The sequence below is a fragment of the Chenopodium quinoa genome, unplaced genomic scaffold, assembly GCF_001683475.1.
Source record: "Chenopodium quinoa cultivar QQ74 unplaced genomic scaffold, ASM168347v1, whole genome shotgun sequence".
In the NCBI taxonomy this organism is placed as follows: Eukaryota; Viridiplantae; Streptophyta; class Magnoliopsida; order Caryophyllales; family Amaranthaceae; genus Chenopodium; species Chenopodium quinoa.
In genome coordinates this window covers 9,128,456-9,194,296 of record NW_018742914.1, presented here as the reverse complement: position 1 = coordinate 9,194,296, position 65,841 = coordinate 9,128,456, and the positions used below count along the sequence as shown (strand labels likewise).

At 33.7% G+C, this 65,841-nt stretch overlaps 7 protein-coding genes across 7 annotated transcripts; 5 read left to right on the top strand and 2 right to left on the bottom strand.

Moving 5' to 3' along the window:
* Positions 1-8,927: 8,927 nt before the first annotated feature.
* Positions 8,928-12,723, top strand: LOC110728254 (phosphatidylinositol 3-kinase 2-like). Its single transcript, XM_021907929.1, has 2 exons — positions 8,928-9,784; positions 11,589-12,723. The coding sequence occupies exons 1-2, from the start codon at positions 9,069-9,071 to the stop codon at positions 12,427-12,429; spliced, it is 1,557 nt and encodes a 518-aa protein (XP_021763621.1). The 5' UTR covers positions 8,928-9,068; the 3' UTR covers positions 12,430-12,723.
* Positions 12,601-15,215, bottom strand: LOC110728253 (protein PLASTID MOVEMENT IMPAIRED 2-like). The gene is made up of 2 exons (XM_021907928.1): positions 14,880-15,215; positions 12,601-14,773 (listed from the first exon to the last, which is right to left on the bottom strand). Exons 1-2 carry the CDS (start codon positions 15,015-15,017, stop codon positions 13,058-13,060), a joined length of 1,854 nt encoding a protein of 617 aa, XP_021763620.1. The 5' UTR covers positions 15,018-15,215; the 3' UTR covers positions 12,601-13,057.
* A 1,119-nt stretch (positions 15,216-16,334) lies between these two features.
* On the top strand, positions 16,335-27,303 carry LOC110728252 (lisH domain and HEAT repeat-containing protein KIAA1468 homolog). Its single transcript, XM_021907927.1, has 20 exons — positions 16,335-16,764; positions 19,336-19,488; positions 20,381-20,559; positions 21,275-21,382; positions 22,460-22,630; positions 22,714-23,232; positions 23,375-23,449; positions 23,531-23,659; positions 23,772-23,846; positions 23,934-24,143; positions 24,343-24,495; positions 24,585-24,799; positions 24,896-25,013; positions 25,100-25,232; positions 25,327-25,522; positions 25,606-25,711; positions 25,785-25,925; positions 26,013-26,136; positions 26,253-26,369; positions 26,718-27,303. The coding sequence occupies exons 1-20, from the start codon at positions 16,566-16,568 to the stop codon at positions 27,098-27,100; spliced, it is 3,504 nt and encodes a 1,167-aa protein (XP_021763619.1). The 5' UTR covers positions 16,335-16,565; the 3' UTR covers positions 27,101-27,303.
* A 4,529-nt stretch (positions 27,304-31,832) lies between these two features.
* Positions 31,833-32,616, top strand: LOC110728250 (non-specific lipid-transfer protein 2-like). The gene has a single exon (XM_021907926.1). It carries the CDS (start codon positions 31,944-31,946, stop codon positions 32,229-32,231), a length of 288 nt encoding a protein of 95 aa, XP_021763618.1. The 5' UTR covers positions 31,833-31,943; the 3' UTR covers positions 32,232-32,616.
* Positions 32,617-38,080: 5,464 nt separating this feature from the next.
* On the top strand, positions 38,081-38,876 carry LOC110728249 (non-specific lipid-transfer protein 2-like). Its single transcript, XM_021907925.1, has one exon. It carries the CDS (start codon positions 38,211-38,213, stop codon positions 38,493-38,495), a length of 285 nt encoding a protein of 94 aa, XP_021763617.1. The 5' UTR covers positions 38,081-38,210; the 3' UTR covers positions 38,496-38,876.
* An 11,471-nt stretch (positions 38,877-50,347) lies between these two features.
* LOC110728240 (protein NtpR-like) lies at positions 50,348-54,605 on the top strand. The gene is made up of 5 exons (XM_021907914.1): positions 50,348-50,557; positions 52,511-52,830; positions 53,050-53,469; positions 53,705-53,914; positions 54,225-54,605. The coding sequence occupies exons 1-5, from the start codon at positions 50,461-50,463 to the stop codon at positions 54,456-54,458; spliced, it is 1,281 nt and encodes a 426-aa protein (XP_021763606.1). The 5' UTR covers positions 50,348-50,460; the 3' UTR covers positions 54,459-54,605.
* A 566-nt stretch (positions 54,606-55,171) lies between these two features.
* On the bottom strand, positions 55,172-61,300 carry LOC110728239 (transcription initiation factor IIE subunit alpha-like). Its single transcript, XM_021907913.1, has 11 exons — positions 60,992-61,300; positions 60,577-60,649; positions 60,373-60,495; positions 59,888-60,008; positions 57,938-58,063; positions 57,533-57,642; positions 57,263-57,446; positions 56,531-56,719; positions 56,006-56,233; positions 55,710-55,902; positions 55,172-55,598 (listed from the first exon to the last, which is right to left on the bottom strand). The coding sequence occupies exons 2-11, from the start codon at positions 60,609-60,611 to the stop codon at positions 55,495-55,497; spliced, it is 1,413 nt and encodes a 470-aa protein (XP_021763605.1). The 5' UTR covers positions 60,612-60,649; positions 60,992-61,300; the 3' UTR covers positions 55,172-55,494.
* Positions 61,301-65,841: the final 4,541 nt, after the last annotated feature.

Sequence of the window (65,841 nt, the reverse complement as noted above, 5' to 3'; positions counted from 1 at the left end):
GGGGCCCGCCTCCTCTCCCTTAGAAGGAGCAGAAGGTAAATTAGACATGTCCACGGTTAGATGAGAAGGGAACACCTTGGTCCCTCTCTCAGAACTGTCAGCTTGACAGTCGCCTCGTTCCACATCTGGCGCCTGGTCAGATGTTTCGCTAAGGAGTACCCTTTGGGAGGAGCCGTCTGAGTTTGATATTCTAGCAGTCTTTTTTGTTCTGGCCATCACGTTCTGCATAGACACAGATTCAGTCGGACTTTGTATAAAGGGCAAAGATGGGTCCAGAAAAGGGCAGGCGGCACTCCTAGTCCTAGATTCAGCCGTCCCCGGTGACCGGCTGATCACTAACTTAGGGCGTGTCGTGTGCTTCCATGGTGCCATTTCAAAAAATAAAAAGAAAATTAAGAGTAAGAGAACTGAGTTACCTGAACGGATGACAGTTGATGAAGTCCTGAAAGTTCGGGTCAGTCGGCTTGTCAGAACAGGCGGTAGGCAGAAAAAGTCCGAAAATGTCAGAGCAAGTTCAGGGGTCCGAATGTTCTCGCAAAAATTCTCAAATGTGAAAATGACCGAAGTCAGCACTTCCTTTTATAGGCAAAATGAGAAGGCGAAGGGTCGCTTCCGAATTCAAATTTGGGCGGGAGGATCTCCCGGCCGTCTGCAAGGTGACACCTGTAACGGGCCGTCGCCTGTCACCGTGCGACACCTGTCACAGGCGACACGTGACCAGTCGCGTGCCACCTGTGAGGGGCAAATGATTAGGGGATTTTTATCCACCAAGCGCCGTTTGACAAGTGGACCAACCAGGTTCCGCCACGCGTCCTCCACGGACCACTTAAGACACGCCACGTGTCCACCCATGCCAAATGGGACAACCGGCCATCAAGGCCCATTTCAGTCTAGAAGCCCGATCGGCCCTAGGTTTACCTTAAACCTAGAGAGTTGCACGCTTCCCAAGGCTATAAATACTCGATTAATCCTCATTAATCAAAAAACGGAAGAATCAACAGAACAGAGGAGAAACATTACGGAACACACTAATAACCGGCTGATCTCGCTAGCAAAGCAGATTACCTACATTAAATACTCTCACCTAGAGAGACCTTATTACTTTAATTTCTGTATTAATTACTCCTTAATCAGGTACTAACTTGACCGTTGGAGGCGGAGCTCTAAGGAGTCTCCGTTATTTTGCAGGTACAGGCGTCCGGTTCCAGTCTCGGAATTGTAGCTCTCCCGCAGGACATCAGAAAACCCCGAAACAGGTTGTAAAGCGTAGTACTTACAAGTTACAACCATCTGGTCGGCCTTCTGCCAGTACTTGTAAAGCATAGTATTGGCGGTACTGTAACTTCAACAGGGTAGTCATACAAAATTATATGACTTGACCTATAGAACTTCCAATATGAACACTAATCAAAGGAAGATTACTTGAACGAGACTTAATTCTGAGAATACACGAAGGAATATCTCACACGAGCAACACTAATCGATTCCAGCACAAATAAAGGAGCACTAAACTCAGTCTTTAATCTGACTGGCAAACAAAATCTATACAAGTTAATGATAAAAATGTCTGGCACTGCTCATCCAGCTTTCGCCAATATCCTAGTGACTGAATGCATTTACATGAAGTGAATAGAAGCTGCTAACTGCTAAGAACCATCTTCAACTAAGGACAACTAGGCAGCGTGAACAGAAATCTCTTTTATCAAGATAGCAAACTCAAGCCAGTAAGTTCCCTGTATTAATCCAAGAAGAAATGCAGACAGTATCACTTTGACCAAATTCAGGACTGATCAAAGTTGAGTTGAAACCAGCAAGGCAGCAACCTTACACTGGCTAAGAAACACTCTCTTACTCTTGGAGCTCAGTCCTTCGAGTTTTTTTACTATGTCAAAAACGTACCCATCATCTTTTGATCCCCGACGTTGAGAGCCTAATGCAATTCCTCATACACCCAACTTCAAGCATCACTTATCCTCAATCGCACTCACATTATGTGTTATGTAATAATACATCAATTATTCCAACACCGCCAATTGATTTACCCGACTTCTTCACAAATATCTCAATCCCCTTCAATTGTATTACCATCATCCTTCACTACAACAATATCCAACATTAACCAACTCTTCCATGCTCTATTGTCACAACTACAACAACCCATGTATTACAAAACTACACTAATCAAAATGTAGTACAATCAGCATCTCCAAGACTCCAACAACACCCAAATGGGGGAATTTACACACTTAAATGTAACATCAAATGCCATTTTCTTATGTTATTGTAATTTCAAGTAAATTGATTAATCAATTTAATAACATATATACACAATAAAACTGGATAAATTACCAAATTTCATCAAATAACCCAAAAATCAGATAAATCAAAAAACACATACCAAATCCAAAAAATATAATCAACCTGAGAAATTAACCCTTTCCCCTTCTCGTCATCATCACTAACCCAAAAATCAGACAAATCAAAAAATACACACCAATATGGATTTATTCTCTCTGAAATTTGCAGGTTTTAGAATTTTGAAGAGAGAGATAATATATACGGCGATTTGGGCGGGGTTTTTGAAATTAGGGTTTCATTGTTGGGTTTTGTTGGGCTGTTTGTTTTGAGTTTCTTTTGTTACAATCCAATTTTTAAATCAACGGTTTTAGTCTTTTAGGCCCAATTTAAGTTTTTAAAATTAACCTGTTTTTTTGTGTGTGCGTAAGTACAAAGAACACAAAAGACAGTGATGTAGACGGAATTTGATTTCAAATTAACACAACTTGCAACACTTTAACAAACAAAATTAGTTAGCAATCTGGCATCCACAAATTTAACCATTTTTTAATTACACTAATACATTATTACTAAATCTTTAGGTGTGTTTTAGGTTTTTTAATTTTGGAAAAATTAACAAAAATAATCCAAACTATTGGCTTCCTTCTCATTTTAATCTCAACTATGATTTAAATCAAAATAATCCCAACTATGAGGGGTCCCTTCTCAAATTAGTTTCAGACTTTTATTAACCTATTGATCAGGTAAAATGAGCAACATATCAACATATTATTGGTTAGATTATTTACATTATTATTAAATAAATAAATCTACTTTCAACCCCAAACTCCCACCACCATCCTCTCACACTTACCCAGCAAACTCCATCCACTAAAACCACCTTTACATCCACCCCCAGCAACCAAAAGTATCTTTCCAGCCAAGCCCATCCACCGAAACCACCCTTTTCTGCCACCCCAGCCATCAACCACCATCACCACCAAACAACAATGAGTCAATGACCATCAACCCTAATTTTCGCCCCGCAAAAACCACACCAACAATAAAGAGTATTCATACTACCTTATTTTTTTTCCTTATTAATGTTTTTTTTTGTAAAAATTTGATCTTGTGAATTTAAGATGATTATTTGTTCATAAATTTAACCCAAGCTTTGTATATAATTGTATCATGTGTAAAGTATAACTTTGACAATATTACTTTTATAATTTCAGTTATACTAACTATAAGCTATAACGTTGCGTTGGAGGCAGGGTAACTTAAAGGTAAATATATCATGTGTCTTCTAAAACACAAAAAGAAAAAAAAAAAGTATATATCACGTGTTTGTCAAAGTATATACTATGATAGTATGAGTGAACTCTTTATTTACCAACAAGAGTTGGCTCAAGTGATAAGCAACATCAACTCTTGTTGGGAGACTCACCCACCATAAGGCAAGTGTGCGATCCAGGTTAGATACGGATGTAGTCATAGCTAAACTCCGGTAAATCAGGTGGGCATCCTAAAAAAAAGAACTCGTTATTTATTTCGATATAGAGGATTGCTTTTATTATGAGTCCTTACCACAATTGATGGTTGTGACTTTTTAATTTTTTTGTTGCTTTACGAGTAACATTTTAATACTCTTTGGCTCTTTGCAGACAATAAAATCTCTTCAATTCTCAAAAATAAGCATATGATGATATGATATTATGATTTCATTAAATACTCTACATAATGTTAAGGACTTAATTAGGTTGTACATTTTCAAACTAATATACGAAGTTATTTTGCCACTTTAATGTTGATTTTGACTCGATCTTCCTCATGGAAGTAGGGTATCGAAGACCAAAAGTACACATATAGCTATGGGCTCATTGAATTGTAGGAGTGCAAAAATCAACTTTCACACTTATTTAATTTCTTAGCTTTGCAATAGTGATCTTTACCATCCATATACTTTAGGAATTGAATTTTGAGCTTGTCAAAATAGTATATATTATGAGCATTAATATAATAATATTGAAGAATGAGATAATATTTTGAAGGCTTAAATAATAAAGAGGGAGTATGAATCAAGTAGAAATAAGAAGACTCAAGAGACTTATGAGCACGCTAATTTATTAAAATGATTTAAATTGATCACAAATTGCGTTATAAATTAAAAAAGAATATTATTATTCCTTACAAAATACTTGTATAAAAACCTCGATATATTAGCAAAACAATTGATAATTAGTAAAAAGAATGTTACTAGTAGCTAAGAATTTTTTTAAAATTTTTACTAGCTAAGAGATTGACGAAAAGAGTAACTACGAAGAATTTGCCTAAAAAGTTTGCTATAGTTCCCATCAAAGCCTATATTTTCTCATTTCTTGTGTAACGTTAATCCCCTCTTTAATGTGTTTATATTTGCGACATTCTATTGTTAGATAGGTTAATGTCTATTATTCAAATGCCAAATTTCTTGACTTGTAGTCATTGTAGTAGTTTGTAATCCTTTATCACTTTGTGTGCCACAAAGCTTGTTATTGAGAAGCATTACTATACATGTATCTTTTCAAACAATTATTTCTATTGTGGTTAGCTGCATTAATTCTTGGTAGTTACCATATTATAGTATGTATAGTACCCTTTGAATCATAATCAAGCAATGTATAGCGGTATTGGATAATTTGATTAATTATGTGGAGTTGCACACCAACTCATTGACGTAATGGACCTTACAAATGAAAAAATTATTCAAACTTTGCTAAAATTTAATTGTTACCTAACTAATAATTAACTACATTTATAGTCTAACATGGACAATGAAACACAATTATATAGTAACATCGAGTCTATATATATCTACTCACTTGCTCAGTGTCCTTACAAAGTTATAATTCTTTAAGATAAATATGTCCATGTCAATTGTCATGCACGCGTTTACATAATACATATTACGTGTAATACGTATTGGTACTTCGTTAAGCTTATGCTGACCACATTTACTGTGCTAGGTACGAGTATTGCATTCCCCCCTCTACCATAATTAAGTTTATATATGACTCATGATTGCGATTATTGTACCATGATTGGTTCATATTTTTGACATATCCTTTGAGGCAACTTTGATAGAAAAAAGGTTTAGTCATCAAATGTTACGAGTACAATGAAATTGAAAGGAGCGACATTGAGTTGCTTTGATTGTGACCAACGTAAGACCAAGAACAAACTAGACAAGCTACACGTTTGGTTGGGACTAAACTTTGTCAACAATTTACGCATATTATTTAATTAATTTTTTTTTGAACAACAATTTATGCATATTATTAATCAATTTAAGATTGCAGTTGGATTTATTAATTATTGTTCAAGATGATCGAATTGACAAAATATAATTTCAGCCATTTTATTTTAATTTTGACAAAGGAGAATGTAATTAATTTTATAAAAGAGATTAATGTAGTTAGCTCATGTCGTTCTCAATCCAATGCAACTATGCAAGACAATGAGCTTTTTGATCTTGCTTGAAAGACATGATTCGTTCTAATGCATCACCTTAATTATCAATTTTACTTTTATTTTTAATTGTTGATTATTTATTTATTTATTTATTATTTTTTAATAATGTAGCTTAAATCAACTCTAATTTTACAATGCAATATTATGTATAAAGTACATGTCCTATATCAACTCTATCTACAAAAAGCCTTACTAATTTTATTTATTTCGTATATTGTTTGCTTGCTTGGTGATATAAATTCCGTATCGTACAACTAAAGAGCATACATGTTATGAAATATATCCGATCATAGGGTTAATGATTTAGCCTTATGGGGGTTTACTTTTATTTGGAGAGTTTATTGATGATGTGTGATTTTTGGATAAAACTTATTTTTACATAACTTTTTTCTTACTGATAGCTAGCTAGATTTAAATTTTTTTAGTAATGAAAACAAATTGTGGAGCCTTAAAAAAAAAAAAAAAAGGGTAAAAAAACAAGGGTAGTTTGTGCATTTTTATACAAGTATATAGTGAAAGAAAATGGTGTTTAATTGTAGGTGATGGGAAAGTAGAAGATATTGAATAAAATGACCTATCGAAGAGATCATACAATAATGGAATTTTTTTTCAATGACGCCTAATTCTCAAGGGGAATGGAGATCGATTAAAAAAATAATATTAATAAAACTATTGTCCTCCTTTAATTTTTTATGACAGTAGCTAGTCTTTATATATGCTTTTTCGAATGTCAAAAATACAAAAAGGGAAAGAAAAAAAAAAAAAAACGTATTTTTAATATAATTTATATACTTGTAGTTGAAGTGGTAGAGGTGGCTATGATGTTTCGATGCAAACGTTAGCCAGAACAATGGACCATTCCCCATGCGGCCATATACCATGCATGAATGCAAGTGTGTGCTGTATTGCATGTGGATATATAATTAGCTCACCCTTTTAAAGCGGTTTTTATACCACCTTCCTAAATCCAAACACTTGCTTTTTTATCCCCTATCCATAATTCTTACCATTTTCATTATTGGTTGTCACCCAAAGCACATACGTGAGGAGATTAGATCAAAAGAATTGTCGCTTTCTTATCATTTTTATGAAAATTAAATGTAAGAGAAGGTTTTGCGTGAGACCGGACTCATCGTGAGTCCAATATGTCTGACAATGATATTATAATATTTGACAATAATAATCTAATTCCAAACAATAATAATCTAATACCTGACAATAATAATATAATACCAAATAATAATAATAATAATAATAATAATCTCCTTCACCACTGACCCTCTTCTTCTTCCATGGCTACAATAATATTTTCTCTCTTCTCAACCCTCAGATTTCACATCATCTCTAACAAGCCCTAACAATTCATCTCCATCCGACACCTTCCCCTCCAAACTCACACTCAAAGCTCTCCTCGACTTAATCACCGCAGCATGAGGCATCCGAACAGTCCTCGATGCCAAAAAAGCAGCAGCAGCAGCAAACGCCGTAAAGGATGAAAGCAGGTTGGATGTGGAGGAGTGTGACGGAGTCAGAGGGACAGAGGTAGTTTTGGACGGCCTATTGAACAGTGATGGCGCTCTTGTCGCTGAGATCGACGGGAATTGCGATATTCCTATGGGGTTCGTCGCTGGTGGCGAAAGTGGTGGTGGAGGAAGACGGTGGAAGTGGATAACGAGATGATGATGGTTGGATTTCGATTAGCGAGAGTTGATGAATGAATGGTGTTGTGAGTGTTGGCGGCGGACTCACGGTGAGTCCGTCTCACCCAAAACTTTACCTAAATGTAATCATTATACATGTATTTACATATTAGTTGATTGATTTTCTGCATAATAAATAAGGTTTGACTTATAGGATTAGTAGCAACAGAAACACATACATCCAATTGTAGATTAACAACAAGTGAGATTTTCTAACAAGTGTTCATGGGCAATAGTTAAGCTAAGATAGAGAATGAAACTATTATAAAGCATCTCCTTCATAAGAAATCAATAAGATGATTTTCATCTTTAATGACTTTAAAATAACCCTTATATACATTCAAGCTTGACACAACACGATAAAAAGTCAACTAGTCACACATAAACTTAAAACCCAGTCAAGTCGCCTTTTAGGTACTACCTTATATATTCCATTTTAAGTGATCACCAATAATAGATTTGATTGTGCATTAATAATCAACTAACATAGATTAAACATGTTTAGGATTAACTTGATGTGTGTATGTTGATCGAAAAGCGTATCATAAGAATTGAGTATTTAGGGCGGGTTAAATCTCTTTAAGGTTGGATTCGTACCATCATCCCCGAACATCCAGTCATGGTTCTGGACTACAATGGAGTTAACGATTTCCGTGATCGTGAATGGGGTGTAACCTTCACACCCGTGAACAGTTTATAAGTTCCTAAAACTTGTTGGCGACTACCTTATATATTCCATTTCAAGACAAGCTTTATTGGAATTGGTTAGTGGTTGCTAATGTCCAATTTCCTTACACAAATCCAACAATATTTAATTGAATTCTACAATTATTTAATCTAAATTACAATTGTGTTACATTGGTCCAAGCCAATTACAATGCTTTATTTCTAACGACTCAATACTTAGGCCTTGTTTAGTTCACCTTATTTGAACTTATCTGATTTAGTCTGATCTGATCTAATCTTAATGTCTGATTTGACCAAACTTTGACCTTAAGTGTACGATAATATATAAAGAAAAAATATATCAAGTGGGATCTTGTTAGATTCGAAATAATGTGTATTGTATTAATATGTAATTTTCATAATTTTTTTCATTACGAAATTAAAGATATTTAGCAACAAAAAATTGCATATAAAACGATGATCTGATTTGAACTTATTTTTTCTGAAATAAGTAAAAATAAGTTGAATTAAACAAGACCTAAGCACATCCTAACAAACATACAAATTGATAATATCCAAGCATAAGCCATACATCATAGAACCATAAAGTAATTAGCTTCCACGTTTTAGTATTAAACTAAACTTATTGACATTCATACGACAATGTATTGTATTGTATTACGAATATACATCGAGCGTATTTAATTCGAAACAATAGTTCATTTAGTCCACCTAATTACCCCTCTTCTACAAATGATAAACCCCACTAAAAGGGGAAACAAAGCCGCAAAACGAGAGAAATTACACATAATTTTGTCTATTAAACATACCCGCGCTATAAACAACAAACCCACAAAAACCACCCTCCAACTTTCTCTCTCCTCCTTCTCTCTCTCTCTCCTCAGATCCACTCCCATGGATCTCTCACCGTCGACACCGCCGGCGACGACATCTCCCACCGTCGTCGTCGGCGGCGCAAAGAAAGAACCCAAAAACTCCGGTCAAAAACTCCGGCTAATGGTCAGCTTCAACGGCCACATCCTCCCTCGTCCTCACGACAAAACCCTTTTCTACGCCGGCGGTGAAACCCGCATTATCTCTATCCCTCGAAATTCCTCACTTTCTCTCTCCTCCCTTTTCTCTCACATCGCTAAATCCTTCTTTAATGGGTCCCTCAATTTTCTCCTCAAATACCAGCTCCCTAACCATGACCTCGACTCCCTCATTTCTATCTCCTCTGATGAAGATCTCTACAATATGATTGATGAATATGATCGACTTTTGTCTTCGGGTTCGCGTATCAGATTCTTTCTGTTTAAGAAAGAGGAACCTGTTCGTGATTTGAAATGTGATGATGATTGGTTTGCTGATGCGCTCAAGGTCGCGAGTTCGAGTCCTGCCAATAATAATAATAATAATAATAATAATAATAATAATAATAATAATAATAATAATAATACCAATAATAATAGTAATGATTCTTCGTCGTCGGCGCCGGAATCGATTGTTTTGGAGAGTAGTTCGTCGTTTGGGTCAAATAGTTCGTCTTCGAATTCTCCCGGGAAGAATAATAAAGTGGGTGTTGCGGATGATTTTAAGGTGGTTTTGCCTTCTGTTGATTCTCTGGGAAGGTAATTTAGTTTACTATTTTTCAAATTTTGAATTTATATTTTTTATTTACTTTCGTAATTTTATTATTATTATTATTATCATTTTTTTGTGGGATGAACTTTGAGTAATTGAAGATGGAGGATGAAATATCAAATATGTGGGTTTTGTTTGGTTAATTTCTAGGATAAAATTTGAAGAATTATTTGTTCATAAAGTACAGAAATTATTTAAGTTTTCAAGTATGATGTTTTCCTGCAATTTATTTGATTTAATTGAGAAATGAAAGAAAGCAAACATAGCTATCATATTATCTGCCTGAAATTACAATATTCAAGTTTAATGAGCTTTAGGTTTTTGCAATGTTTGGTTTGGATTGGATGGTGATTCATTCTATTAAGAGGAAGTACAAAATGTCAACGTTTTTTTTAAAAAAAATAAATAAAAATATTGTGATGTCAATTAGAAGTAGTTAATTGTCTTTGTAGATATCTAGCTAGATTGCAGCGGAATGTTGTTTGAACTGGATCCATAGGCGGAATTCGTTCTTTCGGGTAGTTGGTACTTTGTACGGAGTACATGTTTTGTGTTTTTGTAACTAGGTTGTGTATATCATTGAGTTAATTGGCGATATTTGGGTTATTATGGTGGTTTTCCTGAAACACTGAAACAGTATCCGTAAAGATATAGATTGGTTAGAGCTAAGACTTTCAATGGACTTTTGGAATGACCGAGGTATGTCAATGGTGGTGGTGGTGGTGATGGTGATGATTGTTGGATGTACAGAAACGGGTGAATGAATATTGTGCAGTTATACACGGAGTAGGCTATTCAGGTTTCGGTCGCATGTGTTGATTGTCCAGCAGTTAGGTCTATATGACCTGGGCAAAACCTCTCCATGTATGGTGATAATTTGCAGTGGCTATATGAGATTTGATTTTTGAAAGTGGTGATTGCTTTAGTGATTGGAAATCCTTTGCTGTTTTATGTTTGATGCTAAGTATAGGAAAGGAAAGGTTGCGGAGGTGTGATAATTTTTATGAAGTACTGGGGTCCGTGATCTTCATTCGCCATGCCAAATGCTCTAGGCTTTATGCAATATTTTGAGAAGCTCCAAGAATTTTCAATGGGTTTCTTTATGTTGAGGCTGTACATTCGTACATGCTTCGTGGTCAGTCTTGATATTTACTTACATGATGCTAGTCCAAGTTTCCAAATTAATATGCACATGTTTATAAATCAATTCTGTCAGTAATAATGCCATAATTGTCTCCCTATGCAGTGATCCTTTGATGACCAGATCTCAGTGTAAATTATGTATATGCCTTTGCTTTCCTGTGTTGTCTGTCATTAAGCCTGTTGACCACCAGCAAATGTGCATTGGGCTCATTGTCTTTCAATAAAGTAAACATTAGGTTTAATTATCATCTACTATAGTTCGTTAAGAATTTGGTGACTATCTAAGGATTAGAACATTTTCTTATTTTAAATTTCTTTTAATTATGTTTTTGGGTGGGGGTGTTTGCATATACATATTAATTGCTAGTAGTAAGGGAAGCTGTTAGATGTAAGTAATATTTTGGATCTTAAGACTAGTCTACAATTGATCCTACACTTATTTCTTCGGTAGTTTGATTTCTCCACTTTACATTCTGAACTCTGCATTTATAATATATACGAAGTATTTTCTGAAACGAATGTCAGTTTATTGTGGCGTTGCGTAATGCATTGATGGATCATGTCTTGGAATGCTGTGTTCTAGCATTCACCTATTGGTCATCTTGAGTAACTAATCTTGGTAGTTTCATGGATTGTTGTATTTTACAGTGACTGCAGCATTCCCAGCCCAAACTTCAGCCAGCAAGGAATTGTGTATCAAGACGCATCAGGATTTTTTGACTCTAATCCTGCTTCTGTGAACCCTGTTGAGACTGAAAGCAATGCTTCTGATCGTTCTCCTCGGAGTGATATTCTGACTTCTGTTCAGGTTTCTGGTTATATGGTATCTAAACCAATGGGTAAACCTCAGCACCAGTCCCCACCTCAGCCACCATCACTAGCAACAGCAACGCCACATTACATTCACTATGCTGCTCCTCAATCCAATTATGCTCCCCAATATTACCCAAATTCTATACCTGTTGCATCTTATACTCCAATGTATCCAACTTATGTCCAACCACATCAACCTGTCCAATATCAGCTAAATAAGCCATACCCAGTCTACATGATGCCTATGGGGCAAACACAAAATCTGTATGATGCGTCTATGCCTTGTACTATGACAACTGCACCAAACGTTGCTAGGAGTCAACCCCATGTGCCTTCAAATCCTGTTGTGGTTTCACCCCCGATAATTTATGAAGGTTACAGTAAACCTGCTACTCCAGCATCTGAATATGCTTCTGAAGTATACATGCCAACTGCAATGGCAACCCAACCTGTGACTTTGCCTGCAGTGCATCAACCAGCTCAGCCTGTTACTGTTCCTCCCATTGAAAAAACTAATAATATCAGTGAATATGAAGATCCTATGCATGCCCAGATATACAAAACTCAACCTTCTGGTCTTATATTGCCTTCTCAGCTTCAAATGGCACAAAGTGCAGCAACAGCGATGCTTCCAGAAAGTTTCACTCAGTTACAGTTGGAGAGTACTAAACATTGAGGATTCTGACCAACGGAAAAGTGCTGCTTCGAAAAACAGTTTTGAGTAAGAAACATAGAGTTCAACAGTGTAATTTCATTTTCCCTGCTTTTCCTCCACTTTTCTTTTTGTATTGCAGTATATCGTCTTGTTGCTCTAATACATGTTTGTTTAGTATACATATTTTTGACCTTTTTTTTTTCTTACTTTTTTTATATTCACAAGCTTAATCAAAGAAAAGGTGCTTTTTCTGTAAGCATTGTGGTTCTGATTATGTAACATTTTGGTGAAGTAATGTATAAGTATTTGCTGTTATCTTGGATTTGTTATTGAAGTATCAAAAATGATTAATTGATTCTTTTGTATCTATCGTCAGTATCTTATGATTCTTATCTAGGAATCTGGTTGTGTCCTTGGTCCGTACTTGAAGACGCAGGAAACTGCAGAATTATATAAGTGAAATTTCACGTGGAATCAAAATTTGGAAATTAGTTGGCGAATCTTTACATGCATACTTATCATATCCTACTAATCTAATATACTCTATGTACTGATTACAAAATCTCCCAAAATAAAGAATCTGAAGAATCTGGCTTGTATGTACAACAATGCTTGAATGTGATTTTATTAAATGAATACTCAAAGGTGATTAATTGTCTGTGTCTGCCTTCAAGGGGACTGAGTTTTCATCCTCAATCTGCTCATTAGCAAAATATTTTGCGATTTTGAGCATTACTTTTCTCCTTCTTTTCATAGATAAAGAGGTTGAAGTGCTTATTCGTCTTGTAGCCGGAGAGCCAGATCTTCGCAACTTGGCTTGTCTTAGTGGGGTTGAGCTATAATCATGATCTTTTATTGATCTCCTCCCCTGAAGGCTCTTCCGGCTATGGTTTATCTCTTTTTGCTGCTGCTCTGTTTCTGAATCCTCCACGCTTTCTAATTCTTCCATCCTCTTGACCTCCTGCTCTTCCTCTAGCTTCAGCTCTTCAATCTCCCTCTCTACCAAAGCAGTTTCTATCTTAACCTCTCTCTCACTGGCCATTAATGCTTCTGCCCATGCCTGAGCAGCTGCCACTTTCTTGTCAGCAGTCTCTCGAGCTCCAGCTGCACATCCTGTTAAATATTCGTACTCAAATTTTGATATTGTGATGGTAGATTTTGTCTGGGAAGCCCTTGCTTTCACTGCATTTTCTACAAGGGTCTGCAATTTCTCAAGAGCATTTGCTTCTGAAGTTTTGACTACTTCTAGCGCTTTAATTACAACCTGTAGTTTCTCTTCCTTAGTATCATTTTCAGATTCAATTTTCTGAATCTCAGCCCTGATGCAGTCTGTCTCCTCTTTCAATTTCTCCTCCTCTTTCTTTGCTGCCTCCTTATCTCTTTTTAAGCTCTCTAAAGCAAGGGATAGAGATGGTAACATTGACTTAGCCTTTTCCTCAGATGCTCTGGCAACTTCTAACTTATCTTTGGCCCTTAGAAGTGTTGAGTTCATCTTCTTTATTAAATTTTTGGTTTCTGCTTCCTTTTTTTCAATTTCACCCTTCTCCTTTGTCATGTTTATCAGCTCGATTCTTATTATATCCATACTACCCATAAGCTGAAACCCTTCTGCTTGGATAGTCTCCAATTCTTTCCTTGCTGCTTCCAGATCTTTTGTGACTGTCTTCAAAGCAGAGTCGTTTAAACTTACTCTTCTCTGATATTTACTGTCCATTTCCTTAATCAAATTCAGCTCATTCTGCAATACATCAACCTCTGAAACTGTAAGCTCTAGTATATCTTCAAGATATTTCATTTTCTCAATTTCATCTCTCAATATACCGATCTTTTTTCTAGTTTCAGCAATCAGATTTGAATATCTTTCCTCTTCTTCTTTCTTCTGAGCTTCAATCTCTGCAAGTTCTTTCTGTGCCTGGATTTGAGCTAGCTCAACCAAGACCTCCTCTTCTTTAGCTTCTTCAATCTCTATCCTTAATTTATCAGCAGCACTCGTATAAAACTTGAGTCTTGAACCAGCAGCATCTGCTTCTTTTTCTGCCCTGAATTTCTCTTCAACTGCTCGTTCTATCTCAAGTTTAATTTTGCTGATATCTCTTTTGACTGCTTCAACTTCTTTCACGACTTCTTCATACTGAACATTTTCCTCTTGGCCAGGTAGTTCCTCAACTCTCTTCCCCTTCTGAAACTCCTTAGCCCTTAATTCCGACTCTTGTATTTGTGATGTGAGCTCCCTAACTAACTTTTTCGCCTTCAGGATTTCGAACTCAGCCTGGTTTATCTCTGACTCCGCTATTATCCTGTTTTCATTGATTTGGTTGATCCTATTCTTTGCAACATGAAGTTCTTGAGCCTTTGAAGAACTTATCTGCTAAGTTCAACCAACCGTTAGCACGAATAATCGAATATATATACATGTAGTATTAATCTAGTAACAAATAAGAAAGTGATAATGGAGAATATACTCTATTTACCTCAGAGTTTGAAGCATTATTCAGAGACTTCTTATATGTATTAGTGACTTGATTAATCTTCCTTCCTCCACCATACTTGTTAATGGCTGCTTTTACTGACCCAGTTGTTCTCCCATTTACTAATTTGCTCCCATCCATCTCAACCAAACACTCGAAAAATCTCTCCTTTCTTGCTGAGATTCGCGGTATATGATAATAACCCAGAATCTGGATTCCTGTATTCTCTACAAAGGTTCATATTTTTGATTCATTATTTCTGTACTTTGTGTTATAGAGGAAGGCCACAACCTAAGTTTGAGAACCTAAGATTAGAAGAAAATAATGTTTGGTTGTTATTGTTACAAGTCCCCAATAGTGTTGCTAGCCATCTATCCAGTGGGACATGCATGATGCTTGTGCTTTCTTTTTCAAGCTTTTAAAGATTTTGGATGAAAAATTGTCAACATTAATACGAACTTTGAGCGATCCGCTAAAAATAAGTTAAACTTTTATTATTTCAGAATAATACAAACAAGAGTTTAACTTGTTTTTAGCGGATCGGTCAAAGTGACAACTTTTCCAAAATTAAAAGCTAAACAGTTTAATCTGTACTTTGTGACATTGTGTTCAACTCTCGCGAGCGGTAAAGCTTCTTGATTTTATATGCTTCAAACAAGAGAGATTGTCCACCATTTCAGCTTTCACTTTGTACTCTCACCTTTTAATCGATATTGTCAATAATCAGTTTCAATAAGTGTTACAAAGTAGCTTATTTTTTCGAACAAGTTCAATTCAACTGCGGAGTACAATAAGCTCAAATATGGTAATAATGTAATATAAAGGGAAAAAAAGTTTAAATATGTCAAATACTACGTATAATTTTTAAGTTGGATAAAGCAAAATGTATTTTTCCTTGTCAAGTACTATCACAATTCTCTTAAATGCATCATATTTTCCACCACTCATCTTTATATGTCACCCTCTTTTATTTTTTTATTTTTTCATTATCCATATATATCACACAATATAACTTAAAAATTTAACATGCACATCAATTACGAAGAAAAAAAATGTTACAAGAACATAAAGGTTCACAAAATTATGAATGATAGTTGCCTTTTAGCTTAATACGAGTAGAGTTTTGTGGGTTACTAGCTTGTTAACAAATTATGTCTACACCATTACATTTCTTTTGGATAAATCTTTATACTTTGTGCTACGTCAAGAAGTGATTTTGGTGTATACAGTTGGTTTTAGTGAAAGTAGCAATTTTGATCTTAAATTATAAAAAAATATGCACTTATCTACAATATTGCTATTAGATAAACAATTGTTGTTAATCATGAAGATTAACTCCTTTTTTTTTTTTTTTACAAGACCATCTAACTTTTTATTATAGTCCGAATAAAAAAAAAAAAAAGCGTTTTAAAAATGAGACAGCCGCATAGGTAAATCCGTAAATAAGTATAATACCGACACCGTCACGTTTCATTTTTCTAACCAGATCATAAAATCCATCTGCACCAATTTTATCCCAACAAAAACAAAAAAAAAAAAAAAAAAAAAAAAAAAAAACGAAAAAAAATTACAGAGCACGGGGTACAAAATCCTCAGATCGATTTCTCTCGATTGAAGCTTCGATCAAAAGCATCAATGGCGGATTTTGATTGTTAAAACAGTTGAAATCGAGGAGAGAGAAAGAAGACAATGGATGTGGAGAGATCATCGCTGTGTAATTGTGTGGTAAACTTTCTATTGGAAGAGAACTACTTATTAACTGCTTTCGAGCTACTTCACGAGCTTCTTGATGATGGTAGAGATGCTCAAGCTATTCGTCTCAAGGAGTATTTCGCTGATCCTTCTCTTTTTCCTCCTGATCAAATCTCTCGCTTCAATTCTCTTCGAGGTTTGTCTTTTTGTTTCGTTGATTCTGATTTTATTTTGATTTGTAAGAAAGATCTGATTACGGCCTGTTTGGTAGGCGATAGTAAATGGCGGTAATGAGAATGAATTCGAATGTAGTTTTGTAGATCAGTATTTGTATTTTCGGCCAATTGTGTTGGAACTTATTGGAACAAATTGAAAGTTTTATACTGTAATTGAATTTGGCAAGGATTTGTCTTCTTCCATTGCATGATTTTGGTGAAGATTTCTTTTTTTTATTGATAGAATTGAAATGTTGCATTAGAGAGAAAATATTGAAGTAGTTTCACATGCAAGCTTGATTTTGTGGCCATATAGTTTTTGGAGACTTGCTTGAATTAGCAAACTTCATAAAGTCATACCATAAGTGAGTATTTATAATGTTTAACTTGAATTGTTTAGGTTGGAGTGGAAAGCTCTTGAAATATAATGTAATTCATTGATTCGCTCTATTTTCAAATTATAGTCTTGTGTACTACTGTACTATTTTGGGATGTTCGGGAAAAATCATTGCATTACCTATTAATGAAATGGTTGGATGTTCAAACATACTCGGACTCCATCTTGAAATGATTAGTAGGAAGAGGATGGAAGGGCGTAACTACTGCGGAATATAAAGGATGTTTTGGTGAATGTATGGCGAATTCTTTGTAAGTTTTATTTAGAGAAATATGGCACTTATTCAAATGACGGAAAGCATAGTGTTTTGGAATTGGTGATATGAGGCTACTTGCGAAAAAATGTTTCTTTGTGAATGGGAGGGGTGATATGATGAAGTCTTAGATTCAAGGACAATAGTGGTAGCTTCAAAGTCAAATTTAAGCTAGCTTAAACTAAGGGCTATATACTTCCAAAAAGAAAGAAATCAAAAAAGTCAAAAGGCTAAAACCACATGCCATGTATGAACTTAGAAAGATGGGGAGTAGGCATCTAGAAAAGTTAGGTCTGATGCTAATGGGTCAAGTATAAAATCTATTAATACCAACCTAAGATTCAGGGACAATGATAGAGACTTATAGCCTAGTTTGTGGATCATTGGTTCAGGGATGAATTGTATGATATGAAATGAGCTTCGTGGTACATGTAAATTCAGGAAACCATTGACTTGTTTTGTATCAAATTATTGTAGATGAAAGTAAGGAAATGAAAGGGCAAAGCGAAATCTTTACCACTATGGATCTGGTCACAATTTTTAAAATGTGGTAATTATACTTTCTTACTGTTTCCTAGCCAGCTATTTTTGTCAGCAGACGAATTATAAAGGATGGATGCTGGCCAATTTTGAAGGAAAGTTTCAGTCGCAACCCTGTAGGTTTAATCAAAGTGCATAAATCACAGTCACTCGAGTTATCAAGTGGATGATTTTGCAGTTGCTTTACGAGACTGTTAGACCCTATATGATCAAATGAGAAGTGCAAAAAGCTGTAAAACAAGAGATTATCATGGCACATACACACAATTGTACGTGCAACCCACACTCAAGTGCTCAACACTAGCAGGCCATTCCCAAGAGGAATTTTTAAGTTGCAACCTTGTAGCTTTAACTAAAGAGTATAACATAGTTACATTACATGAGTTATCCTGTGAATGATTTTGCAGTTGCTTTATGAGATTGTTAGACCCTATATGATCAAAAGGGAAGTGTAGAAAACTAAAAAGCAAGAGGTTATCTGACATGCACACACAAATGTAGGCATGCAGCCCACACTCAACACAAGGAGGCCATTCCCAACTATTAGCAAGGCGGAGGGTGGTTTGGGGGGGTGGGGGCAGCCTCCCCTCCTATTATTTAGCGATTTTTTTGTCTACAAAGAGAAGAAGGGTGTGGGCTGTGTGGCACAGTCTGACTGAAATGCCAGCACTAAAGCAAATAAATGAAGCAAGCCTTTCTCCTGGAATTTGCGCCCTGAACCTTAGATTGTCTTAATTTCTTGTAATGCCACAGTGGTGGAGCATTCGATGGATCAAATCTTATCCAGCTATCATTTTTTATTTGATTTGCGTCTCTTCCTCAAATATTCTTTTAAGTTGTACTTTCCATACTTCTTCACGAGAATGGTTGAATGCCCATGATCTTTTTATTATTGCAACTCAATGAAAAGTTTGAAAGTTGATAGGGAATTCCAGGTGGTTGCAGTCTAATAGTAATAAATGTATGGCTTATAAGAGTTTATCCAGCTTATGTACGTCTTTAGGTGGTGGGTGTTAATTATGATTATTAAATACTATGATAATCTTTGACTTGAAAAAGTAATGTGTCCAACTTTTGTGCCATGTCTCATATGATGATTTCTACATAAGTTGAGGACATTAAAGACTGTTATATTATTGCATAATTTAATTTTGTGTATATGAATTGCTGACTATGCGTGAAATTTGCATTACTGACTTCTACATGCGATATGTCTGTTGTGGGCTTTGTGGCTTGTCTTTGGGTGGGGGGTTGGGGGGAGGCGGGTGGCTATTTTTCAACTTTTATTGAGACTGTTATATGCCTTATCTTATTACACGTAAAGTGTTTTAACTACTGTTCTGTTTGTTTGTCTGAAAGCAGTTGCAGATCCTCAAAGTTTGTTGGAAGAGAAACAAGCACTACATGAAAAATTGGCATTATGTGAGTATGAACTTCGATTAGCTCAGGAAGACACTTCAAAACTAAAGGAAGAATTGCAGAAGAAAGCAGAACTTCCGTCGCTTGAAAACAACAGTAAGTCTCACAGTAGGTTGGATTCTATGTACTTTGCAAGTTTGTATGTTTCTAGTAGAGTATTCAAAAAGTGACAGGAGAACTTACGGATTTGGAGTGTCTACTTATCACTTCTCGAGCCAGTGTGATTATCTATCAAAAAATACAAAACTGTTTCAGATCTTTTCCTGCCATTCAGAGTCCTTATCTGGGGTTTTTTATGTGTCCCATTCACTCCCTTTACATTTGACTCAGCTATTAATTACTATTTGTTCAGTACAGTTGCTCATGTAATCTGTATCGATGTACTAAGTTATAGTTTGATGTTTTCCAATATGTTTCAACTCGGAAACAGATAAAGATTAGTAATTGATTAGTGCAATTGGTCAAATAAACCTAGCTGATGTACTATGATTAGTTTGTTGTTTATTATATATGCGCATGCTGACAGTGCTGTGGGAGTTATGATTGCAAAGGGCCTGCAATACTAGAGCTTATATATGCAGAATCTATAATGATTCCGCCTTTTCTGGTCTTCTATGTTACTTCGACACCTTGCTTTACGTCAGGTGTCGCGTGTTGGATTCTCCGACACTTTGACACGACACTACACCTAAATGCATAGTAGCCTTATATTAAACTTTATAAAATCTAGAGTGTCATGGATCCATCACCGTGTCACACAAGACACCCAAATCCCAGTCTGTGCAACATAGCTGGTCTTGGTCATTTGATGTTATGCTGTAATCTGTGCTTTATTTTTCAGTGTTTATCAATATTCTTCTGCTTTTGTTACTGTAAATTTTCTGATACTAAGCTGTGAAGCGATGTGATGGTCCATCCCCCCCCCCCCCCCCCAAGCCATAATCCAGTATAGAATTATTTTCTTAGCTTTGTACTCTTTTGTCTGCAGGTACAAATGGAAATGTTTCTTTGGACCCACCTCTTGATATAATAAGACAGAAGAAGAGCACCACAATGTCAAACTTGGGTCCTGTGAAGGATAATGAAAGAAACGATCTTAATTGTGCTGTGAAGGAATACTTGCTCATGGCAGGTTATCGTCTGACTGCTATGACATTCTATGAAGAGGTAATGCAAACTTTAAGGTTCTGTGTATGTTTCTTCTTGGTTTTTCAGTTCCTTGCCTTCCTTCTTGTTTGTGCTCTACGTCTGAATATTTTTATCATTTTATTTGATTTCTATTTGTTTGGGGATATATATTGGGTGATTCTCTGGATAAAAGAGGCTGTTCTCATGGATGTCTCTCTTCTAAAGCCTTAAGAAATTCATTTAAGGAATTGTTTCCTGATTTGATTTGATATTGACCTTTGAAGTTTTAACTAAACCAAGTTTGCAAGTGTAAAATAAAGTTTTGAAGGGCTTAACTATAGCACTCTACAGGACCAGTGTCAAAGCTGGGATCCAGTCCCTAATCTCCCTCTTGTTTATTGTTTGAGGTGTGGCATAGAGCTAGATATCCTTATTGGTGTTGGTTATTTATCTATTGTTTCACGTATAAAATTAGGTTGTGATATGTTTGGCATAATTTAGTGATAAATTATGATTTGGTTCACTTGAGTCATGCTTAATTTGGCACTCACTGCTTAGTGGAATAACAGAAAAAATGGTAAAATTGTAAGTCAATTCTCTATGTTAGATACACTCACTCAAATCACTCCAATGAAACATAAATATGATTAAAAATTTGATCTTGTTTCTAGATTCACTTGATTGTAGGGTAATTGTATTAGTTGTATGAAAGTTAGTACTTGCCTATTATAATACAGATATTATTGACCTGTAGGTGACCGACCAAAATTTGGATGCTTGGCCTAATTCACCTGCATGTGTGCCGGATGCTTTGCGTCATTATTATTATCAGTACCTTTCATCCACTGAAGAGGCTGCAGAGGTATGTCTAAGATACTATTATAAACTTGTTCAGATTTTATTTTTGACTGTGTCAGGTCCTAAAATGAGTGTTTTGTATATTAAGTAGAAGAATCTGTAAACTCCTAGGATCTAGAAGCACTACATGATAAACATTTCCTGCTGTCATTTTTCTGTTTGTTTATTTTTCCTTTTAATATGTTTGGAGGACTCCTTTAGTCCCTTTTCTTTAATGCAATCAAATCAACCAACTCCTTTAGTAGGATGTTGGATGATTTGATTATTGATATTTGTTCCCTGCTTCTCTCACCTTTTATATCTGAACTGTATAAGCATCCCAATGTTTCTTTCTTATTAAAGCAGATAAATTATAAAAAAAATTAGGAAAATCTAAAATGCTGTGTATTAGGCTGGAAATGGGATTAGGCTTTAAATACATCTCCAAGTTAATTGAAATTATGTACCGAACCCGAATTACTACCTTTGTTTTCTTGTTGAAGAGCTTTCATAACAGAAAAATGAAACATGTCACATATGAGATGTAGGCCCTGGCCATGTAACATCATGTCAGTGTTAGGGAGGCAGTGGTGACATGGTGAGGCAACAATTCTTTGGGTTTTAGGAATTCTGGAATAGTATAGATTTGCAAAGTCAGAATTCATGTGTTTGACACTATTTTTCATTGCTGGAAGAATTTATTTTATTATATTATTACTATTTTCTTAAAGTTATCTTCAAAAAATAATCTGATAGTTGCAAAGTGTGATTTTGAAGAAAGGGTGAGTCTAATCTTTCACTAATTATCCTTAATTTTTTTTTTTTTTTTTTTTTTTTTTTTTTTTTTTTTTTTTTTTGTGGAATAACTAATCATCCTTATTTCTTATGACTGAACTCAGTACATTTTAGTGTCTAATACAAGCTGGACGTAGGCTAAGGTTATTGTAGTTAATATTGGCTCTACAAGTGATAACATATGGCTGTATGAAGCTCTACAACAATTCAATCTCGTAGTAGTGTTCAGAAAGAAATTTGTGTGCCAAAAAAGCTCTCTCACTGGGCTACATTAGTAAAGGTGCTATCTGATATGAATGCCTTGCAGGAGAAAATTGCAATTCTAAGGGAAAAGGAGTCACTGTTAAAGGAGAATGAGAGACTAAGCCATGAGAAGGATTGCTTGCAGAAGAACAAAGAAGTAGCTGATGGTCAAATAACAGCTTTGACAAGATCAATAGATAGCTTACAGAAGGAATTGAAAGAGAAGGATATTTTGGTATTGCCAATATCTTTATTATTTGTGCTTGAAATTGCTATCTTCTTCTATCCAGAAATTTTATACTTGTTATATTTAAATAGGTGCAAAAGATGAAGCAGTTGTCTGAGAATCAAAGAAAGGAACTTAATGACTGCAGAGTGGAAATAACTTATCTTAAAATGCAAATTGAAGGTTGGCGATCTGGTAAAACTCAGTCAACGAGTAATGCTGATCATTCTCAGCCACATTCCCTCGAAAACCCCACAGAAGAAACCAATTCCATGCTGATGGACACAGGAGAGGCAGAAACCTCTTTAGCTTGTGCTGTTTTTGATTCAACAATCCCTGAGGAGATTGCGCAGAAAGAGGTAATAGCTGTTGATGTCCCTGAAGGTGAATCAACTTCATCTGTTCCAGTCCATGGATCAACTGAATTTGAGGCTTTGAGAAGTGAAGATGCAGAGTCTAATACTGCCGAAATGTTAAATGGCCAAGCGAATGAAGTCCAGAAAAATTCACCTGAGGCAATGAGCCCTGAAAGTGGAAGCCAAGCAGATGCTGACATTTGTGGAGATAAACTTCCAGACAATACAAGTGTATCACCTGCTTTAGAAAAGATGGCAAGTTTCCTGCTCCTATATCTATTATGCATGCAAGGCTGAAAATCTGTCATACTCTGTATTTCCTTAATTCCGTTATACTTTGTATGATTTTGTGATGTAGCATATAACCTAACGATATATGCCTTTGTTTGCCTCACAGAATTTGGAGACAGTCCAGATTCTTGCTGATGCACTCCCAAAGATTGCTCCATATGTTCTTATACAACATCGAGAGGTTTGATTCTTAATTCTTATCTTAAAGCTTGCATATACATTCCAAGTAGATTGCTAATCATGTAATGTTATTTTTCCACAGGAGCTTCTCCCCTTGATGATGTGTGCAATCGAGCGCCATCCTGAAAGCACCACACGGGACTCTTTGACACATACATTATTTAATTTAATCAAACGTCCAGATGAACAACAAAGAAAAATTATAATGGATGTATGTAGCATTGCCCTACTCATTTAGTCTGATTTTAAGACCAAAAAGACTAGAAGAATAAAAAATGAGGCAGTTTTTTCTCATCTACTGAAATCTTCTTTCTTTTCTGCAGGCTTGTGTTAATCTTGCCAAGAATGTTGGTGAGATGAGAACAGAGACAGAATTGCTTCCTCAATGCTGGGAACAGGTAATTCACTTTACATTCATGAATTTACTATTAAAGTTCCCAGCAAATGCACAGTGTGTGTTAACATTTCCATATTTAATTTTGAAGATCAATCACAAGAATGAGGAGCGTAGGCTGCTTGTTGCTCAATCATGTGGGGAACTTGCAGAATTTGTTCGACCTGAGATCCGTGATTCTCTGATCCTGTCTATTGTGCAACAATTGGTTGAGGATTCTGCAACAGTTGTACGCGAAGCTGCCGCACACAATCTGGCATTGTTGCTCCTACACTTTCCCAATACAGAGAAATATTTCAAGGTCAGCCTCACTACATATGTTCCGAGGCCATCATGGAGAAGAATTGTGACTTGACAGAATTGGCCACAATGTAAGATTTAGAGCCAGGTTGATGAAACATGGTCTAGGGAGAGAGGCATCATCCCTTAGTTGTAACATGATGAGTAAAAAAGTATATCCAAAACATGTCTCTCCAATGGTTCCTTTTGTGTTTTGATAGGTTGAGGAATTGATGTTCCAGTTAGTCTGCGATCCTGCTGGAGTTGTTGTTGATGCTACACTTAAGGAGTTAGTACCTACTTTGGTCAGATGGGGAAACAAGCTGGACCACATGTTGATTGTTTTGCTGTCACATATCTTAAACTCTGCCCAGGTGTGCTGGTCTTACAGCCTGACTCTTTATGCTACTGTTCAATGCTGGTTTTGTTGCTTGGTTAATGACTCTTTTTTATAAAAACTCAGCGTTGCCCGCCCCTTTCAGGGGTTGAAGGTTCTCTTGAGTCGCATCTACATGTCTTAGGTGAACGTGAGCGCTGGAACATAGACGTTCTATTAAGGATGTTATCAGAATTGCTTCCATATGTGAAACAGAAAGCAATTGAGACATGCCCATTTTCTGCTGCTTCTGAATCAGCAGGGATGTTATTTTCTGAATCCCTGCTGCAACTATACGCCAGGTGATCTTCCTTTAGACTATTCTCTCTTGTTTCCTCATGCATCAATTCGAACCTTATCTTTATTACATCTTTTGTGCTGAAAGAATCCTTGGCCAGGGGTCAAGTGGTATGGTCTGCATTTGAGTGGATGCACATAGAATGCTTCCCCCATTTAATTCAGCTTGTATGTTTGCTACCCCAGAAGGAAGATAATTTAAGAGCCCGGATTGCAAAGGTTTGGCTGTAGTACATACGTTTGATGCTTCTAGGTTCAAGGAAACTTCTCTTGCATTGTTCATGATGTAATACTTGATTTTGCAGTTTTTGTTGGCTGTATCTGAACAATATGGAGACTGTTATCTGACACACATAATGCTGCCTGTTTTCTTGATATCAATTGGTGACAACGCTGACTTGACATTTTTTCCGTCTTCTATTCTACCGAAGATTGAAGGTCTTTTTGCTAGCTTGGTCTACTTTCTACTGTCAGAGTGCAGTTGCATTGCCATCGCATCATAATAGGAGCTTATATTGTCATTTTATTGCAGGTTTGAAACCTAACAGCTCGGTGATGGAGAGACTTGCCACCATGTGTGTGATGCCACTGCTATTGGCAGGCGTTTTAGGTGCTCCTAGCAAGCGTGAACAGTTGGAAAGTTATCTGAGGAAGCTCTTAGTTCAAGATACTTCGGAAGAGCCACACAGACTCCATGCTGAAATAGTTGATGCTGTCCGCTTTCTCTGGTTTGTAGTTAGCAATGAAGTTGGTTAAGAGTTGGTTTTGATATGCTTGTATTTTTCTGACCTGTATTTTTCTTCTGGTACAGCACATTCGTAGAGCACCATAGCATGATATTTAATATCTTATGGGAGATGGTTGTTAGCTCCAACATAGATATGAAAATAAGTGCTGCGAACCTACTGAGAGTCTTGGTAGGCTATACTCTTCTTGGCTTGTCTGATAATGACATGTTCTGAAACTGTTACTTACTCTTATTTGCTATAGGTTCCATATATTGATTCAAAATTGGTCTCAACTCATCTTCTTCCAGCCCTTGTCACACTTGGTTCTGATCAAAACCTGAGTGTGAAGTATTCCAGCATAGATGCATTTGGGTCTGTAGCTCAGCATTTTAAGAGTGATATGGTATATCTGATTTTTGTTCTTTCTGCTTTCCTTCTGTAATCAAATTGCCTTTTGTAGATCCAGCTAATTGCAAATTGAACTGTTCAGATTGTTGAGAAAATATGTATTCAAATGGATGCTTTCTTGGAGGATGGATCTCAAGAAGCAATGATTGCTGTAGTCCGTGCATTAGTGGTTGCTGTACCACATACGACAGATAAACTTAGAGATTATATCCTTCAATAGCATTTTACAACTTGCATTTCCTTTTATTAGAGCTGAATTTGACTTCATGCCTCTAGTGTTTGGGTACTTGTTTCCGTAATTTGTGTCCTTGACATGATATACATCTCCTGTCTAAGATTTTCCAATTTACAGCATCTCCTGTTCCTATAAGTGATGTCATGCGTCGCCGTGAAAGAGCAAATGCATTTTGTGAGGCAATTCGTGCTCTGGATGCTACAGGTTTGTTTTATTTTTCATTTTTTCTTTTGTTTTCTTTCCATTGAATGCTGACATTGTGTCATCTTTACCAATGTTTATTTCGTAAACACTTGAGCATTTCTAAGTATTAACTCTGAGAAGAGTGAGAACCTTCTAATGATCATACTTGCTAAAGGCCTGTGATAGAGTTCATTGACCATAAGTTAGGTTGGCTTTGGAAACAGATGTCTGATTTTCCTAAAACTATTCCTTGTATTCTATCTAAGAAGTCTATGCTACTAATAGTTAATTTCATCTATTTTTACTTTTAATTAGATATAGTTTAAGCAATCATCTTTAGGATGACAAAACTCATTTCCTTCTATTCAGATCTTTCTGCTGCTAGTGTCCGAGACTACCTTTTACCTGCCATTCAAAACCTGCTCAAGGATCATGATTCACTTGATCCAGCACACAAGGAGGCATTAGAGATCATAATGAAAGAAAGATCTGGTGGGACCTTTGATGCTATCAGTAAGGCAATGGGTGCTCATCTTGGAATTGCGTCATCAGTTACCAACCTATTTGGTGAAGGTGGGTTGCTTGGCAAGAAAGAAGCTCTGGATTCTGTGGTGGAACCAAGTGAGCCCCCTCAGCCATCCCCGCCACCAGCGGCAGAAGATACGAGATTTAAACGGATCATGAGGGGCAATTTTGCTGACATGCTTCGAGGTAAAGCAAAAAATCAGGACGACAACGTGCCTCACCAATAAAATTTTGTATAATCTGTGCAGCATCTCCTTTTTTGTGTTCAAGTGATGAGCAATTCGACACAATGGTCCAATTTTTTTCTTGCCTCAGATTTAATTTGTATTGTTCCTTATGCCAATTTATATGTACAAAACACTTGTGATTTTATTTGTACTTTTTATTGAGCAGATAACCTATTCTTAATACATACCTGCAATTGATTAAATAGGAGAATACAAAGTGTCCAAAGTTGTTCATTAGGCCAAAAGAAATAACTTTGCAGAAATCTAAATTTACAGTTTTGCTGCCTACTTTTGGCTTCTCAATTTGCCTACTCATAATCGCGTAAGGAGTATTGATACTGGCTATGAAGACTTCTATTTGATCAGTAAATATATCGTCGATACTCCAGTTATAGGCTTGTGGATTTCCAAAAGTTAATTGTACAAATGTAGTAGACTTTCGTTCATAAATTAGGCCATCAATCTAATGCCTTCTATAAGTTCTATGTGGTTGTTTTGTGAAGTCGAAGAAGTTGCGTTTTCGGACGTTTTACTTCTCACAATTCACAAATGGGGTCATAAAGGAAAGTGATTACCTGATCCCTATCTATACTGATCATACAACTCTTTACATTCCGAGGATATAAATTCTTATTTGTCCAATCAAACGAATGAACGAGTGCTATGTCTTCGACGTCCTATAACTACATCATAGAGAAATTTAGCAGGTCAGCTTGGAAACTCTTGTCCTTTGAATGAATCCAAGAGCCAGTTGTGTTGCTTTGGCACCATGAAACCATAAATAAGTCCTGGCAAATCACGGTTAACTCAAAAACATTGAAATTCAAGCTATAAATCGCAAGTCGAGAGTAATAAATTTTTTTTAAAAAATTGTAAAAGCAAGTACTGATCGACATTATGCAATCGATAACGGCATAATTACGCGTGTTTGTGGTGACAGCTGAAAAGGAAAGACAGAGACTTAATTTAGTGTTAATTCATCTGTTGATAAGGAAGTCGGTCCACCTATTTTCTTAGGTGATCGACATCGACCTATACTCAAATTTCCTATGAGTACTAAAGGTCTTAAGGTCGTGTGTAATAATCTTCCCTTGTCTTTTATTACTCCCTCCGTGTTTAAATAAACGAAATGTTTCCCTTATGCAAGTATGTTAATGTAATATTTTGACTAATAATATCTTTAATTATCAATAAGTAAAAAATCACAATAATTATTGAATATTAATAAACTATTCATTAGGACGATTCTAACAAGTACCTACAAGACTATATTTATTCTTAAGTATAAATCACAAACAATAGTCAAAATGAATTAAATGAATAGTGCAAAAAGTCAAAACGTTTCATTTATGTTAACACGGAGGGAGTAGTTGTTACACTTGGTTTTTCACGGTTTTCAATTATCGTGTTATGCATAGTACGTGTATGTATCCAATATTCATATCAAGCTCTATGTGACCATGCGATATACTATTTGTACGGATACATGGTAGGATGTTAATGCACCTAACCCAAATCGATGAAAACAGCTTAGCCTCTTATCTATGCAGTACATATATGGGAGGTGCATGTAGAATCCCTTCTTTAAGGGCATATAGCATGAAACAAGAAAAATGCCTTCTGATCTTGTGTTGTCGGTAACTTTCATTATTGAGGAAGGACCCCGTGATATTATTCCACCATAAATGTTATTGAATTTTCAATTAACTGTCCCATCAACTTGAAGAGGAGGATGTACGAACATATTTGTTTCTTCTATACTAAACTTAGCTTGTCAAATGGTAACTAATATGGACTATAAAACAAGAACAAACAATTGCTACAATTTTGATGAAATGAGTATTGATACTTGAAGATTGGAGTAGAAATATCTTGTAAATATTGACTTGCTTGTATCTTAATTGGAGTGCCTATAGCATCTTAGCTTGCCGATTTACTGGTTCGTGTTTTTTATGTAGAGAGAGAGTCATAAACTCATTGTGGACAAATGATGTAAATGAGACTTGATTTCAAGTATTAGCTTAGCCTGATACAATCTTCTTAGACTTTAATTAAGTTAGTTATCATCCACACCACTCCATAGCCAATTAGCTATGCATACTTAAGATTTTAAACATAGGTTTGAGGATTTTGGAAATTTCTAACATGATTGTCAAGTAAGTACAAAACTAGCCACCTACTACATTAATTGTTGTCTTATATATTTAAGTTGACAATTCTTACGAAAGAATACTAGTACTAGTCCCGTTTGCCATGAGAAAATATATAGATGTTGACTTGACAAATCTACTACGTAGTATAATTTCTCGTCAAGATGCGTGAAAGTTCAATATCTTGGATTCTAATTAATACGAAGTATGTTAAAAGAAGCTGATTAGTGCGCATTTTAGAACTTTATCTAAGATGGATTTTACTGGACTAAATTCCACATGACTTGAACTCTGATCTGTATGTATAAGTTAGGCCATAGAGCATGGGAAAAATTAATGGACAAGCAAAATCCTTATTCCCAACAACCATATACAGATAGGCACGTAGGTTGGATTCGAACTTTTGACTTTAAAAGTATAATAGTACTACCTTCGTTTCATATTTTTTGCAATTTTGGAATATTTTATATCTCACAAATATTACCCCAAAGTTGCAAAAAATTTGAAACGGAGGTAATATAATATATTCCATAATAGGAGGTATTATGAATCCTTGAATAAAGTGATTAGTAAGTTTGTTGAACACTATCAGTTCGAAATATATATCAATAATAAATCCATCAAAACTGTCTAATCAGTCCATTTACAGTACTTGTATACGACTATTGTTGTAACTAAAATCTGGCCATCAATATCTGATACCATACTCTAGTTAAAAATTCTTGTCAACATAACCTACAGGCAAGGCTAATAGGTTCCTAATAAACCCGTTCACAAAGCTAAGGCTTGCTAATACGTACGGTACATACATATAATCTTTAATCTCTTAATTAGCTCATCGTCGTTAATGTATTTTGAATTAATCACCAAGTTTTCGATGGATTAGTGTAGATCATGTATGCGTAGGACACTAGCATATCGAATTATAATGCACGATCAAAAGATTGATGATATATGTATGTTAAAGAAGAGACCGGGAGAATGAATTCGGCCATTCGAGATTATGAAGTATCACTTGAGATCCGGTGAATATAATGAATATGTTTATGTACATTATGAATTATGATCCCCATTATTGTTGAGGCATGGACTAAGTGATGATAATTGGCATGATGAGGTCTTAAGCACAAGTGCTCAATTAGGCATGATTACAAACACTAATTCAAGGCCTTAATCTAAGGCTTTTGTTTTTCCACTTGATTTATTATTTTCTCCTTATAAAATGCATTATTCACTTAATTTAAAGGATTTTAATGCCCTCTTAAAATTTTCATTTCTTAAAAAAAAAAGGCTAAGCAGATCTGCTCTACACCAAACTGAAACATCGCCTGGATTAAACCGGTCTAAATTAACAAGATAGACACTTTAAAAATAAGGAGAAATCCTTTAATACCCCTAAAATGATGTGAACACATTGTATAAAAAAAAAGTAGCCTAAAAACAGATAACATATTTTTTAATGGTTATACTTTATAAGATTTGCTATTATATACAGTAGGAGGCCAGGATGCTTCTTTTCGCAGCCTTCGGCTATGCATGCATGTATTCTTTAACCATCTAATAATAGAAAGAAAAGACCTCACCTTTTTTTTTTTTTTTTTTCCTTGTAAAAAGCTAGCCCATACATGCATGCTCATAAATTTAATTAGAAGATGGATTGCTTTAATTTATATGAATATAACTTTTGACATGTAACAATGTGATCACATGGTACCTATTAATGTATATGTAGGATAATTTAAGTGACAATTTAAAAGAAATACTGTTAACTTTCCTTTCTTGCAGTTTGGAGTTGCGTTTGGAAGTAAAGGAGAGGAATTGAATCTGTTTAGAAACGAGCCAGAACTAGCATTTTCCCAACTATGTCGCACTAATTTTGTTGCTTTGTTTGCAATTTTTATCCTGTAGGCCGCGGCATGTATGTGTATGTATGTAATTTACACCTTTTCATTATTCGTTATACAAATTGTAATTTTACACCCAAGTGTCCGATGGAAACCTTGTACTCCGTATGTCCTAACTAATATTATATCACATTATAAACTCTTTGTCTATTAACCTTTTCTAGCTAACTCTAATTTCCTTATTCACTTGCTCGTTCACTGAATTGGTAAATAGTTTAATTTAACCTTCTTGCCCTCTAAAACATTCTCGCTACTTCTAATTGGTTTCTATTGGTACAATAATTATGAACATACAATTTTTGTAAAACAGATAAATTTTATGTGTAACTTTTATTAGGTAATACTCTAACATATAATTACAACTAAAACAAACAATCAAATTTCAAGATAACATGAGTATTCAAGATCTAGAATTCTTGTAATTTTTCCACTAATTATACATCCAATAATTCAAGACTTCGATTCTTCAAATGCTCAACAAAATAGACCACTTGGATCAAAATGGTCCCAATGTCAAATGTCATCATTTGCGCACATTTCAAAACACTACTACTTACGTTCACATACTACTCAAACTATAACATTATTAACTCCAAAGTTGCCCAACCTTGGTCATAATATTATGTTGGTCCATAAATTTTCATTCTTTGGTACCGACTTTTCCCCCTTAAATTCCTTCTATAAATTCACACTTTTCCTTACCCAAATTCTCACCACTCTAGCTCATTCTTACTCTCTCCTACACACTAAACTCACACAAATATCCCCTCTTCTATTATTTAACCAACAATGGCCAAGTACATGGCTACCCTAACCCTACTCGCGCTAGTTGTCGTGGCAACGCTACTAGCCGTGACACCATCGACTGAGGCGGTGACCTGCAGTCCGGTGCAGCTAAGCCCTTGCGCGCCAGCAATCATGTCCAATCAAACACCATCAAAGGCATGTTGTGATAAACTAAAGGAGCAAAAACCTTGCCTTTGTGGATACAAAAAGAACCCAACTCTTAAGCCTTACGTTGACTCTCCTGGTGCTAAGCGCGTAGCTTCCACTTGTAAAGTCAGTGTTAGTTGCTAAGCTAAACATGTCGATTACAAAAACTATATTATTAGATTGATCGATCTTATAATATACTTAAATCTAAGAAGTATGCACTTTATTATTAGCTTGATCACTGTATAAGTGTGATCAAAAAATGGTCGTGAGGGTGGTTTTAAGGTAATTATGTTTAATTTAATGTTTGCTTTGCGATCTTGTATTAAATCCTGTGGTATTTAAACATGTACATGTTACACACTTTTTGTGTGAGGTTGTATGTGTTCCGGGGTTTACAAATCTTCCTTTTAATAAAATGTTACATTATAAAATAAGGAGCACTTTAGTATGTTGTAATGATCTCATTGGATTGTTGTATTGTTCTTGACTCATCTAATAATCGAATAGTATTCTATATTCTCCCCAATATTTGCAACACTTAAATTTGTATTTTGGATTGAATTACTTAGTGTGAACAAACACAACATTTATTTTGTCTATTACTCGTACAATTTTGCAATGGTCTTTTTCCTTAAAAAAAGGAGTGGAATAATATTGAAGCTAAAATCTGGTCCATAAATTTAACTTGACTAGTTGACTATCACTCTATCAGAGTATCAGTAGTTTCGATGGAGACTAACACCGAAGTTGGGCTTAAATATTGGACCCCCACTATGATAGTGATTAATAAAAGGGTCAATCTGCAATGGACCCTATTCCATCCTGTTAGGTCCAACCCATAATAAAATGATCCGCTAAATTTCATCAACTATGAGACCCAAAATTGGTTCCCCTTTTTCAAAAAAAACAAAAAAATACAGATGCATGTAATAATATGTTATAAGACGAATTTTATTCTCTAGTAATTTTTTGTGAAGGCTCCATTCTTATCAACTTATTAAATACTCCGTTGTCTTAACAAAAACAAGTTAAATATAGTTCAGTTCATTTAAATATTTAAGTTGAATAAAAATGATTTAGTTTCATCAAAAATAAGTTAAACATATACTTCTTAATAAATTATTTTCAAATAAGCAAAACTAATTTTTTTTCAATAACAATAAGTTAAATTGTGCATTTATAAATTGAGTAAAACATACCAAATTTAATTAGCTAATGAAAACACAATTTTCTGTATTTTTTTTAATTTAAAGTGCTTTTACAACAATGGAGAGACTGAGTGCAATACTGCAATTTGAGAAAGTGGCTGAGTCACCCTCTTAAAACACAAATTATTTGGAATCAAATTTTACTTCCAAGTGTCTCACCTTCCTACTTCCCCACCAAACTTAATTCACAAACCTAATTTTAAGGTTTCTACTCCTTTTTTTTTTTTTTTGACGTTCAAGTATGGATCTTCTATTTCAGAGATTTTTCGTCCATCACCATAGTCTTTGACATTGTTAACCAACTTAAAAAAAAAAAAAAAAAAAAAAAAAAAAAAAAAAAAAAAAAAAAAACTATATACTTCCTCCGTTTCTTTTTAGTTGACACCATTTAACTTTTTCACTATTCACAAAATACACTTTTACTAGCTTTTGTGATTTATAGCCATGATAAAATATAGTCAAGTGGGATCTTGTTTGAATCGTCTCAATGTATATTTTATTAATATCCACTTTTTATAATTTTATAATGTCGAGAATTAGAAATATAAATCGTTAAAATAGTATATTGCCAAACGTGATAATAGAATGGTGTCAACTAAATAAAAACGGAGGCAGTATACTAGATACTACAATATTGTAAATTAGAAGTAGCAGTGTAGCACTAATGTTGCTAGCAAATAGTATAACAAAGCCAATAATCCAACCACCCCACTAGAACCAAATTGGTATACTGTATACATTAATTTGATGATCAATATATATTCTCTATATATGGCAAATATTAATTTATGCGCACTTCTTGACACTCAAACTACCAATCACAAATGTCCACCTCCAAAATCCCACATTCAAAAGCTTACCCAATTATATAATGTTGTTTTATCTTTCTCTATTTGACCCTTACTCTAAAACCCCCCCTTATAAATTCACACCTTGCACTAAACTAATCCCTCACCAATTACATTACACTACACTCTCTCATACGCGTACTAGCAAATCTTTTATTCGAGCAAATAAATTCTCTCTTCTAAGCATCATGGCCAAGAACGTTGCCCTACTCGTGGTGGTTGCCGTGGCAGTGTTGCTAGCTGCAACACCAGCAACGGAGGCAGTCACTTGTAGTCCCGTAGAGCTTACCCCTTGTGCACCAGTTATTATGTACAACCAAGCACCATCAAGCGCGTGTTGTGATAAATTACAAGAGCAGAAACCTTGCCTTTGTGGATACGCTAAGAACCCTAGCCTTAAGTCCTACATTGAATCCCCTGGAGCTAAGCGTATGGCTTCCACTTGCAAAGTCAACGTTAGTTGCTAAACTAACACATCATACGTAAAAAAAAAAAAAGTACCTCTATTCGGAATTGATTGTCACATTGCTCATTAAAATTAAATAATATTTATAGACATGACAATTAATTCCGAATATAGAGTAGTACAAATTACGCCTTTGATCACGTACTATATATTATGATGAATCAGATTGCTATGTTTATGTTTTTCTCATGCACTCGTATTATATTTAGTAGATGTATGTATAAGTGGATGTTATTGTATGTACACTCTGTCGTGGTGTTCTGTACAACTATTCTAGCTTGGATTATATATCCCGCTATTTAATAAAATGGTTATTTGTGAAATATGTAGTAGTATGCATGATTTTTTAATGAAGTTATTTGCTTGATTTACTGTTTATTTTTTAGCACCATTGTGATGTTAATCACATTTTTTCTTGGGTATTAAAATTATAACGTTAATCCGTGTTGTTTTAGATTTAATTTCGCATTATGCAATTTGTTAGGTCATCCAACTATGGTAAATTTGTCATTAATGAGTTCAAACTAAATTAGCGACTTGATTTGATGGTTTATCCAAATGTTTCTATATACTATAATGAATAAACAAGTATGCATATATTTATGGAAAATGTCAAAATGATATACATATAAGGAGCTAAAAATGAAAAAAAAAATGAAAATATATTACATACACTGATTTATGCGTTTGTCCTACATTTCTAAATTAATACCAAATTAAGAAAAATATTAAATGCTGATTCTTAACCCTAAGGGGTACAATGCTACATATTAACATATAGCATTATCCTATATTTATATACGGTTAGTTTGTTTCTGAAATACGTAGTAGAAGCTTTAAGTTCATGTTGACTTATTGTTGAGTACGTTGAATTTTTGTTATTATTCAACCCCAGTTCTCAAGATTGGTCTACGTCAATTGGATGTTAATGTCACATATATTAAGTACTGCATATATACTAAGTACTAGTACATTAAGGTAAAGGAAAAAAAAAAAACCTTTAAATTTAAAATAAAGTTGGGTTTTAATTAATTTTTCCAAACTACATACCCTTACAAAGATTGTAAATTGATTGGTTCAAAAAAAAATAAAGTTGTGAATTGATTAAACTGTTAAGTAAAAATATATCACCACACTTTCTCAAAAAAAAAAAAAAAAAAAATCACCATATATCATTTAATGTCGGAGATTAAATCCAAAAGATTTGAGTAATAGATAATTAATACTCAAAGCTATTGTATCGTTTAATGTCGGAGATTAAATCCCAAAGGTCGGAGACTAATCATTTAAGTTAGGTGACTTAAAATTCTAACACCTAATTAATTAATTAATTATTTTAGGTGCCTGAAATAGTTTGGCTAACAGAGTCTAATATTTTTAACTCACAACAACTTCTAGCTTAGATCAATAATATGATATAATGGGTTAGTATCTCTTTAACTAAACAAATCATATTACAAAATAATCTCGATACGTATTTCTAAAAAATTAATTCTTAATCTCCCCTCATATGATTATATATTTATATATACGTTAATTAATCTTAAACCATATTAAAAAGATATGGTTCGCGTGACTATTAAATTCTGTCTTTCCATCATCTCTATAACTTTGATATGACACTTTACATGCGCATTGCATGAAGAAGCTAGTAATTTACTCCGGTCACTTCTGCATGCAAACACAATGCTTCAGTCTTTGTCACCAGTTGATTGGAGACCTTATTGGTACTATTAGAATTTTTTTGTACTAAAATTATACGAGTAGTACTTATAGTTGATTTTTGTTTTCACCCTTAAAGCTTGGTCTATAAAATCAAGAACAAAGGCAGGTTAACTCATATTTACGTAAGCGCCTTTATTCATACTACTTGGAAGAATTAGAAAGAGTCAACCAGCTAATCGGTAGTATCTAGCTAGGTTTCAAAAATGAACACCTAACAGTTGAAATCATATGTAACAATTGACGACTTTTTTTTTTTTTTACAAGAGTAACAATTGACGACTTTACTAATGTGTTAATTGACAATCACTTTGTAAAGCAGACGTATACTAGAATTTTCAATTTATAAAAGATTAATTAAAATGGCTTTTGAATTCAAAATTTTGATTCCTTTAATAATTTGTGAACAAAAAATTAAATAACATTATGCATTATTACACCTGTTTTGTGTTAGATCACATGCACTAGGAAAATTTGTAGCATGAAGGCAAAGTTAATTAGGCTATGAAAACTTGTACACAAGAAGCTCGTTGTTCCTATCAAAAAGAGAGAGAGAGAGAGAGAAGCTCGTTGTTAATCTATAAAAGAAAATAAGCATGTAAGATTGTTAAAAATAGAAGTATCTTCAACAAAAAATAGACTTCTTTTAATAATATTGTAAGCAAAGTGATGTATTTATGATTTCCTTAAAAAAAAAAAAAAAAAAAAAAAGTGATGTAATAAAATAAAGTAATGTAATTTTTTTTTGTTTTTTTTTTTTTTTTTTTTTAGAGAGCCACAAGATTGGGTAATGAGAATAGATTTCATGTTCTCCTAGAATCAGGAAGGAAGCTCTAATCACTTGAGTTATCCCTCACTCTCAAAATGATGTAAAATGTGAATTAGAGGGAAATAAATTAAGTTATAAGGATATTTAATTTGTATCACTCTGTAATACATATGTAGTACGGAGCTGTGTACTTCGTTTGAAATAACAACACTCTATTACTACAAATTTATGTAGGATATAATTACAGTAATACTCAGACTCAAATTGAAGTGTATTCAATAAATGAGCCAGTTACATGAATAATTGTAAAAATGTACAAGTAATAAGATACATGAATAAATGATATATGTAGTGTAGGCTTATGAATTCCATTAAACATTTATAAATTATAAATTAAATTCTTAAATAGAATTAATAAACATATAAATAAACTGAATTGGCAAGTGGTGCATTCATTTAATCTAATTTCAACCTAATTTCATTTTTTTTTTAAAGTTGGTGGTTTATTTTTATCAAAGTACAATTGCTAAACATATAAATAAACGGAGGGAATAAATGGTGCATTCATAAACCTTATAAATCTTACTTTTATTTTCATAAATTTTGCTTAATATATCTCATGTTTCAACTTACAATTCATACAAGTACAATTTATAAAATAAATTTTTTTTAAAAAAAAGTAGGGATATTATAAAAATTGGAGAAGGATTACCAATATTTTCAACAAAGAACATAATACCTCCAATAGTCCAACCACCCACTTAAACCAAAAGGGTCCCTATATGAAAGTGTCATTATTTGTGGCAGTGCACACTTCTCAACTTTCATACTTACGCACGCTCAAATTACCACTCACAATTGTCCACCTACAATTTCCCACATTCTATATCCTGGTGTCCCTAATTATCAACCTTTTTTTTTTGTTTCATCTTTTTCCTTTTTACCATCCAAAATTCCACTATAAATTCACACCTTAATTGTACACAAATTCCTCACCACATTCTACCTCTACACACACGCATTACACTCATTACTAAGCTACTACATTATTTATCTCCATCCTTATCTTTCATTAGACCATCTCAATTTGTTATTCTAGTGATAATTATGGCCAAGAATGTGGCTGCCCTTGCCCTAGTGGCGGTGATTGTAATGGCGGTGCTACTAGCTGAGGCACCAACGACTAAGGCGGCTTGTAGTCCAGTGCAACTAAGCCCTTGTGCTCCTGCAATTATGTCCAACAAACCACCATCTGGCGCATGTTGTGCAAGACTAAGGCAGCAAAAGCCTTGCCTTTGTGGATACCTAAGGAACCCCAACCTTAAGCGCTATGTTAACTCCCCTGGTGCTAAGCGCGTGGCCTCCACCTGTAGAGTCAGTGTTAGATGCTAAATACACATTTCATCGAGAAAAAAAATTATTAGATGGCTCGTGACGGAGTCTTACTATTATACTATAGTCCTAATAGTACTCTACTTGTGCCCTTGATTACTATATGAGTGTGATCAAGGATAGTCACGTGGGTGTTAAAATAAAACCATAACATTTGTATTTGGTTTATTAGGTGCCTATCATGGTAGGTCTTATGGTACGGAAAATGTGGTATACATACGTGCATGTTGCACACTTGTATGTCGTATTCTCTGTTTTCAAAGATTATATACTTGTATGTGTTGTTTAATTTATATATATGATATGTGTCTCGGATATCATATTATTCATATATATTAATTATAGTAAAGTGGTTACTTAGTAAAGGAGCTCTTACTATTATATTATAGTCCCACTTATTATCTACTTATGCACTGGTTAATTTAGCTAAGAAGTTGTACTCTACATATTCTAATTTTGTCATTTAATTGCGAGTATTATATATATCCTTCCCCTTTCATCATCAATGAATATGCTTGGGGTATTTCTGCCTCTCAAAAAATTCTAAATGGAAGAATTTTGTAAACATAACGTTGAAGTGTTAACCGAAGGGCTTTAGAAATACCACTTGCAATAGAATTCTATCATATTGACAACTTAATTAGAATCCTAATCCTACCCAAATAAGTTATGTGATCGAAACAAAGGTAGTAAAAGTTTACATAGATAGGATTAGGGCTTTAGAAATATCACTTGCAAACTTCACGTGTTAGAGACGTCTTGATCAAACGGGTTACGGATATTGTTACACCACTCAATCAGCTTGCTATTAATGCTGTTGATCTCATTCATCGCTTGATGTTTTAATTGATTTTATTACTTAGATTATTTCTTTATTTTCCTATGCATATTTAGGTTTTCATTGGTTCTAATAATAGAATTGCAATCAGTTGTGGGTAGATCTATTAAATTATAGGACTCGTTAGATATAGTAGTCATAAATGATGTTTTATTTGGTGCTGTTTTATTTTTAAAGTTGTTTCGAAGTTTTTAGCTAAGTTTTTTTTTTAAATAAAATTAAATTTATAAATAGTGATTCTTTCTTTGTTTTCTTAGTTTAATTCTATTGATTAACTCTTAAATTCTTCATGATGTCTTAGAATTATGTAATTTTTTTAATTTTATTTCGTGGTCTCATGTAAAAAGGAGGGGAATTTTGTAACCCATCATTTAGCTAGATTGATTTCGTTCGGTGTCGAACAAGTTTGGGTCAATCATTGTCCCCCCGAATCACCTCGTATGTACTCTCAGACTCCGCTTCAATGAATGATTGATGGTGTTTTGGTGGTTTCAAAAAAAATATAAAAAAAAATTTCTTGAACTCTTTAAGAGTAAAACTCATCAACAAAATTTTCCTCAGAAAAAAATATAAATTATAAAAATAAAAAATACAAAAACTCATCTACAAAAATCATGAAATATTATCTCAATATTACGGAGTAAATAGGTATAGTCCACACTTTGGCCCAATGACGACCCAACAGTAACATAAAAATATTGGGCTCTTAGTTTGGGCCACATTTTTTCAAGTAATTACTGTTCCGAAGGCCTGCGTTTAAATTCATATGGAATCACTAATCAAGTAATCTGTAATGAAAATAAGAGTTAGCAATCTTTCTCAAGCTCCCTTAACATGGATTCAAAATTCGATATTCCTTTTTTTCCGAATTTTCTTTTTTCTTTCATTTTTTTTTTTTTTAAGTCTTACATTTATATAGAAATAGAATTTTGAATCTTACTTTAACCAAATAAGATAGATGGTAATCTACAAGTTAGTACAAGTTTATAACAATCTTTATTCGCCGCAGTTTCAATTTTAAAACATTGTATTTTCGATGTTGATATAGGTTAATCTCTGAGATTAACATTTCTTTATGCATTGATTTCTATGCAACTTTATTATTTCACTTTTATTATTTAAAAAATAAAAGAAAAACATTATACTGTGAGAGAGGATATATTTACAGATTTATCTCAGAGATCAACTCGAATTTTCCCGTTGATGTAGATCTAAAACGATTAAACGAACCAATTTTGTCAATTGCATTTAACAACCATGTGATTATATTTCTTGCCCTTATAGTAAGGCACCTCTTGCTATGCACTAGATCATCATAAACTAGTAATCAAATTTAAATTTGACTTAAAATATATCAGTTTATCACTCATTTTGATTCCTTCATCGATTAATGTAGATTTTCTATCCATATTATATAACCAATATTTAAATTTGAGTGAAGGAGAAAAAAAATAAAAAACGACTAGTGTTTCTTCCATTTGAAACAATTGCACGTTGCCTTGGTGCTAGGAAATCCTCAACATTTACCATGTGTCAATTTTGTTGTCATCAACTCGTAAATGCAATTTAGGCCCTCTTCAGTTCACCTTTAAAAAAAAATATTCAGCAAAAATAAGTTTAGTTCAGTAAAAATAATTTTAATTCAGTAAAATTAATTTCAATTCAATAAAAATAATTTCAGTTCAGTAAAATCAGTAACTCTAAAGAAGAAATATAATAGAGAATCTGTAAAAATAATTTCAGTTCGACAAAATTAATTTCAGTTTAGTAAAAATAATTTCAGTTCAGTAAAAATAATTAAATTCAGCAAAAATAATTTAGTTCAGTAAAAATATTTCAGTTCAGCAAAAATAAGGTGAAGTGAACGGAGCCTTATACAACTTCTTAATTAATGTATAGTATTTCTCTTGTTTACAAAATCCCAAGAATGATTTGCCAACAATTTAATTACCATAAGCATAGTAGGGGACTATATATATTTTAGTTCATTAATATATGAATAGTATGTACCTTTATTGGTTTTATATATTATGAATTATTTTTACGGGAAAAAATATATTTCTTATTTCGTAGTCTAAAAATATTCCATCTATTAAAAAAATTACGGAGTATTTAGCTTTTTAGAAAATTTCTATTTCTAATATACATGCAATATATATTGAACACCCGCATTGCATACAATTTTGTCTAAACTGTTTTGTTTACAATTGCAAAAACTTTGTCAAAAAAAAAAAAAAAAATTGCAAAAGCAAGATAGCTTGGGAGAATAAAGGACAACCAAGCTAGGTTTCACCGATATACTCCGTCCCTCTCCGACCTTTTTTGTTCTTCCTATTTAGAATCTTGGCTATATTCAAAAGTTCTAATATTCTAAATTACTCTTAAGTATATAAAGCATAATATTATCATGTCAGACTTTTATATTAATTGAGTCATATTAATGAAAAACTTATTAATATTCAACTAATAGATTTATAAGGCAAAAGCTAACGAACGCCCCGATGGCGTTGGATAAGATAACTAAAAATAGAAATATTGAATTAAAATGAACATTAATTACACCAATCGACGCGTGATTTTGACATGCATTCCTAATTATATACCAGTTTAGAAATATTTTAAATGTCTATTTAACGCTCCAGGGGCGTTCGTTAGCAAGATCCTATTTATAACTAGTATATATGTAATTATAGACGTTCAATGTCAAGGTAATACATTGATAAACATGTATAGTCAAAATGGAAATAACATTTAGGATGTGATGGAGTACGAATTAAAAGGACTACGTTCAATGATTCAGATTCAACATTTGTTTTTTGACATTATTTTGGTCCTTGGAAATCATCAAGAAATCAATTCATGAATGCAACTTATAAGTTAACCTAATTATCTAATTTGCATACTCCCAAGAACGATATGTCAACAAATTATGATTCGCTTACATTAATTGCACCCTAACACACTAATACACAAACATAACCCTTGTATTTTCAACTATAAATAAAGAAAAGCTAGGCCCTAATAATCTCACCACCTCATCCCACTAATCACCTATTTATTACTCTAACCTTCTTCTTCCCCTCTCTAATCATATCAATCCTCCCATCTCTCACTAATCAAGATGTCGAAGAAGGCGAGTCAAGTCATGGCAACTCTTATGGTGGTTGTGCTCCTCTTAGGGGTGGTCGAAATAGCGAAAGCGTGTAACCCTTTAGAGCTTACTCCTTGTTTGTCAGCAATTCAAATTGGAAGCTTACCATCACCAACATCTCCTTGCTGCGTTGCATTGAAAAAACAGACCAAAGAATGCCTTTGTTCTTTCTTCACTAACTCTGAAACTTCTAAATATTTATGCTCTCCTACTGCTCAAGGTATTCCTCAGGTTTGCGGTATTGCATTCCCTTCTGATTGCTAATTATTAAGCTCTAATTATGTAGTTTTCTCTCTGGAAAATATATGCATTTTTTAATGCATTAATTATTTTTCATAATTGGGAGAAAATGAAGGAGATAAGTTGTACTATTGTACGACGTAGCTATATATGCTACTATATCTTATATGCATGTCTTTTATTTTGTACGTTAAGAATTTGTAACCTTGTAGTTCGCCTTAATTTGTTGGCATTCTTGCTTGGTTAATTATTGTGTACTACCGGAATGATAAATGAATCTTTATGTCTTGGATCTGTTTTGATACGTTGCTATAGCTTATTTTATATTGTCTTACGAATAATCGGAGCTAAAATCCATCGTATTCTTTCTTCCTAAATAAATTTATGATAACGATTTCATACCGTACGTATTATTTCATAGATACAATACATCAGATTATACATATGGTGTGTTGTACGTACGGAGTATAACTTATACAAAGTAGAGACGACGCTTTTGTATTAGTAGTGCAGTGATTATTACTTATTTTGTTCATCTTCGTTCCCTATCATTATATTATTACTAATTTTATGAAACTTTCATCTCGTGATCGTTTACACATATCCCAAAATGTTCCTAATATTATAAATTCCATTTTAAAACAAAAAGGGAACAGAAATTCTACGTGCAAACTGCAAATTGCACCGAAAGAAAACGATTTAGCAAAACTACAATAGCACGCACTATCATATCACATGTACGAGTACGTTTAATAATAGCTAAAATCTACAATCCAAGCCACCCTAATCATAATCTTAATCTCTTTTGCTAATTTTTAATCTTTCATTTTCCTCTATAAAAAGAATAATGAACCCTTAATACATTCACTTCACTCTACTATCCCACTTTCACTACACAACACATACACATTATTTCACTACTCATCAATGGCCAACAAGATGTACACTTTTGCTCTGATCACGGTGGTCGTAGCGGCTGCAATGCTGGCGGAGGCACCGATCCTGGCATCGGCGGCTACATGTGATATCAGTCAGCTGATGTCTTGTGCAGGGGCATTTTTGTCCCAAGATGTGGCACCATCGGGAGATTGTTGCAATAAGTTTAAAGAGCAACGACCATGTCTTTGCGGGTACAAGAAAAAGTATCAAAGTTATGCTAATTCCCCTAGTGCTAAGCGCGTTATTTCTGCTTGTGGTGTCAAGATTTCATGCTGAAAATTTGTAAGAATTTGAATAATAATAAGGTAGTCTTTTTTAATGGATCTTTTATGTTAACGTGATTTTTATCATCAAGGTTGCCAGATTTGTATTTTTTTTATGGGGTTTAATTTAGAGAGACATGAAGGGTAAATGATGTGGCATAACGATGTTTAATTACAAACAAGTATTGAGTATCACGTCAAAGCTTGACCAAAATGTTAATTGGCGTGCATAAGGATCAATGTTATGTGCGTAATAATGGTGTGTTTTGGTTTACTTATCAATGTCATTGATCTTTGCCGTTTTGCTCTCAGCTCACGATAACATTCGTAATTCTAAATCATTTATTAAAAATAGATTTTCCTAACGTGCCAATGTTTTGCGGTTTTGCGGTTTTGCCCGATTGGTATGATCCACATTATCCACAAATCATATAAGGGGTATCCCAAATTATTTTATCTACCAAACAAAAACACTTGGCCTTTGTTTTTTTGGGGGGTTATGTATGTAGCACTTTAAGAGTTTAAGATAAAGACCATAATCGAATCTCAATCCGGCCTCACATTTTTTTTATCCAATATTAACGGATCAAATAATTAAAAGTAGGGGTTAAGGTAAAGGAATTCCTACCTCCAAATACCCTCACTTGGTAGGATTCAAATTTTAAACCTCTAGAATCTAAGTGAGCCAACATATTATTGGTATTTTATACATACATAACAGTTAAGGTTTGTTTCATTCAATCGATTTTGTTTGAAATTATATTATTCAGCCTGAACTTATATTCATCATAACATAACTTGCATATGAGCATGTCGAAATTTTATTGTCTAAACTTATCTTAACATTTTTTTGAGGCATAACTTATCTTAATATATGCGTACTATGTTTGGAATTGTATAAAATTAGATAAAGTAAGTTAAAAACAAATAGACCATTAATTGTTGTCAATCACTTCGGTTATTCGGTATTACTGCCTCCGTTTCCTTTTAGTTAACACGTTTCTTTATTCATGTTTGTCAATACACAAATTAAATTATTAATATTTTTAATTATCGATAAGCAAATATTATTAAAAAAAGATTTTTTGAAAATATATATTGTGACGATTCTAACAAGATGACACACGACTATATTTTTCATTACGTATAAAGCACAAACACGGACAAAGGGAAGTGTGTGAATAGTGTTAAAGTCAAAACGTGTCAACTTAAAAAAATGGAGGTAGTATATCTGCGCTTGATAGTTGATATTGTGATAAATTAAACGTGTTAAAAAAAAAGTCATTATATAATACTCTTATTTGCTAATCACATTATGAATACTACGTATATTATTTCAAAAGCTTGACCAATTACATTCAAAATGCTCATCCGACTCATCCCTCGCTTAATTACAATAAACTGAATTTAAAAGCATGACACTTTAAGAATTTTATTTGCTAATGTAGTTATCAGACTATTAGGAGAATTGATAGAAAATATTTTCAATTAATTCATCAATATCTATCCGCGTGTGTATATATATACATAAATATATATATATATATATATATATAATATATATATATATATTTGTTTGTGTTTAGAGAGCCACAAGGACGGAGATGAGAACCGTTCTTAGGATCTCCAGAAATCGGGAGGGAAACTCTAACCATTTGAGCTATCCCTCACTATCTTAGAGCAAATATATGTACATTCAATATTTTGTATAATTTAAAGGCTTGATATGATGGTCGTTTTTATAGATGTATGAAATATTGATAGAGTATATAAACCGATCCTATACTCTGTCAATATTTCATACAAACCTCAAAATTGTTTCGCTCGTCACTTTCACTACCAAAAGACTTAAAGTTCGTGTATTTCGTGTTGGTTAGGTACTATTAGAGTTTCAAATAAACTAATATAAGAGAATGGGTCCCAAATTAAAGGGTTGTAATTTGATGGAAATGAGCCTCAAAATTGATACAAGAAGTTGTGGTGCAAGGTGAGACCAAGTGATGAGTGTTTGTCTTTGAATACTACTTTTCTTGATGTGGCACGTGTCACAAGATCACAACGACAATATTATAATTAACTCTTGGGCTTTTTTGCGAAAAAGTTCTACCTCTTATTTTTGTCTTTAAATGATTGTAATATTTGACTTTTTAAAATAAAAAATTATGAGTTTTGATCATAATTCTAACTAATACACAATTGAATATAAACATTCTAACTAATACACAATTGAATATAAACACCATTACAAAAAAAAACTTGTTAAATTTATTACAATGTACTAATTTTTGTGATTTATTCATGATGAATGTTCTTATGGTAACAAATATGCTTCATTAATAATGTAAAGGCAGATCGATTTAACACATAAATTTAAAATAAAGGTAGTAATTCTTAATCTGTACTAATTAATAAAAGAAAAAAAAAATCTTGCATTGTACTCTGTAATAATTGGTGACAACCGAACTAAATACTCGATTGGACTCTAGCAAAGTAGCAAGCGTTAGCTTAATTATACTCTATCCTAATTGATTTGTAAATGAGGTACAACACGTAAATAATCAATAAAATAAATTTTCAATTAATGAGAGGAAAAGGATACAGCTAAAACAACCAAATTGAGTCTCAAACCAAACACGTCGCAAAGTGAACATGCAAAATTGTATTGTAGGTTTCATTAAGGTTGTGAATTTGATTAAGGTCCACAATCCACATGCATGGGGATAGGAGACTCTGAGATTCATGACTTGCCTAATTCCTTCAATTCCATTTCATTGCAAATAAAAAAAGCACTCTTCTCGAGTTCTCTGGCTGCAACTTATGCTGTACCGGTTCGTATATATGGATGCTAGCTAGGTTAATCGGTTATGGTTACAGTCAAGATTATGGGTATGGATACGGATACATACGGAAGCAAGTGTCGGAATTAGGGTTGGGGTTTAATGACTAATCCAAGATATTAAAGAGAATATAATTTATTATGTGTTTTTTTTTTTGAATGTAATAGCGAGGCATGTTTTCATTAATAATAATGGCCATGTATTTGACACTTATAATAATCCCTTAAGAGATCTAAATTCTCAATGCAAGTATTTAACACTACCTCTGAACTAATGGCGTCGCTTCTGAACTGCTCCTGAATAATTCTAGATGTCTTTGCATCGTTATTGACGGGAGCTCCATTGATGTATAGTCGTGAAAGCGATTAAACTTGATTGATCATCAAGATCGGCAAATTTGAAAGACGAATCTTCTAAATCTGCACCCCTAAACCAACAGACCCGCAATTCCACAAATTTGCAAGACGAATCTTCCAAATTTGTATCCCTGCACACACGAAAAAAAAAAACAAACTAGCAATACTAAAAATCCCACCATTAGGGAACCCGACTAAATTATACATGGAGGGACTGACTATAATCACCATATTGATGGTGATCTTTATTGGCTAAAGAATTGCAGAAGAATTTGGGGCTTACCACAGATAAAATCGATGGTAGCCCCTAAGTTTTACTATGGTGGCTAGATTTGAAAAGAGAGAGAAAAGAGAATTATTTAGGGTTATATTTGAGAGAGTGAATAATTGTTATAATTTATTAAGTTTAACGTGTTTGTTTAGCTCAAATTTAATAATTACGCACGTTTATTGTTTTATGATACGGCTCAAATGATCAATAGCATTAATTGTCATTGTTGTTTAATTTCTAACAACAATTTAATTATGATGATTTATTATTAGATAAAACAGCAATAATAAAAGTGTTACGCAATATTTATAACCAACAACTACTGAAAACATACGAAGTACATACTACCTCCGCTTCTTATATTATGTGTAACAAAGAGTATTATTTGTAAGACATAAAATATTCCTTTGTTGCACATAATAAGAAACGGTGGTAGTACTAAACGGTTTTTTTTTTTTTTTTTGCGAAATTATACGTTGTACTTTTTGTAACGTATCCTTGATTAAGTAGTATAAGACGGGCAATATAATACGTAGTTTGAGCATTTAATATTTAATTATGTTGTTTTGTTATCATAGAATAAACAACAACATTAATTGGTTAACCTAATAGTATTAGAAATAACAAATAGAACGATCAGTCCCTTTGGATATGAAATTCAGGAAGAACAAACATGTACGATGTAGTATTTGCGCGATCGTGAATCAAAAAGCAAAAGATGGTGTGAACCGTAATTTATTACTATTTTAGTATTGTATAAATTTTATAACCATAAAAATAAATAAATATGGAAAGCATGATATAATTATGATCATTAAAAAAAATTATAGGATAAGAAGCACTTTCACAACGAGTCACCAATTACTCTTGAAAGCGATACTTTTAATAAATTTATTTACTAAGCTAATTGGATCAAATTTGGATTAAAAACAAAAAAGAAAATGACGTCAAATATTTATGCTAAAGACATCAATTTTAATGTCTAAATATAGATAGCAGTTTCAAATTTTCAATAGCCGGGTTCTTTGACTTGCTTATTGTTTTATTCATTTACAAAAACATGATTTATTTTTTTTTGAAAGCTACAAAAACATGATATATAGAGAACTTTAAAGCAAAAAATAGAAATTTTAGACATGTTTTTTACGTTTTCAATCTTTTATATATAGTTATTCATGCTTTGACTTTTTTATCGTGTGAAAATATTACAACTCCGATCCATAGGAACAACAAAATAAACGGATTAATAACTTAACAAAAAAAATATTGAATATGTATGATGTATAGTTGAAAATGGAATATCCAGAGAGAAAACACAAGTTTATCATCAAAATTTTATTAAATATGGGCCTCACAATTGTTGATACAACGCTTTTTTTGGTGTGACCGGCCACACTATGCGGCAAGCTGACACACATCAAAACATTGATTGGGTAACCCCTGATCAACCGAGTAACCATGACCACACCGTGTGGCCAGCGACACATGAAAATTAGTGTTGATGTAATTACAAAAATGTCACACTAACTGGATATTTTTGTTTATATATTTACGATTTTGCCTCTTAATAAACGAATTTTGTTCATCAAAGTGATAAAGTGAGACTCCCTTCTATCCAACCTTTAAGTTTACATGCTCCTCCAACCTTATAGGGGCTTTACAATGCCTTATCTACCGAAGATAAACTATCCATATAATCGCTTACTTGTAATTTTATTATCATAATGAAAAGAGTCAAGATAGACATGGCAGGTAGACTGTAGCTTAGGTGGCATTACATTTTAGATAGTAGTATACAAATTATTCTAATAGATAATTAAATAAAATAAATATATACGAGTATTCCATACTTCATACTCAAAAGTTATTCTAATTAGATTTGTTTTAATATTATTGTTTTTCAAAACACCAAATTAACATTATTTAAACTTTTGTAATTAGGTTTAGGTCCACGTTAATATACTAATAATACCTCCACCGAAAGAATAGAAACTAGAGCATACCGTTAATAATACGTCATATAATATGCGATGAGATCATGAAATCAAGAAATTAAACAATTACGTGGACTTTGGTCTGACTAAAGTGAGATGTAAATGCTAAATAGGGTTAACTCAATCGCCTGGTCCAGATCAGCTCATACTCAGCTTTGACCCGTCCTAGACATTCCCTCCCTTGGATAAACACTTTCTTTCCCACGTTCTATGTTTTATTTTTATTTTTTCATTATTTTAATTAATATTATATGACTCTCTATAAAATGATATACACAACTCTAAAGTTACACACAGGAAGATTAATTATAAGGGAAAGATTATGAATAATCAAACATTAATAACACTAATTGACACTTAACTATTGTTAAAAATATATATTTAATAATTGTTATAAGTATTACTAACTGAAAATATATTTATTTTTTTTTATGTATAAATTAGTAACATTAGTCGATGTAAATTAGGTGAGCGCAAAGAGTCAAAATATTTTACTTTAAAAGAGAGTAATAGATAACTCTACCAGATGTGTTATATATATATATATATATATATATATATATATATATATATATATATATATATATATATATATATATATATATACACTTTACTACAAGAATGGGAATTGAAATTTTATTTAATTTTTCGATAAAATTAGTTATATTACAATTTTATACATTTCTTAAATAGGAATTCCTTATAAAAATTGCAACAAACTTTTTAGGTGTAACCAAACGACGAGTATCTAGTTACAACGGTGAGCTTAATTGGAAAGAGAATTTGCTTACGCGGCGCATGAGCTCGTGGATAGTGGGTGTATGTTTTCTTACATTTCTCCGCCTCTCACTTTCAGCAATAGTAAAGTACAACTACCACCTTTCTCCCTATTTCCTTTTTCTTTCAGGTTCCAGATTTTCCTCATTCTCAACTTATTATAAATAGAGATCTATTTCCCATTCATTTGCACAATTCAACAACATTATATATCTATACTCCTATTATTTGATCACTGAAATTTCATTATATATAATAATTAAGCTGCTAATCTCATCGCCGTTGTTTAAAATATTCAAATGGCTGCTGCTGCTGCAAATCTCTCGGCGATCCTCCCACGAGTTCTCATTGTTTCTCGACGCACCGTTCGTAAGAACAAATTCGTCGATTTCGTCGGTATCTATCCCTCTTTGTCTCTTTTCTTGCCTTTCTTCAAATGTTATGTAGTGTTACATAACCATACATGCAGTCGTGTTTTATTATTGCTGATTTGCTACGATTGCATGAGGGTCATACGGATATGTGATCTAATCCATTTCGGAAAAAAAATATTATTCTGTTATTTTCATTAGGATTATATTATATTAAATGAATTCATAATATCGATATCATTCGAATCATAATCCTAGTTTAAAATGCTTTTTCAATGAGTAAATCATTTATTACTTCTTTTGTTCGGAGTTAATCAGTGGCTTTCTCATTAATCTGCCGCCAGCATAATACACAAGTGTACAAGCGACAATTAAGGCTACAAGTTAGGCTCATTAAACACATCATGCATATTTTGTACAGATATGTATTACAATTAAACACATTATCATGCCATTGTGTATATAATCCTGGCCTTTTTTTTTTTTTTTTTTTTTTAAATCTTTGTCAATCAAGTTATAAGTAGAAAAAAGAAAATCCAGAGAAAGTTATAGGGGAAAACAGAAAAAACAGAAATATGCAACTGACTTCCTTGAGAACAGAAATTTATACGTATCTCCAAATAATAAAAAAAGAAAAGAGAAACTTACACTAATTACCTTGCCAAGTAGGCACTACTAATACACATTAGCAACTACTCTCTTATTTTTTTTTTTTTTTTTACCTCACTTATCTATGAATATAGCTAGATCGATTAGTATTATGCTCCATATGTGTTTCTCCTCAAAAAAAAAAAAAAAAAAAAAAAATGCTCCATATGTGTTTGGTGATAAATAATATATACGAATATATACTCGAATTATATTGAACTTATGGATATGAGGTAAATATTAATCTGTAAAAAACTTACTCTCTCTGTTTTTTTTCTTTTTTTTAAGTGTCCCATAGTGACATGACACACATGTTGATGTAAACTTTGACTAATAATATCTTTAATGATTATTAACTATAAATTACAACAATTGAATATTAATATCTACTTATTGAGACGATTCCAACAAGTACCCATAAGACTATATTTTTTTTTTATGTATAATTCACAAATATTGGTCAAAATAAGTTTAATGAATAGTGCCAAAATCTCAAATGGGGCACTTAAAAAAAAACAGAGGGAGTATAACTAATTAAATTGTTGCAAACAAAGAAAGTATAATAAGTGCTACATGTAAGTCGTGCTTTCAACAAATTATTACTCATATCAAATACGAAGTAGTCTTGTGGACTCTCGTCTAACTATATATAAATTTGAAAATAGCTTGTTGATAACTATGTAGTATGTGAGTTTGAAAATCGGTTGTTGATAAAGTTGTACGTCAGCTCACCAACAATTTCAAAATTACCTTAGTACTAATGTAACTATTGTTATAAACTTATAACCTTAGTACTAATAATTAATGAAAAATTTAAAATTTATTACTCAAACAATAATGATAGATTTCGCACTAGTAATTTTGAGTGGTATATACTGTAGAGAGATCTGAATATACGTTTATAAAACTAATTAGCAAGTAACAACTCAATCAATATTATTGGGGGACCTTCTTTGCCCTGGCCTTTTCAAATTTCAATTTTCCAACAAACTGTGCATTTTTATTTTTTTTTGTTTTTTTGGCAAAACCTTGAAAAATAATTAATACTTCCCATCCACTAAATATTAAGTGTCAATTTAATTAATTAGATATCACTAAAAATTAGTCAAATTATTATAGGTGATCATTTAAGTTATGATATGACGGATATTTAATTCGAATTATGTACGTGTTAGCTCCTTTCCACAACAACTTAACAGTTTTATTGGTATCATTGCATTAATATAATTGTCGTGTTACCACTAAAAAACAAAATGATCATGATTAATAAATAATAATGATGAAATCATTTTTACACAGTCCTACTTTAATTTTTCACGTGTGTGATTAGGTGAATATCACTTGGACCTAATAGTGAAGTATGGGGCAGTACCAGTAATAGTGCCCAGGGTCTCGGGCATTCACATGCTACTAGAGAGCTTTGAGCCTATTCACGGTGTACTCTTGTGTGAAGGCGAGGACATTGATCCCTCTCTCTATGAATCCGACTTTAACTCCGGCGAACTTTCACCCGAGGATATTGAGGAAATCCGACGACTACACGCTAGTGACACAGCCATTGACAAGGAAAAGGACTCAATTGAGCTCAGGCTCGCCAAGCTCTGCCTCGAGCGCAACATCCCTTACCTAGGCATTTGTCGTGGATCTCAGGTGTATACACGCATCCTAATGTAAATTGTAACATTAGTTCTAGGTTAAATGGTGTAACTTTGAATCAAAATATAAAAAAAGTTAGACTTAAAAGTAAAATAAGTAAATTTTCACACGTAAAAGTCAAACTATTATAACTGTAAAATTAAAAATAAAAAATTGCTAGCATAAGTACGTCTGTGACTTTGTGTTATCTTAAATTTTACGTCGTATTAATAGGTACTAAATGTAGCTTGTGGTGGAACGCTCTATCAAGATGTGGAGAAAGAGCTAGCGAGAAAGGTACCCGAAGAGCAAAGAGTAGCCCATATTAATTATAACAACTACGATGATCATAGGCACGTAGTTAAGGTGTTAGAAGGCACCCCATTACAAAAGTGGTTTAAGGAAACTTTGGTGTCACAAGAGAATTTAGAGATTCTTGTCAATAGCTACCACCATCAAGGGGTCAAGCGATTGGCCCAACGATTCGTCCCCATGGCATGCTCGCCGGATGGGTTGATCGAGGGATTTTATGACCCCGACACGTACGACCCCGAGGACGGAAAGTTTATCATGGGACTCCAATTTCATCCTGAACGTATGAGACGATCTGACTCTAATGAGTTTGATTATGCTGGTTGTCCTTGTGCTTATCAGGTAAGACTATAAAATTTTAATACTACCTCCGTTTCTCATTATTTATAAATAAATTTTAATACTACCTCCGTTTCTTATTATTTATAAATGAATATTTTATGTCTAACAAATAATACCCCATTTGTTGCAAATAATAAAAAACTGAGGTAGTATTTAATCTAGGATTAATTTCAGCATTAATAATTATGTTGATCATGTATCGAAAATAATTGTGTTATTTTTAAAATTTTGACAGGAGTTTGTAAAGGCAGCAATTGCATACCAAAAAAGGATTAGTAACAATTCAATAAACGTGCCTAGGTTACTAAAGTTGGACCACACATTGGAGAAAAAGAGGAGAGTTATTGTTAGAAGTTTCTCGCTTGCCAAAGATATTTATTCAAGCGGAAATGGTATCAAACCATCTAAAGAATCCGAGCTTGATGTTGGAGCAAATTTTCTCGAGGTATTACTTCACTACTGCACATACTTAATACTGATGTACTATATATAATCCGTAAAAAAATTAATTTTTTAAAGTGGAAAATATAATAATAACCCATCTTTCATATAGGTTTGTTCATAACATAAACTTATACTTCGTGTATCTTATAAATAGTGTGTTCATGTAATAAGTACGCGTACTATTATTTCAGGCTTTAGTACGTTTTGTCAAGTAACATAAACTAGTCTTATGAATAATGTGTTCAATTCAAGTAATTAGTATACTATCATTTGAAGGCTTAACACTTATGTGCTTAAATTTTGTGATGCAGTCTAACACAGTGATGAGTAAGCAGCAAGAGGCAAGGTTGATAGAAGTAGGAGCAACAGTAAGAAATGCGTTTACATATTTCGAGAAGATTAAGGTGAACGAGGAGAGAGAAAATTTGGCAAAGAAAATAATGGAAAAAATGTCAGTAGAGCAGCTCACTGATCTCATGACTTTCTACCAAACAATGGGTCAGACTTGCTCGTATGTTTTGGATAGAAAACTACACGAATTATGACTTTATGACATTGTAGATATTGAATTGGGCCCCCAGATAATTTATAGATTTGGGCCCAAATTAGGCCAACTCTGAATTTGTAGGCTCTTATGGTTGGTTAAGCAATAAAGTTTAAATAAGATAAATAGATTATGGAATTTGTACCAATTTTTTTGACGAGAAATTTGTAGCAATTTTGTAAATACATATTATTATTATTAATTTCCTTGCATTGTTTTGTACGGAGTAGGATTTTTTACCTTAACCATTTCCTAATTTAATGTTGTCGAATTAGATTTGACTATAATTACACCACTAGATCGATAACATATACAACAACCACAACAACAATAATAATTCCTCTATTTATTTTTTATTTTTTTTTTTTATAGAAGCATCACTTTTGAACTCCTAGACAGTTTTTAAAGAGAAAAGAAAAAAAAATAGAAAACTCATTAGATGTGATAGAAATATAGAGTTATTACTAACTAGAAAGTGAAGTATCTAAAAAGCAGATGGAGTTATAAATAATAATAATAATCCCTCCATTTTATTTTATTTTTTTAAGTCCTATTTGAAATCTTAAGAAATTGTAATGGAAATGAAATCTAATACTAAATTTTAATGATCTTTCTGTACTTCAAAACAAAGTCATGTGAAAACTTATTAAATTCGTCTTGATTCTTAATTTTCAAATATGTTTTTTTTTTTTAGAAATTTTATAATACGTAGCCTGACATAACTTAATTACAATACTGCAGAAAATGTAATGATACATGGGACATACATTTGGATATAGAGGGAGTGGAAGTAGTTATAATAATACTACGTAATAAGCACTGTTTGATGTTAAGAACTTGGGACTTGTAACAGTGCAAGGAGTGTTTGCAGCTAGTTTTCACTACAATAACAATCACCATTCTCTTAAAACTCCAATATTAAATTGGGTTTCACGAATTCAAGAACCAACTATCTTCACAATCAACATCATCATCCTCGTACAATCACCAATTTCCAACAAAACTCCAATATCAAATTGGGTTTCACGAATGCAGAATCAACCATCTTCCCATTCAACATCATCATCATCGTTACCCTCTTCCTCTGGTAGAGGTTCAGCTTGAACGTTCAAGTCGACCTTAAAGCTTTCTCCAGAGTTCCCTGTTAATCAATTAACATTAAGCAACTGACGAATGTGATACTACACCATAGCTACCAAGGTAAGCAGAGCTCAATGCAAGTATTCAGAGACTATAAAAAAGAGACATTTACCTGAAGGAGTAGCTTCTTCCCACACATCCTCATCTTCGCTTTCATCCTCACGTTTTGATTTCATGCCAACTTGACGATCTGAAGATGTGCTTTGACCTGTAACATCTCCATTAGATACATCCTGCTGCCCCTTGGCATCTTGTTCCCGTTGTCGTTCCAAAATAGCGGCATAATATGCTTTAAAATACTCATCCTACAAAATTATCCGGCCAAGCCAATAAGTAAAACAATTATCGTAAGGCTCTTATCACTTATCAATCTTTTGAGCAAATTATAATAAACTATAAAAGACAAACCTGGATGGTTTTTTCGTCCTTGACAACAGTTGACTTTTTGTCATCTGATAAATCAGAGGGCTCTGAAGTGACGTCAGGCTTAGGTTCCTCTTCCCCCTCACCACGCTGTTCCTTTGTTAATTTCATACCTTGTCTGATCATCCAAGGAGGCAGAACTTTCATGGGTGCATTTCCAGTACCAGATTTAGAGTCTTCCTTATCTTCCACACCACTAATTGCAACATGAATCTGGAAACACAGCATCAACTCTTAACATTAACCCTCCATAATGAGATGCATGATGTCGGTCCCTCTTTAACAGCTGACATGTGAGATGTTAATGACATCCTCATAGAACAAGTCTCACGTCCCCGTACCCCAACCCCCAACAAAAAAAAGGTTTGAGGGAGGGGCCAAAAAGGATTGGTAACTGGTAAGTGTTGATAACGCTTGCCACAGAAAAGTAGGCAAGTAGCAGCACCAAAAACAGGAGCTGTACATGCATGCAAACAAACACAATTATTGTTAAAGATAGAAGTACCTCACCTTAGGGTCACCAAGAAAAGGCATTGGTGTTCCACCTTGATATGACCTAGAGGGATCATTGGGATTATCCCCACCAGCTGCACGAGCAGCAGCACTAGCCCTTACTTCCCAGGCCTGTAGAGTTCCAAAATCGGGAACTGCTAGATCTTTGACTCTATTGAGTTGCTCAACTAACGGCTTGAGTTGCTCCTGAAATTTGATTACCTTATGTTATCCCCAAGAAAACATAGAAGTATTGTAACTGCAGGACTACTTATATAAAGCATATGAATGTATAACAATGAAGAACTGCTCTTACAAAGAGAGGAAAAAAAATTGTAAATAGCAAAGCAGAAGTAAATAGCAACAGCAATGACCCTAGAGATCCCTAGGGCAATTCAGGAAAGATACAAATCGTTACCACCAATAAAAAGAGAAATTACAGTAATAAAAAGAGCAACAATATCAGAATAGGTAGCCAGACTTCTCAAACATCAACATAAAAGTTTACGAAAATTTAGGCACTAAATAAGGATGCTGTACATGCAAAAATCTAGAAAGAACACCTGACAACATAAAAGTGACCATTTCATTACATGTAATTGATACATTTAATATTTCAAGGTATCGCTCTAAAAAATACGCTATTCAGTTAAATTGAACATGAAAGAAAATATTCACACACAATGACCAGCAAAATAAGCTAAATGTGGCACTAAAAGCCACTTAAAAGCTGCTCAATAACTGACAAACCTCCAATTTCTGAAGCATCTCTTTCAGCTTTTCACGGCGGCGCCGCCTCACATTTTCATCAGCATCTCCTACTTCCTGAGCAGCTAACTTGTCACTTTCTGCCACAAGTTCCCCTTGACAACTTTCACAAAGAAAACTTTCACCATCTTCGGAAATAAGCCTTGCTGCATCAAGAGCCGTATATCTAGCCATACAACGTCAGGAATCTTTAGTTTCCATGAATACTGGAATACATTAAAGCTTTTAAGCTAAAGAAACAGTGACCCCAACCTTTTATTACAGCTGGGACATATATATTCCTGGATTGTGTTCTTGCTATCCAATTCGTCCTTCAATTTTTTCTTCATACGATGCATTCTGTACCTCACAACATCATAAATCTGCAAGAAATTACAGATTTTCAACCTTTGAAAAATCCTCTAATATTTTCATATAAATTAATAATTTCAATCCACACGTACTAGGCAACTCACAAGCAACTTAAGTTTGAAATTAAAAATTAACATGGCAAGGTGGTAACAGCAATGAATTTGAGGCAGATAATGAGACAACACCACCAGCATATAAAATGTAGCTTACTATGATAGCAACAGAACTTCATTCCTAAGGAAAGAACAAATAAAAAATCCATTAATATACATAACAAGAGAATCACGGACATCAGTGATAACCAACCTGTGCATAATCTAAACAACAGTATGAGTGAGTGTGCAGCTTAATCTTGTCTTCGCCCTCTCTTCCATGATGGTGATTAACTGTGGCTGAAAGTGCTGCATTATGCAATTTTACCGCTTTTGCTGTCTGCAGGTTATTAAGTGCACATGAGAAAATGAGAAAAACAAAGACATGTTTTCCGAAAAGCCAAAGCTTCTAAATGCAGGCAAGATTTGCTGGATATATTGGAAATCTGGAAGCAACAAGAGGAAAAAAAAAAAGAAAACCAACATAACAGCACTTTCACAACCACAGAATCTACTAAGAGAATAAAGTTTAATTTCAATCTGCTAAACAAGAACTATGTCATAGTATCTGAGAACAACTTCCTTCTACACACCATCAAATATTGTTCTAAATGCGAATTGCAACCTAAAAATACAAAACATTGTAACAGGCAACAGGAAGCTTGTTTTACAGCCTAAACTTATCAGCCCTTTAGGTGCATCAGTATAACTAAAAAGAAATATGTATTTCAGTCATGAGAGAATCCTAAGATGAGGGGAAAGTCTTATATATAGATATGAAATCAGTACCAAGAACCACCAGGTAACCCTACTGTATCATGTTAGCATTAGGTAATACTAAGCCCGTATTCACAATACATAAGCATGTGAAAAAAACTGCCCCCTAAAACCACCACCAACATCATCCTCCAAATGCATTCTGCTTCTGTGTAAAGTGTTCTACCTCAAGTAGTTCCTTCCTAATTGAATTTACAGTCATAAAGTCCCATCTACAAAATCATCGAATTTGGATATTTCCCATGATTCATGACGAATGATTTAAATTAATAATGCTTGGCGATGTATTTACTTACCAGCAAATGGGGCAGGACAGTTAACACTGAACACAGAATTTCCAGGATAAAGGAGTAAAGGACCAACAGCAAAAGTCACCAATTTCTTTAAAGGAATTTACTTTTCTAAAGACTTGTTGACAGGAGGAGAATGGCATTCTACGTCCTTACACAATATTTCACCTCACCCCACCCCACCCCCTTCAAATCCACCCAAATGATGAAGCAAAATTAATATAAAACAACCAACCACCGTATTTGATTAGGGGATTTTTATCCACCAATCACCATCTGACAAGTGGACCAATCAGGTTCCGCCGCGTGTCCTTCACGTAGGCCAATAGGAGTCTGCCACGTGTCAGCTACAGATTCGTCCTCTACGGACCACTTGAGACACGCCACGTGTCCACCCATGCCAAATGGGAAAACCGGCCACCTAGGCCCAACTTCCGAGGGAAGCCCACCAGCCCAAGGTTAACCTAAACCTAGATTGGCACGTTTCCCGAGGCTATAAATACCTCTCTTAATCCTCATTAAGAGAGGCAGAGAATTCGAATAGTACACGGATTACTCACATTAAACACTCTCACCTAGAGAGACCCAATCACTTTAATTTCCGCATTTATTACTCCTTAAACAAGTACTAACTTGACCGTTGGAGGCGGAGCTCCTACCACAAGGAGTCTTCGTTGTTTTGCAGGTACAGGCGTCCGGTTCCAGTCTCGGTGTTGTAACTCTCCCGCAGGACATCAGAAAACCCCGAAACAGTATTAAAGATAGAATTTCTAATATAGCGATGAAAACACTCGTGTGCTGAATCTTTTCAACCTAATTTAGATAGAGAAAGCGGAAGAGGTAAGGAATGGGATTAGGAGAGATGCCCAAGGATGAGAATTTATGATACTAAAGAAATTACTTAATCGGCACAAAATTCCATATAGGAGACAATGGTACAGTTACACGTGTAAATGGCATCAGTCAATAAGCTACAGGCCTCTGACAAGAATATGAGATCAACAATTTATATGAAACATATTTGAACAAGGCCACAGGTAAATGGTCCAAAAAGGCCAATAACATAGTTTTGTATGTTAAACAGAAGCAAATGTAACCTCTTTTCTATGATCACGCATAACCAGCTTTTCTTCCTCGAAGAACCGCAATGTTCGACGAAGTTGCTTCAAATGAAGTTTTAAATCTTTTGCAAGATCTTCCTCTCTCACCCACTGACGCCTAGAATTGCGCAACGTACATTAAAACCAGAGATCAATTATTTGAGAGACAGCAGCAATGGCAATTGAAAAAAAGGGAACAGAAAAACAAATTATCCATCCAATATGTAGTAAGCATTCGTTGTGCGTGTTTCATTCCTCTATAAATGACTAGATATATTCTAAAAGAATTGATGTTACACGTGCAATTTAATAGTTGCACTATGTAAACACAATTTAGCTAGGGTTTAAAATTAATCACAAATGCAGCTCTTTTAACACATCTATAAACAGTCTATGAACTCACACAAAAAACTATGCAACAAAGTTTGCCCAAATAAGAAATATAAAAAAGTTGATATTATTCGAAAGCACATATAATATACCTAGTGAGTGCATCAAGAATAACCACTGCCGTCCCCCGATTATCACTACGGCTCGTCTTCGGTTGATTATCGCCTTTTGTTGAGATGTCATCATAAAATGCTCGGGCCGTAAGCTTCACCAACCTGTACAAAGATTAAGTAAGTAAACCATACCAATAAAAAACATCTACAAAAACTTCTCTACATAAAGAAAGGATAAATCACCTGTTAAACGGTTCAAAACTCAAGGAATTACTCATGCTTCACCAGAATTCCCAGGATTGACTTCCCAGGTATCCTAACAAACAAAAGTAAGCAAACATTCAACAACATTTTCAATTCGGGCAGAAGAGAGAGGAGGTCCAATTTCATAGTTCAATCCAAACATTAAAGGGTTCAAATTTGATTCAATCATTAAATCACATAATTTTAGGGAGAAAATGCATATTTGATTCAATAACATCAGATTAGGTTCATAATTTTCTTCTCTAACAACATAATCGCTCGTTAGTAATTACAACCAATAATTGAAATTTCGAACCCTAAATTTCCAATAAAGAGTTAAATTAGATTAGATCAACGATAAACCCTAGATTGTGAAATTGATATTCGATGATAACAAAAAGAAACTACAACTTACCTCGGAAGCTGCTTCAATGGAGGATTGAAATATCAGAAGGCGCGTCAATGGCGAACGCGGAGTGCGCTTCAATGGGAAACAGAGATATAGAGCGAAGCAAGTTTTTTTTTTTTTTTTTTTGGGAGGTGGGGTAATAGAGAGAAGAAGTTATATTAGTAATTTTTGGGTACTCAATCATAAATCGGCAAAATTTATTAAGGGTAAACCTAAATTTAATTAGACCTTATTGGACCTAAACTTATTAAACTTATTTGAACTTATTAAATCTTATTGGGCCTTATTAGACCTTATTATTAGATTTGATTAGAACTTATGGAAACTTATTAAACCTTATTTAACTTATTAGACCTAATTAGACCTTATTGAACTTATTAGGCCTAATTGTAACTTATCTGAACTTATATTAATCTAATCTAATATATATATAAATAAAGTAGGTATCTTTCGAGAGCATTCGGCGCGCCACATAATCAAATGTATTATTTCGACCAATTAAAAGTTAGATTTTTATTTTATTTTAGAATTAAAAAATTCACTCGCCACATAAGCAAAAGTGACGAATGAAATTTAAAAAAAATTCCACGTAGGTAAAAACGACGAATAATGATTTATTAAGATTTAAATTATTTTAAACCTAAATATTATCTTTTTTAAAAGATGATCTTTTGATATTAGGATTTAATTTTAAATAAACTATAAATTATACAATTATTATATACAAACACTTTAAAATTAAATATTTGAAAAAGGAAAATATATGTTCATTTTGTTTTTAAGAAAACGTTAATCAATTTTTTTTTTTAAAAAAAACATTTTAAAAGAAATATAAATTATTAATAATTAACTAATATTCTTCAATTTTTTAAAAAAAAAATCAATATTTTTCAAAAAAAAAAAATCAATAACGTTCGGTCTTTATCAATATTCTTAAAAAAAAACACAATAATGTTCAATTTTTATCTTATCTAGCAACCCATTTCATAATTAGATAAAATTTTTAATAAGAGATTTATTTGCTACTCCACGAATCAGAACAGGCCCCAAGTCAACTATAATGTTACAATAGTAGGGAAAAAAAATTAAAGATTGTAAGAGATGTCTCTGATAATTTTGATTTTTTATGTATTATAGTTTCTGGTAGAATATCTATATTATTATTGTAAAAATCATTGTAGTAGTGTATACATATAACTCTATTATTAAGGACATATGATAATGAAATTTCAATATAAAGATTTAATTTTATTCAATTAGATTAATTTTAGCAATGCAACACTCTTGGTAGTATATTAAATTAAGAAAAATCTTTTCTTGAGATTTATGTATAAAAAAATCGTTCATCGCACGGGCTTCCATCTAGTATTACAGTAAAAAAAGGATGTTGATTTGTTGACAAAAGCATATATCACGTGCTTCGATTTTAAGTATTTTTTTCTTCGATATTAGATGTGTATAATTTATTTTTATTTTATACTTTCTCCGTTTTTCTTTTATTGCACCAACTTTTACACTATTCACTTAATCTTTTTTTACCATCGCTTGTAATTTATCCATTAGGAAAAATATAGTCATGTGGGATCTTGTTAGATTTTCGTCTCGAAATCTACTTTTTAAATATCAATTTTTTATAATTTTTACAAAAGTAAAATTAAAGATATTAATAGCTAAAGTAATGCATTGGCAAGCGTGAAATCTCTCATGGTGCAATAAAAAAAGAACGGAGGAAGTATCAAAAATTCAAAATCATATATAGATGTATATTATGATAAATAGCAATAACAAACTACTTGATATTTTTTTCTTTAATAAATATATATATAAAAATATGGTCAGTTTGTATATTAAAATATGGTCAGTTTGTGGTCGCTACGAGGGTTGGTGGGTGGGTTTTGGGTTGGTTAGTGGTGGATGTCGGGTGTGTACTGTGTAGAGTATTTTTATTGGTTAGGATGAGTAGGTGTTGGTGTTGAGATGATGGTTGTCGGTGTATAGTGGGGGCAAAAATGATGTCGACATTGGTGGTGGTGGCGAGCCGGTGGCAAAAATGACGTTGCATTTTACTCCTCACAATTATCTTAATTATTTGCCTTTTACCTTAATTAACCTCTCACTAACAATGTGTTTGGATAAAGAAAGGGGAAGGAAATGAAGGGGGGAGGGAAAAAAGGTGAGTTTTCCTTCAAAATCTCTCCATTGTTAGAGGGATTAATTTCCTACAATTTAATCCTTCCATTTCTCCCCCCCACCAATTCTCTTCCTTCCTCATTTGTTATCCAAATAAAAAATACCCCATTCATCCATTTTCCTTACCTTCTTTTCCCTCCAATTTCTTCAATCCAAACACATAAAAGTTTTGTCAAGTTTGTTGCACACAATGATAAGGAAGGCCATTGAAGAAGCACCCACAAATAAATGAATCCAAATTGGCTGTGCTGAAGCAGTCACTGTGCTCAATTGTCCAGAAGGTTTTGACTCAAATATCAGAAGACATGTGGAACTTATTCGTAAAGCAACATCATATAGAGACAGATTTATTTGCTAAGTCCCTAAATAACAGTTAAGAAGCCTAAGAAGGCCCATGGTATTGCAGCCAGAGATAGAAAAGGTGTAGCTTAATTGCAGCCAGAGATAGAAAAGGTGTAACTTAATGTACTTTTTCCGTTTTCTTTTAGTTGGATCACTTTTCTAAAATAAAAGTTTCAAATTAGCTTGCATTATTTTTTTAGTTAATAAACTCTTCTTACCTTTCTCCTATTACATGGGTCATTTTTTTATTTCCTATCCCTCTCACTTTAAAAAATTGTCTAGGAGTCCTTAATTTACAAAGTGATGCAATAAAAAAAAAACGGAGAAATTAATCTCTTCCCAAAAAGAAAAAAAAGTTGTTGCACATTAAAAGAAATAGAGGCTTCGGAGAAAATACAAGTTTATCTTTATGATACCAAAAAATAATTACTTATCTAGTGGCATTTATGTAAATAAGTCAATAACTTTTATTAAATACGGGTCCCATAAATGTTGATTTATTAACGAAAATGTTATGCTAACTGGGATATTTTGTTGATTTATTTACCTAAATGTCATTTGATAAATGATTTTTGTATCCCTACCTGAAGATTGTTCTTATGAACAGTGCTCGGACCTTTATACCCTTCAAATTGTTTATTTACCTTATTACCCCCATAGTAATTTACACCTTCTCCTGCCAACACATATGCATTTCTCTCTCCTCTCCATGTGTGTTCATCTCTGTTCATCATTATGGACGTTTTTTCCAAAGTAAGCCAATTTTGGGAAATATTAACCAAAATGGTTGCGTGGCAAAAGTATTTACCAAACTAAGCTTCCAGGCTAAAACGCTATCTCGGTCAGCGTTTTATGCCTGGTTTTTTTTTTTTTTAAAAAAAAATCAACTTAAAAACGCTGTCCCAGACAGCGTTCTAAGTGTTGACTTTTTTTTTTAAGTTTCTTTGTTATTTCAGAAATTGTAAATACTTTGTTGTACCTAAAACGTTGTCTCAGACAGCATCTTATGTTCGACATAAAAGTTGGATGTTTTGAAATTGAGTTTTTATAAAAGTGTAAGGAAAAAAAAAACACAGACATAAACGCTGACTAAGACAGCGTTTTAGGTTGTTTTTTTTCCTTTAAATGAAACGTTGTCTCAGTTAGCGTCTCTTTCGTTTTTTATGTTTGTTCGCAGGCTGTTTTCGCTATCATTCTCACTCTCACTTACTCTCACTCTCACTGTCACTCCTTCGTAGAAGCGTCGCTGCCCCCCCACAACGGTGAACCTCCGGCCTCGAAGCGTCGCTGCCGTCACAGTTGCTGCAACCGGACGCTGGTGCTGCTGCCGCGAGACGGTGTTGCTGCTTTCCCTATTTCCCTCACTCACCCACTCAAAATCCTGGTAAACCCTAAGTTCAAACTATTGTAATGTTGACAATTGCTATTAGTTGTTGAGATTGTATAAGATTCTTGCTAATTATTTATGAAAATGTGGAAAAATTTTGATAATTTTGTATGGCAATGTAGTACTTTGTTGATGAAATTGTTCATGCAACTGTTGAAATAGTTGATGAAATTGTTTATGAAATTGTTGAAATTGTTGATAGTAATGTGGTACATTGTTGATGAAATTGTTCATCAAATTGTTGATGGTAATGTGGTACTTATTTGTGAAATAGTTAAAATTAGTGATGGTATAATGTGAAATATAATTCTTGATAATTATAGATTATTGGTGAGAAGACGGTTATTTCATTATTGATAATTTATCTACCATTTCATATTAGTTTATTGTTTAAAATAGTAGTTTGTTAGTAATCGTTTTGCGTTGCATCCTAAACTAAGAATTTATAAACGGAGTTAATGCCTAGTTTGTGGGCAACTTTTTTGACCTCGCTATAGATTTCAATTATGTTAATATGTGTTTTGGTTATGTAGAATATGGCTGCACTCGCGTGGTTTTACCATAGTCACGTACAAAGGCCCGCACCGGGAGACAAGTGTCACTGATATACTATCTACTGATCACCCACACTTGGATTCGTCCGTAATAGCCGAGTATGTGAAGTCCTTTGTGCGGAAAGATCCTTCGTTGAAAGTGGAATTCATACAGGAACTGATCTTGAAGCAATTTCATTTCGATGTCCCGTATCGACGAGTGTGGTATGCCAAGGAGAAAGCTATAGCTGAGATATTTGGTGATTGGGAGAATTCATACGGCAGACTTCCCCACTTCATGCAAGCACTCCTATGGTCGAACCCGGGAACATGTGTCGTATGGAAACACAAAGCTTTAGTGGACGGTGTATACTACAGCAACATGGAAGTGTTTGAACGAGTGT

Bases quoted from the DNA above. Each gene is read 5' to 3' on its own strand.
- LOC110728254 (XM_021907929.1), top strand. From the start codon at position 9,069: ATGGATCTCTCACCGTCGACACCGCCGGCGACGACATCTCCCACCGTC. The intron at 9,785-11,588 runs GTAATTTAGTTT...TGTATTTTACAG, and splicing joins TCTGTTGATTCTCTGGGAAG to TGACTGCAGCATTCCCAGCC.
- LOC110728253 (XM_021907928.1), bottom strand. From the start codon at position 15,017: ATGGATGGGAGCAAATTAGTAAATGGGAGAACAACTGGGTCAGTAAAA. The intron at 14,774-14,879 runs GTAAATAGAGTA...TGAACTTAGCAG, and splicing joins ATAATGCTTCAAACTCTGAG to ATAAGTTCTTCAAAGGCTCA.
- LOC110728252 (XM_021907927.1), top strand. From the start codon at position 16,566: ATGGATGTGGAGAGATCATCGCTGTGTAATTGTGTGGTAAACTTTCTA. The intron at 23,660-23,771 runs GTATGTAGCATT...TCTTTTCTGCAG, and splicing joins AAAGAAAAATTATAATGGAT to GCTTGTGTTAATCTTGCCAA. The intron at 24,144-24,342 runs GTCAGCCTCACT...GTGTTTTGATAG, and splicing joins ATACAGAGAAATATTTCAAG to GTTGAGGAATTGATGTTCCA.
- LOC110728250 (XM_021907926.1), top strand. From the start codon at position 31,944: ATGGCCAAGTACATGGCTACCCTAACCCTACTCGCGCTAGTTGTCGTG.
- LOC110728249 (XM_021907925.1), top strand. From the start codon at position 38,211: ATGGCCAAGAATGTGGCTGCCCTTGCCCTAGTGGCGGTGATTGTAATG.
- LOC110728240 (XM_021907914.1), top strand. From the start codon at position 50,461: ATGGCTGCTGCTGCTGCAAATCTCTCGGCGATCCTCCCACGAGTTCTC. The intron at 53,470-53,704 runs GTAAGACTATAA...AAATTTTGACAG, and splicing joins GTTGTCCTTGTGCTTATCAG to GAGTTTGTAAAGGCAGCAAT. The intron at 53,915-54,224 runs GTATTACTTCAC...TTTGTGATGCAG, and splicing joins TTGGAGCAAATTTTCTCGAG to TCTAACACAGTGATGAGTAA.
- LOC110728239 (XM_021907913.1), bottom strand. From the start codon at position 60,611: ATGAGTAATTCCTTGAGTTTTGAACCGTTTAACAG. The intron at 55,903-56,005 runs GTTTGTCTTTTA...ATAATTTTGTAG, and splicing joins AGGACGAAAAAACCATCCAG to GATGAGTATTTTAAAGCATA. The intron at 55,599-55,709 runs GTAAATGTCTCT...ATTGATTAACAG, and splicing joins GGAAGAAGCTACTCCTTCAG to GGAACTCTGGAGAAAGCTTT.